The sequence below is a fragment of the Vulpes vulpes genome, chromosome 14 (assembly GCF_048418805.1).
Source record: "Vulpes vulpes isolate BD-2025 chromosome 14, VulVul3, whole genome shotgun sequence".
Classification (NCBI taxonomy): Eukaryota; Metazoa; Chordata; class Mammalia; order Carnivora; family Canidae; genus Vulpes; species Vulpes vulpes.
In genome coordinates this window covers 112497799-112565278 of record NC_132793.1, presented here as the reverse complement: position 1 = coordinate 112565278, position 67480 = coordinate 112497799, and the positions used below count along the sequence as shown (strand labels likewise).

The 67480-nt window shown below is 40.9% G+C and overlaps 1 protein-coding gene and 1 pseudogene across 1 annotated transcript; both read right to left on the bottom strand.

The window, feature by feature from the left end:
• Positions 1-10565: 10565 nt before the first annotated feature.
• Positions 10566-13599, bottom strand: FGFBP1 (fibroblast growth factor binding protein 1). Its single transcript, XM_026003054.2, has 2 exons — positions 13460-13599; positions 10566-11702 (listed from the first exon to the last, which is right to left on the bottom strand). The coding sequence occupies exon 2, from the start codon at positions 11680-11682 to the stop codon at positions 10915-10917; it is 768 nt and encodes a 255-aa protein (XP_025858839.1). The 5' UTR covers positions 11683-11702; positions 13460-13599; the 3' UTR covers positions 10566-10914.
• A 9392-nt stretch (positions 13600-22991) lies between these two features.
• LOC112922592 (non-POU domain-containing octamer-binding protein pseudogene) lies at positions 22992-33050 on the bottom strand (annotated as a pseudogene).
• Between the last annotated feature and the right edge of the window lie 34430 nt (positions 33051-67480).

The following is a 67480-nucleotide window of genomic DNA, read 5'->3' as shown; positions in this document are numbered from 1 at the left end:
CCAGGATCGAGTCCCATGTCAGGTTCCCTGCATGGAGCCTGCTTCTCCCTCTGCCTGTGTCTCTGCCTCTCTCTCTCTCTCTCTCTCTCTCTGTCTCTCATGAATAAATAAATAAAATCTTAAAAAAAAAATCAGTGCTACTGAAATGTTCAATTCATCTAAACGCAAAGATTATTGGTTTCCAGCCTCTCTGATTCTAATCCAACAACGCTCATCAGAGGTCTTCAACCAGATTGGTACGGTTGGGGGTTTTGTTTATAGATGTGTGTACACAAAGGAAATCTTGAAGATTTCCTCACTGTAGACTGTTATCTTGCTCAAGGTGTCTGGACTTCTGTTGGATGAGTTCATGTTTGAACCTTAGCCTTCTTATGTGAGTTGCAGAAAGAAGCATCTTTTCTTCTACTCTGATCTTATAGTGTGACTATCCATCCAGCCATCCACTCAGTCATTCATTCACTCAGTAAGCAGTGACTGAGTACAACCATGTGCTGGACAATGTGCCTGGCACAGCATAGCAGTGGGATTTGGGGGTCTGGGCAGATAATTTGGCAAAGCGTGTAGACCAACTTGGCCCTGGTCCCTCTATGTCTGGGCTCCATCAGTGATCAGTGATCTTCCCTCTTCTGAAGTATGATCAGTTTATCCCTCTGCTTCTCCTTCTCTACCAGCTCTTTTTCAAAGCTAACTTCATACCAGAAAATTCCACTGACCTGGAGTGGTCCACTTCTGAGTGGACTCAGAAGGAGTGGTCCTTCTAGGTAACTTTCCACTCTTCTCCCTCATCCAGATTTGTACGCAGAAGGATCCATTTCTTCATCTTCACTTCATTTCACAACCCATGGCAATCCATCTACCAACTTCAGTCATTACTGCTCTTTCTTAGAGACACCCATGACTCTCTTCCAATCTGCAGTCGCTCTTATCTTTCTCTTCCTAGTGTATTTAATAGTGTTGGTCCTCTAGCCTCTGCTCTCAGAAGCTTCATTCTCCTGATTCTCCTTGCCTTCTGTCTTTTCTTTTTAAAATCAAAGCTTAGTCTTCTTTCCTTTCTATCAATGCCTTTTTCCAGCCCCTTGTTATCTCTCACCTGGACATGGTCCATCTCATTCCATCTCTATCCATATTCTTCTGTCTCTATCCCTTATTCCTCAACATCTCTCACCTTGCCCTTTCTTTTCCCTGGACCAACAGGTCTCTTTACTCATGCCTAACTGCCTGCAGCTCTGTCCACTGAATTTACTGCCATAGAGGACTGAAAACCCTTATCTGACGAAGTCGCCTCCCTACCTAAAATCTTTCAATGGCACCCATCACTAATGGCATAAAATATGAACTCCTTAATCTGGAAGTGCTGGGTAGTCTCCATTTGTCCTTCCAGATCCACTTGCCACCTTTCTCTACCCTTCTCTGACTTAGGAGACTGATCTTTTTATTTTTATTTTTATTTTTTATTTATTCATTAGAGACACAAAAGGAGGAAGAGACACAGGCAGAGGAGAGCCCTATGTGGGACTCGATTCCGGGTCTCCAGGACCACACCCTGGGCTGAAGGCGGCACTAAACCACTGAGCCACCCGGGCTGCCCTAGGAGACTGATCTTATAGACTGGCTCAGCTGGATTCATTTGCCCTCTGGCCTCTGTTTGGGTTTGGCTGTTGGGAGGTGCCAGAAGGACATCAGGAGGCAGGAAAAGCAAGAAGCTGGGATGTTCTCCTGTTTCCCAGCCAGAGGTTCTCTTACCAAAGGCTCCACCTCCAGTGGTGAGGGAGTGGAGTCTCTAGGGTTAAAGCTAACACCACCATTTCTTCTTGGATTCTAGTAACAGCTTCTCCTTTAGCTCCTTCTGGCCAAGGGGAATTGGGGCTGCTTGGCTCAGAATTGCTAATCCAGGTATTCCACTACCCCTTAGGGGTTTCCCTCAACCCTGCCCATATTCTTGTACTAGTCCCTTCATCAAACTCTTGTCAATTGCCCTGCATCTTACACCTATTTCCTGCAGCACTCACTCACCTAGTGACAAATGAGGCTCTCTGCAACCCAGCCACCACTTCATCATCCCTGTTCCATCCTTGGGCATTGCACTCCAGCCTGGAGTTTTCTAGGGAGCCATCCTTTCCCTCACCACTACACCTTTGCCCATGTTAACCCTCTGTCTAAGTCTCTTCTCTCCGTCTCAAGCTGAGGTTAGGGGTCTGTGTGTTTTCACTGTATTACCTTCTTATAAAACTCCTCTTTTATCTTGACATTTAAGAGCATCAAATTAAATGATAGATAGCTTGGGTTCAAACCTTGATTCTGCCTCGATTTTCCCCCTCTGAAAAACAAAAGTCACTACCTCATAGAATTGCAGTGTTGCTTAAGTGAAGTAATGCATGCTGAATGAATAACACGGTGCTGGACACATAGAAATGTTCAGTAACTGTGAGCTTTTGGTCATCATCTGCCTCTTGCTCTTGACAATAAGCTCTAGGAAGAAAAGAATCTTTTCTTATTCAACTTTCATCTCCCAAATACAATTTAATAACTGGTATAGAGTGGCTGCTCAATGAAAAAGTGTTGAAAGAAAGAAGGGAAAAATTTTTAAAAATTTAAAAAAGGAAAGAAAGAAGGAATAAAAGATGGAAAGTAGGAAAGAAGAGAAGTAAGGAGAGAGAAAGGGAAGGATGCCAGACTTGAGGGAAGCATCAGGAGCCAAAGAAGACAAGAAAAGGAGTCTCTCCTTGGTTGGGGATGGGAATGGAGTGGAGGCCAGGAGGGAGCATTAGAAAAGGACTCTTACAGTTGGCCGCAGGTGCAGTGTGGGGGAAAGGCACTCCAAGCAGAAACAAGCATGCACAGTATGCAAAGGCAGTTGGCTTGCGAGGGCACAGGGCACCCTGGAAAGGGAAAGTACTTGGATTCTGTTGGGCATCTAGCAAGAGCTGAAGGTCATGGGGAGAGGGGAGACTGGCAAGGCAGATGGAGCCTAACACTCCTGCATGCTGTGCTAAATTTGGATTGTATTCTCAAGGCAATTGGGAACCATTGAGGAGTTTGAAGCAAGGGAATGACTTGACCAGATGTGCTGCCCACCACCTTTTCATCTCTGAACAGCCCATGCCCAGCAAACAATACCTGCCCAGCACTACCTCTTCCAGCTGGCACCATCATCACCAACTGACATCCCAACTCTTGTCATGTCCAGAGTGACAACTGGGAGAATGAGCTTTGAAATAAGACAGATCTAGGTTCCAGGTTATTGGACTTACTGAAGCCTCACTTTTCTCCGCTGTGAAATTGCCACAAGACATTGCACCTTCCTGAGGGAGATTTTAGATAATGTGTGTAAAGCTCTTCTTGCTGAACCAATGTCCCCTGTTTTTCCCAATGCTAATGTTACCGCCATGGAACTTGGCTGTTTGGGCTGCAACACTCTCCCCTGTGAAGTGCTCCTGGTGAATCAGGACAACTTCCGTCATCTGGGAGACTCTCCAAGTCCCTGTGAGGCTCTGGAATGTGAAGAGCTTCAGGCTGTTTTCATCAGAAGCCATCAAGATTGCCTAAGTTTCTTTTCATCTAACTGAGGAAAATTGTACTTAAGCTCTGGGAACAGAGAGCTACCAATATCCTCAAACAGTAGCAGAGGGGATGATTGACTTCCTAGTTGGATTTGTTTTGTGCCTTTGGCAGCATGTAGAGCTGACAGGAGAGCATGCACAGCTCCAGCTTGCCTCTCAACTGTCTATTAAAAAATGTTTAAAGAGAGAGCATGTGCACATGAGTGGCAGAGGTGGCAGAGGTGTGGGATGGGGAAGGTGGGTACAGAAGAAGAGAGAGAAGCAGACTCCCCACTGAGCAGGGAGCCTGAATGCGCAGTATTTCAGCCCAGGATCCTGGAACCTGAGCCAGAGGCACCCACTTAACCAACTGGCCCCCAGGGCAGTGGTCAACTGTCCTTCATTTTAAGCAGATTTAAAAGTCCATATAGTCTGGAGAATCAAGAAGCCATTCTTGTATACTCTTCTGAAAGAATCAAGCTCATGGGATGTCGCATGGCTTTTTAACTTAACTACTGAGGAAATAAGGAATCATCCTGACAGTGGATGGGGTAATATCTCACCTGTCACCTTCTTATCCTACTGAAAATGTCAACCAAATTCACGTTCCAATGTCACAGCTCTTCTTGATCTTTTAGAAGTTAATTACTTCTTTTATTGATAAAGAATAGTACTATAGACCATTTGAAATTGCTGTTTTGTGGGTCAAAAATGAGAATGTCAGCAATTTCTTATGATTTAGATTAATATAATGCATAGTGAAAACATTTTAAATGTACAAAAGGTAACTAGATCTCTCTCCTATTCTAATTGCCTGCTTCCTCTCCCCAAAGGCAACAGCTGCCACTAATGACTTGAGAAAAAATTGTAAATAATTTGAGAAATATTTTACACACATTTAATTTATAAACACACAGAAACATGATATGCAAGCTGGTTTTTTTTTTTAATCCTTATTTCTTTAGCTGCATCTCTTAGAAATCATTCCAACTAACTCATCAATATCTTTAACCAGTGCCTATGGATACGAAGATTGTTTCCAGTGTTTTGCTCTTATAAAACAATGCTGTAACAAATATCCTCACACACGTATCTTTGGTTTGTGCAAGTATATGCAGCATAAATCTCTGAAAGGGAAATCATTAGGCTAAAGAGCTTGTGATTTAAAATTCTGAGAAATATTGACAAATTCCCCTCAAAATGGGTTATACAATTTACATTCTCTCCAATAGCATGTCTTTCTTGCTCTATAGTTTACACTTTATACTTGTCAGTCTCATGCCTTCCCTCATAATTGCAGATATTTTTTGCCCATAAATAGCTTATTTTAATTAACAAAGCTAAACTAAAGTAGCAATGCTCAGAGTGCTGGTCATGGGTCTGTTGGCTCTCAGACCTATCACCATCCTCTCTCATGCTGCTTGGTATGGGGGGGTGAAGGGGTGAAGGGGGGGCGAAGCAAACTAATTTCCCAGACTCCCTTACCCACTGGCTTCTGTTGGATAGGGCAGTGCAGCCAGGACCCTGTTCCCTCACTCTGTGTCTGGTGGCACTCCCAGTAGCCACCGACTCTAGTTCCCCTCAGGGGTTCCTCCCTTCAGGGTCCCAGATCCCACTCTGCATCCTGGCTCCTGGGTTCACTGTGCCTTGTTTGCCCTTTTAGCTTTTCCAATATCTCTGTAACTGGTTCCCCATACTCAATCATCTCTCTTGAATTATCTGCTTTACTTTTGTGTGTTTGATTTCTACGCCCCACCCACCCTTAACCAGACACTGAACTGGTATACCCAGAATTGACAGAAATGAGGAAAAATGGCCATGCTTCAATACTATTGGTAGGAATGGAAATTGTTGCAAAATTCTTTTGGCAGGCAATTTGGCAATCTGTTCCAAGAGCTTTAAAAATGAGCGTACTCTTGCCCTATCTTTTTAGAGATATGTGTTGAAATACTTATGAGTGAAATGATGTATATCTGTGATTTACTTCTAAACAATCTGAGAGGAGGATAATTGGGAAACTGTATAGATCAAATGAGATTGGCCACAAGTTGATAGCTGTTTAATGTGGGTGAAGGATACTTAGACATTTGTTACAGTCATCTCTTTACTTACAAATATTTGAATTTTTCAGTAATAAAAAGTATCTTTCAAAAGCCAAATCTTGGACCTTTCAGTTTACTTTCTAGGAATTTATCCTAAAGAAAACAAATTCCTAAATGTTAAAAAAAAAAAAAGATTTATCTTTAAGGATAGTTCTCAACAGCATTGTTTATAATAAACAATTGGCAACAATCGAATTTTGCAACAGTGGGAAGGTCTTACCATAATTTCAATATATCATATACTGCAAGCTATTTAAACTTAAAAAGATGTTGCAGTCACAAGTGTATTGTCAAAGATATTCATGATTTTTTCTTTGTAATGATTTAAGTGAAAAAAAAAAGTTATAAAAGCAGGAGATATTATAATCCAATTAAGAATATTTTTAAATGTATCTAAGGGAGGATGTGAGAGATCCACACTCAAGTATAATTGGTGTTATCTCTTGATGGATGGGGCGGAGTTCTTTCTTTCTTACTTGTGTGCACTTTCTGGTTTGTTCATTGCTGTTCTTATGATGTACTACTTTTGAATTACCAAAAATGACTAGCATATTCTTTCTACCTCACCCCTTCTCTTCTTTCTTTTAACGGGTCCTTTTTGAATGAACGCTCTTCTCCATTGAAGGTGTGCATGCACTGGGCAGTCACACCTTAGCTTCTTTCTAGCAAATGCTAGTTATCTGTTAACCTTTGTGCAGAGGGCTTAGGAGAAAATGAGGAGTTTGGGGACCGAAGGATGAAAGAGCAAGGTGGGTGCTAAGGGAGATGGGGATGGCAACCTAGAGGCTCTGGGAACCCTCATGTGATAGAGCAGACCCTGGCTGGTCTCATTGGGTGCTATCACTGGACATTGGAAGCTAGTTCTGACATACAGTACAAAAATGCCATTGCCAAGTCACATGACACATGGTGGTCAGGTTCTAGTGTCAGTGCCTGCTTTGTTAAAATTGATTTTAGTCAAAATTGCCTTTATGGCCTTCCTTTGGCTGAGTGCCAGAACAAGTCCTTGGTTTGCATTTAAAACTAAAATAAAATGCATAATTCTAATTCACTGAGCAGCAGCAAACTTACATTTTTCATATTGTGTGTTCCTGTGGACCAGGGCAGACAGAATTGTCAGCTGCCTTCATATCTTTACATGTCTCTCTCCACCCCTGGCCTTCAGCAAAATACCTGCTTCTGAATGAACGAGCAAGCTGAGAATGTGGTACAACTTTCCCATTGTCTAGTGGGGGTAATTTTGTCCTCAGAGCATCTAGGAAACCCACACCTAAAGGTGTGCTGCCTCCTTGTGCAGACTAGCTTGTAGGAGAGAGGGGATAGAGTCAGAGGACCCCAGAGTGGCCAGGACTGCCAATCAATGTTTTGGTCCTTTTGTTTTGACAATTGAGAGAGTGCCCTCCAAGCTCTACCTGGGCCACTCTCTGTGCTCATTTGGTTTGTGTTATTTCTCACATACCCAATTACCTGATAAAAACTCCCCTTGGATAACCCACTTTGAACTCACCAGCCCTTTTCTGAAATCTTCCCATCTTCATCCTGATGCTTCATTTATCAGGGCTCATCTTGCATTGTTTGTGAACTGTTTCTGAGTGAAACATCTGAAGGTCAATGTTGTATGTGTGGTGCTATGGGAACCAACACCACAGATGATGGCTGCCCTTGCGTTTGTCAGTTCCAAACACTTTTGCCTCCCTTCTTTGTTCTGCCAAAAACAATTCAGGAGAGAGGTGGGGGAAGTAGTGGGTGGGTAGGAGGCCAGATGACGTAGGCTGGACTCCAGAGATTCAAGTTGGCACTGGTGTGGTTGTGAGTTACTACATAAAGCCAGTGCCGCAGGCAGAGCAGAGGCCCTCTTTATGCTGAGAGGTAGTTTTATGATGAACGTAAGACAATCCCATTACTGAGCTGCTTTAGGGGGTGCAGACATGCCATCCTGAAGCACCTCTTACCTACCTGAAATCTTCCTGTCTCTTGCTATCAAGAAGAACCATATCTTAAACATGTGTACACACACAAGGGCACACATGCAAGCTGGCCCCTCCACTTCATATTCAGAAAGTCTCCAGAGAGAAAATATGGAGTGCCAAGTTGGATGGAAGCTAATGTAAAGTCTATGTTGTCTTTAAAAAAAATTTTTTTTTTACTGTGTTTTTAAAAACATTACACTGGGATATAAATCTGTAGGAAGGCTAAGCATGAACAGAAGCTTAACTTCTGGAGCTTTCTTTTTGTAGGGCATGAAAGGGGATGTACACATGGAAAGGATGGAGGCATTTATGGCCTGGTCCATGTCTAAAACCACAAATTTCATTCTTCTCCCATCAGGTAAAGAAAATCATGAGCTTCAAACATGGAAAGGGTTGGGGAAACTCCAGACCTGGGTTTCTCACTTACAGATCTGCTTGGTGACCTTGGCAAGTTGCCCAGCTTTTCTCGGCCTCAGTTTCCTCATCTAGAACACAAAGATGATAACACCTATCAGACAGGGTTGTTGATTTATATAAACCAAGGGCCAAAGCCACTGACACCTGCTAGATTATCAATAATCACTGTTCTTCTTTGCTTATTGCATTAGGGAAAAAACCCTTCACACTTTTAAAAAGTTTCTATAAGGAAATTTTGAACTCCCTTGGTCCTGTGCTGTGGACTTTAGGCAGTCAGTTGTGTTGAACACCTTCTGTGCAAGCAGTGGGGCACTAGGTGCTTCAGATTTATTGACCAATGTAAGACTTACAGCAGCCCTTCCAGGTGGTTTTCACTGTCCCCATTGTTGAGATGAGCTCATTGGAGTTCAGAAGAGTTAAACCATTGGCACAGAGATGTTGTATGGGAAGCAGCAGAAGCAAACCTCTAACCCAAGTCTAGGAAACTCTGCCATGTGGAAACAAACCTCCTCCCAGTTCTGCAGTTGTCAAAGGCCATGAATGAACTAGAAAAACCACCCTCTCATGGGCTGGAAATGGCCTTAAAAAGTCTTTGCATCTAATCTGGTCAGTGCTTCAATGTTCATGTCACTCTGGCTAGAACAGGGTTAATGTTTAATGAGACCTAGAAGTGCTCAAGTGTTTTCTTGTCTCAGGACTACATGAAACTGAGATGTAGGAGTAGAGGAGATCCAGAGGGCTTACAATCTGTGTAGACTTTAAGGGGAAATGTCCCTTACATGGGGTGGCTAGGAGAAGCTTGGGATGGACTGGAATGTTGGTTCAGTTCTTTTGCAAATGTGGGTAAGTTTCATTAATCAGATCCTGGGCCCTATCCTACAAATGATTCTGCAACCTTTGGTGTTCCTGAACATGCCAAACATGAGTCAGTCTTTGGAATATAAGCACCATGAAGAGAAGGATTTTTTTTCTTTTTGTTTGCTGCCATTTTCTACCCCTGGCATATAGTAGGAGCTCACAATAGGCCATTAATTAATTTCAGGGCACTTGCACTGACTGTTCCCTTTGCTTGGAGCATCCTTACTCCAGAATTCCTCACTTCTTACATATCTAGACTCAAAAGTCACCTCCACAGAGAAGCCTCTTCTGACCATCTAATCTAAGACTGATTACCTATCATCACTGTTACCTCCATCTCCTCGTTTACTTTCCCTCTCTATCTCTTGTACGTTTGTGATTTTATCATCACTTTCCCCACTGGTAGTTCCATAGGGGCAGAACATCCATATGCTCATCTGCTGTGGACTGCTGTATCTCTCTCTAGCACCTAGAACAGAGCCTGGCAGTCTGTGCTTAATAAATTACATATTGAATGAATGAGTGAGTGGATGAATGCATGCAGACTCCATGGAAAGAGCTTAGCACAGTGCCTCGCACATGGCAAGTGAGAGATAAATGTTAGTGCTGACATTGTGAATAACAACACACTCTAGATTGGCTATTGACAATTCTCAGTGTAGGTCCTGGTAATTTGGTGAGTGTAAATGGCCACTCTTACACCCCACTTGCCATTCGTTCTTGCAACTAACAGAAACTCTACAGTACAGTGGGGTGTTTTGTTTTGTTTTGGTGTTGTTGTTTTTTCTTTCTTTTTTCTTTCTTTCTTTCTTTTTTTTTTTTTTACCATTTTTTGCTCTTCACTTTCTGCTTTTAGTGAAATTGTGACAAGGCATTGGGGGCACAACCTCCTCTCTCCCCAACTGCCGAATAAAAACACTTTCAGATCCTTCTTAATAACATGTAAATGACTAACAATCGCATCACCCCTACATCCCACCATATTCCAGCCACCTGGCCTCTCCCAGTTTCTAGGATTTTTATATCTCTTCACTTTAACACATGTTGTCATTTGCCCAAAGTGTCTCCATTCTGCCCCATTGCTACCTATGGATACTCTTTCCAAAATCCAGCTCCAATAATACCTCTTCCATGAAGTTTATCCAGAATTCTTCCAGCAGCTTCCACCTCCTCTCTCCACACTGCTTTTTCCTGTTTCCATTGAGGTTTTCATCATAAGATGCTGTACTTAACCAAGCCTCTCTCCTTCAGGCCAGAAATGAGCCCCTGAAAATCAGGGGTTTCACATATAGCAAGAAGTAATGCCCAGCTCTGACCTGAGTCAGTGGAGGACATTTCTCCAGCTTGTGGACTTGGCTCTATGGATCTCCTGGGTTCAAATCCTTCCTCCCTTCTTACCATCTGTGAGATCCTGATTTGTGTTTTTAATCACACCATGCCTTATTTATCCTGCTTGAAATCAGGGATCCTAGTTATTACAGCGCAGTAAGCAACAAGCACCACAGACCAATGGATGAAAGGATAAAGGTAAAGATTCTGGAATGGGTCACATTTGGAAATGACGTAGGATGGGTAGGGAACAAAAAATCATTACTTACATATTTTTCCCACTGATATATGGGGACTGTTTATGAGTTCATTGAAAGTATACATAAAGAAACAAAAAATGGTTGAACATATTTCTGAAAAACACCCAGAGCTTTATTAACTTTGTTAGTTTAGCAGAAAGTGCAATGCGCTGGAATCATCATTCTGGCTCATTTAGATCAAACAATGTATACTGCTTATATACACATAGCTTTGTGAGCCGTAGAAACATACACTGAGGTAAACAACCTCTGAAAATAAAATTTAAGGATATGAATATAAAGTAAATTCCAAAACACAAAAACAAAAGTTATAAAACCCGTTTAAATATTCCACTGCACTCTCATAGCACAAATGTTCATCTTATTCAGAGCGCTGTACCACATACTGAAGGGCTTTGACATAAAACCTCCTAAAGAACTTTGTTCTCTTTTGATCTCATTAGCATGTATTCCCCTGGACCATGGCGATGAAGAATTTGCAGAGAGACCCCCAGGATTCCCCACAGTAGTCCAGGGCTATCTTTGACTGATTTATTAAGTCTGGATCTTCCTCACACTTGGGGTCTTTGGTGGCTATGGTCTGGGTCTCCACTGAGCCAGAAGGGATGTTCTCTTTGACCTTTATCTGCTCCTTAGGGGATAACTCTTTGACCTTGTTAGGTTCCACCAGGGAGGCCTTACTGACTTTGCTCTGCTCCCTGGGAGAGGGCTCTGTTAATTCCTGGCTGGGTTTCTTGGTCCAAATCAGAGTGGAGTTCACCAGCTTGAGATTAGACTCTGGAAACTTCTTTCTGCACACCTTGGTTTTCAGGATGGTTTTGGCATCCCCACAGATGACCTTTTGAGAGCGCAGGTTCCGGCCAATTTGTTTCCAATAGACATTCTTTTTGTTTGACTCTAGGCAGAAAGTTGGATTGCCAGTAAAGACACAGGAAAACTTGTTATCCTGTCGGGTACACTCAACCTTCAGGGCGATACCCTCTTCTTGCTCAGTTACCACCCATCTGCAGTTGGCATGGTCTCGAGTGACAAACTTGCCTTTGGTCAGGTGCTTGGGTGGCTCAGTATGGGTCTCTCCCAGAGCACGCAATTTATCTCTGGTGCCTTTGCTGACATGTCTATTTTTTACTTCCTTTTTGCCCTTTACCAATGATACCTGAGCAGCCAGAAGAAGGAAGGAGAGCAGGGTGAGGCTATGGATCCTCATGGCTTCAGCTTGGTGGGAACCTGTTTGACAAGAGCAGGTGAGTCAGTGCTGGGCAATAGTTCAGCAGTACAGTGCTACAGGATGACCCTTCCTATACCCTGACACATGCCTCCTTGCTTAAAAGTGAGATCAAGAATTCTTCTGGTTCCTGGAATTACTAGACTAGCAGCCTGCCTATCTAGTCACATTTCTGCTTGACTTGAGTCCTGAATGTAAAAAACCTCCTCCATTCCTTCACCACTCTCTGAGCCAAATAAAGTCTCATCCCTCATTCACTACTCCTTTACACCTGCATTCACTCACTCACTCCTTCATTTACTCATTAAACAAGCATTTATGGAACATCTGCTATATACCATGCCTCAGACTAGATGTTGGCTTTATTAATGTGAATGAGTAGGTCACATCTTAAAGAGATTAGAAGCAAATTTTTGGACAATACAAATAGCATTGACAAGGAGTCTGTCCCAATCCTGTCCCCAACTTGATCTTGGCCAAGTCACTTTCCCCTCTGGTCTCAGTTCCTCTGGATACTGAGGTTTTAGGTGTGATCATTCCCAAAGTCTCCTCTGGCTCCATGTGATAGATTTCTAACCTAGTTCTACATGGACTCAGGTGAGCACACAACAAGAATGGACATGGCAAATGACATGAAGGGTGACGTTTGATCCGACATTCAACATGTTTGGGTTTGGACACTCTGACATAGATGGGTTTGTGAGGGGGGCATTTAGGGTGCAATAAGAGCATAAGGAAAGGCATGAAGGAGGGGGAGGTCATACTATTTGATTATGCAAAGTGAACTAGCCTGGATGGGGTGAATTTTTACCACAACATTTAGATTAGGAAGTTGAAGGGAAGGATGATACCTAAATGATTTCTGGAGCCCTGGGTGGCACATGCTGGGCATATAGAAAGCCCTCAACCAATGCTTTTAAAAACAAATCACTGCATGGGTGCCTGGGTGGCTCAGTCCATTAAGTATCTGCCTTTGGCTCAGGTCATGGTCTTGGGATCCTGGATCCAGCCCCCATCAGGCTCTCTGCTCAGTGGAGAGTCTGCTTCTCCTTCTGGCTCTGCTCCTCCCCCCCAACTTGTGCTCTCTCTCTCTCTCTCTCATACATGCTCTCTCTCTCTCAAATAAACAAATAAAATCTTAAAAAGAAAAAAAAAAAAAGAGCTGTGCTTGGTAAGTAAAAATAAATCACCCCAGGTAACAGATGTGAAAGTTCAGGCTCATACTGTAAATAAATTGCTCAATATCCCTTATTGGGCAAGTGACAAACCTGGGAAAGGAGCCAGAACTTATCTCTTTGATCTTTTATACCACCAACCACCAAGTTTGCTCACTTCTTGCGTTTCAGCTTTACTCTGTCTTTTGGAAAACACTGACAACAAATAAAGTTACAAACTACTCAGGGCTTCATTTGGTATAATTCATGATAAGATGATTCATACTGTCAGTGCCCCATTTAAAAAGAAAATATAGATTTTGCTTGTATATGGGGCAGACCCAGAAAATGGTCCAGGTCTTATTTCCACCCTGGGCTTGTGGCCTCTGCTCAGAACTGAGAAAGAGACAGTCACAGGTGTGTGGGCTCCTGAATGAAGCGTGGACAGGGGCCTAGGCATGCCATGTGAAGACCCACTTTTTCATCAGGGCATTGAGAATCAGCCCCCATGTGTCCCTGATAAGATCCATAACCCAGGATCCTGAGGTCCTCAGGGAAGTGAAAAGAAAGGTGGGGACTGAAACTCTTAAGAGCCAGACTCTTACCTTGTTCTGAGTATGCAGATCCAGCGTAATCCCAGATGTGAGAGTGAGCTTGCAGGCTTACAGCTGTCTCATCTGCCGTGCCAGGCAGGGAAGGCTCTTTTTATTGAAGACTGACAGGATTTTACAACACACACACACACCTGTCTATCTTTATCACACTCCTCCCAGCCACGCCCCTTGGGAGGGAGCCAGTTCCTGCAGGGAAAGTGGTTGGTGTAATGGTGTAATCCTGTGGGAGGGAGGTACTGCAGGACATTAGACCTGCTTCCTCCAAGCCCTTCCCTTTCCCCCACGAGCCGAGCAGGATAGGCGAGCAGTTCATTCAGCCTTGCAAAGTCCCTCCTAATGGGATGAGGACCGTGGCAGCAAAATCCGTGGAGAATTATAAACAATAACAAAACTATCATAGCTGCCAAGCCCTAGTGTTGCCCATTTTACCTAACGTGGTCCTTGAATTCCCATCATATCCACTCCATGATATGGTAATGAGGATTCCTATTATTTTACAGATGGAAAATTGGAGCTTATTGATATTCAGGGCTTGTCCAAGGTCACAGAGATGGTAGGATGAGAAGCCCAGAATTGAGCACTGGGACTCCCCACATGCACTGTCTGATCTTTCCCACTGTCTCAAGAAAATGTTTGTGAATGATTGACTGAAACTGGAAAAGCCATCCCAGTTTCTAAGTCCGTTTTCACAGAAGCACCTGAATTTACGATAGGGGCAAAGGAATCTATGGTTCTGAAAGGCTGGTAAAAAGTGGTCTGGGGATTTCTGCTGTAAATATTCACTTTCAGGTCACACAGACAGACTTCCCTCTGGTCAGTGTTCTATAGGGAGAGTCTTATACTAGAATGATCTATGTGGAATCCTGGAGATAGTATTCTTTTGGCTGTGTGACCTTCTCCAACCAGTTAACCTCTCTGAACCTCCATTTGTTCATCTACAGATTGCTGACAATAGCAGTACTTTATTTTGGGCTCACATTAAATATTTTATGGGGCTAAGCTATTCACATAAAATGAAGCAGAACAGATTTGGCTCATACTGGGGTTTCAAGGTATATTTGTTAAAAACAGACATACTTACTTTTCACAAGCATATTGAAGGAGACTCATTTCACAAAGATGTGGATCTCACTACATTTTGTCACCTCACCTTTCATGATTTTTGGACTCAAGAAATCATTCATTTTCTATTTAACTCAGGTTTGAAGAAACAATAACACCAGAGTGATAGTAAATGCCAACTGACCCTTGTCTTTGGGGGTCAGGGACAAAAGGAATGATAGGGATTGTGGCAAACCGGGTAGTCCTGATATCTAAGTGTCAACATCCAGCATTGATTGACTGAGAGAATGTTGGCATAGGGGTCAGTATTTTCAGAACTCATGAACTCTTTTCACATATACATTAGTAAAAATAAATGTGGAGACTTCATGTACTTTTAAAAAAATAGATTAACATCCAGATGTGTGGATATGAAATTGGGTTGGTATCTAACAGAGATTTTCTAAAAACACTGTCCTGGCTCACAATAAAGATAGTAAAAGTCCTAACTATGGTTGGCTTCCATCCAAGACCTACCTATTTGGGAATTCCAAGGTCACAGAGGTATGGATATTGACCAATTCACTCAGTGGTTTAAAGAGTTTCTTCATGAATTGTATTGGAGGTGGCTATTTCCCCCTCGTCCCCATTGTCCTGAACACCTTATTGAACCATGACCTGATGTTTCAGTGGATGATTATCTGGACATAGGCAAAATAAAACTGCTTTGTTTCCCAGAAAGCAATAGACCATAGTGTTCTTCTGCAAAATGAGAAATTCATCTTGACCATCAAGAGGCAGTCGGGTTCTTTCTGGAAGAATACTGCAGGTTAGAACATAAGGCATATTTATAAAGAAAACATGGACCCCAGGATCTTTTCTGAGAATTATCTCTAAATTTTGCCAGGGAACATGGAACTTCCTCTTCTAGCTCTGCATGGACATTTAGTCTTCCTGTGATCTCATCCCAACTTCTGCCTTGCTTGTTCTATTCCAAGCAAGGGGTAAAATATTAGACCAAGCTGTATAGTTCTTTTCCTGTTGGCTCAGCTTGTCATTCTGAACTCATTCTGAACGTGCGCACATATGCGCACACACACACACCCTCCAATCAGGCCACACTAAACCACTGGCCCAACATTTCCTGAATACCTGGTGCACTTGCTTGTTCCCCTTCTGTCTTTGATTCTGCTGTTCCCTTACTTGGTGTGTCCTTCCAGTACTACTTTGCCAGGCATACACCTGTTCATCCTTCAAGATTCAGCTCAAATGTCATCTCTTCCCTATCATTGGTCCCTTCATCCTTGTCCATGCCCCTGCACCCTTTTATGGGTGTTCATGGAGAGAAACAGACTGTCACTCCCTGTTAGTTACACAATGTACTAGCATTGTGCTGAAACTGTGTTATTATTTCATGTCTCCATATACTAAGAAAATGATGCACTTGTGCTATAGTGCCCTGGGGAAACTGGAGAGGTTTGGAGCCCCACCAAGGCTGTTCACAGCAGGTTCCCACTGCCTCCGCATGCTCCCAGAATGAAGCAGATTACTGCATATTGGAGAAGTATGTAAAGAAAGGCTCACTGACTTTTTCCCACACAAACCCCAAGAGGAAACTGCACCCTGGGTCTTCATGATATAGACATGGAGCTGAGGCTCATGTGGGCTATGCACATGCCTGACATACTCCTAGAGAAGAATTTAGTGGAAGCCAATTCCAATATTCTTATTAAAAAGAAATTAATGTGCCCAAACTAATAAATTGTAAATTCTTTCTTTCCTCATTCTAAATTTATATAGTTTCAAACATAAGAATATTATTACCCTTACAAAACAATTGTAAAGTTGGTACCTTACCCTGCATCCCACCCAGGTCTCTGTATCACCCATTCTTTTCCATTATAGTGCCATAGTTATAAAACTATTGAACCAACATGAGTATATTATTACTAGTTAAATCCCATACTTTGTTCAGTCCTCATACTTTTTACCTAGTATTCTTTTTATAATCATTAATAGAATTTGTTTTAAAGAGTAGTTTTTGGTTCCCAGCAAAATTCCCAGAGCATATCTATCTATCATCTATCTATCTATCTATCTATCTATCCCCTGTTGCTCTCTGACACAGCTACTCACACTGTCAATATCCTCCATTGGAATGGTACAACCTTTATAGTTGATGAACCTTTCGTGACACATTGTAATTACCCAAAGTCCAGTTTCTTTCATATATATATATATATATATATATATATATATATATACACACATATATATATATAGTTGAAGATCAATTTGCCAACACATAGTATAACACCCAGTGCTCATCCTGTCAAGTGCCCCCCTCAGTGCCCATCACTCAGTCACCCCATCCCCCTGCCCACCTCCCCTTCCACTACCCCTTGTTTGTTTCCCAGAGTTAGGAGTCTCTCATGTTTTGCCACCCTCTCTAATTTTTCCCACTCATTTTCCCTCCTTTAATGCCTTTCACTATTTTTTATATTCCCTGTATGAGTGAAACCACATAATGATTGTCCATCTCCAATTGACTTACTTCATTCAGCATAATACCCTTTACTTCCATCCACATTGAAGCAAATAGTGGGTATTTGTCATTTCCAATGGCTGAGTAATATTCCATTGTATATATAGACCACACCTTCTTTATCCATTCATCTTTCGAAGGATACCAAGGCTCCTTCCACAGTTTGGCTGTTGTGGACATTGCTGCTATGAACATCGGGGTGCAGTTGTCCTGGTTTTTCGCTGCATCTGTATCTTTGGGGTAAATCCCCAGTAGTGAAATTGCTGGGTCATAGGGTAGCTCTATTTTTAATTCTTTGAGGACCCTCCACACAGTTTTCTAGAGTGGCTGCACCAGTTCACATTTCCACCAACAGTGCAAGAAGGTTCCCCTTTCTCCACATCCTCTCCAACATTTGTTATTTTCTGTCTTGTTAAATGGTGCTGGGAAAATTGCACAGCCACAAGTAGAAGAATGAAACTAGACCATTCTCTTACACCATAAACAAAGATAAACTCAAAATGGATGAAAGATCTAAATGTGAGACCAGATTCCATCAAAATCCTAGAGGAGAACACAGGCAACACCCTTTTTGAACTTGGCCACAGCAACTTCTTGCAAGATACATCTATGATGGCAAGGGAAACAAAAGCAAAAATGAACTATTGGACTTAATCAAGATAAAAGGCTTCTGCACAGCAAAAGAAACAGTCAACAAAACTAAAAGACAACCTACACAATAGGAGAAGATATTTGCAAATGACATATCAGATAAAGGGCTAGTATCCAAGATCTATAAAGAGCTTATGAAACTCAACAGCAAAGAAACAAACAATCCAAAAGACATGAACAGAAATTCCACCAAAGAAGACATACACAGGACCAACAAGCACATGAGAAAATGCTCCACATCACTTGCCATCAGGGAAATACAAATCAAAGTCCACAGTTTCCATAATAGTTTACTCTTGTAAAATCTATGTATTTTGACGAATGTATAATGACATAATTCACAATTATATCATCATAAAGAATAGTTTCACTGCCCTAAAAATCCTCTGTATCCCACCTATTTAATACTCAGTAATATCCAGTCTTTATTATCTTACAGTTTTGTCTCTCATGAATGTCATATAGTTAGAATTCTACAGAATTTATTCTTTTCAGATTGTCTTCTTTCACTCAGTAATAAGATTTTAAGTTTCCACCATGTCTTTTCATGGTTTGGTAGCTCATTTGTTTTTAGCACAGAATAACATTTCATTGTCTGGATGCACCACAGTTTATCTACTTACTTACTAAGGGGATCTATTGGTTTCTTGTGACATGTTTGGCAATTATGAATAAAGCTGTTATAAACATTCATGTGGAAATTTGGATGTGAATATAAGTTTTCATCTCCTAATGGAGGATCCCAGCCAAGATTCCATGTGACATTAAGTGTTCATGACCTTTTAGGCTCTTCTTGCCTATGATGTTTTCTGGCTGTTCCTTGTTTTTAATGACCTTGGGAATTTTCAGGAGGACTGGGCAGGAGTTTTGAGACTATGTCCCTTTTGGAGTTTGCCTAGTGTTTTTCTCATAATCAGCTTGAGGTTATGTCATTCTTCTCTTCATCGAAGATTTAAATGATGGATGTCAGGTTTCTATTGGGGGTTCCACAGAGTCTGGACACAATTGATGACCACATGTAGGTTAAGATTGGTGGTTGGATACATGTCTCAAGCAATCTGGTCTCTGGCAGGTGGTATCAAGTTGAAAAGCTGATTTTACAGGAACCTGGGTGGCTCAGTCAGTTGAGCGTCTGTCTGCCTTCAACTCAGGTCATGATCCCAGGATCCTAGGCTAGAGCCCCTAACTAGGCCCCGTGTTCAGTGGGGAGCATACTTCCCCCCACCACCTGCTGCTCTCCCTACTTGTGTGTGGTCTCTCTCTATCAAATAAATAAATAAAGTCTTAAAAAAAAAAAAAGAAAAACTGATTTTACATTTTATTCTCATGTGTTTGTTACTGCAATATCATTCCAGGACCCGTGGGTACAGTCACCCTTTTATCACTGGGTGAGATTTTGTTCTGAGCTGAGCCTTAACCATGCAACAATACCAAGCCAAACTTGGTAGAAAAATCACTCCTTTCTTCAAAAGTGACCTCATATTCAGACAAAATGCTGAGTTGCGGCATCAAAGCGATGTTAATTTGTTGGGTCAAATCATGTGCTTTGAAAACTTATTTGTTGTCAGCAAAGGAGGAAATTGGCTAAACAGCATTAGCTGAAATCTAATTAGGTGGCAAAAACCATTCATCTTAGACCCACTGAAGAGTATTGGCATTCCAAATTTAAAATGTTCATTAGTCGTGAGATTTCAGAATTCCCATTCAGCAAATCAGATGATGCATACTGCTAAAATTTTACTCTAGAAAAAGAAGAGACTGTAAAGAGTTGATGGGATAGGATCAGTATGAATGCAAATTAGAAATCTATTAAAATTTACTTATCTTAAAGGAATACCCTATGTCACACCCCATAATATTGCACCCATTATGTTTGAAGTCACGTGCAAAACTGGCTTCTTGTTCTGAATCCATCTAAAAAGTAATTCACAGTTTTGTATTAAATTAAACCAAAATTGCTGTTTGTGGTAGGTAAAAATGGCAAAGAATCGGTAATTTTTAATAGATCAACCTAATAATAATAGGGTTTTTTTTCCCTTAGATAATATAAGAGTTTCACTGTTTTATACATTCTTTAAATCTTTTTTTAGTGTTTTATAACAAATTTTCCATACAAGGTAACTTCACTGATCATCTTTGTGTTCTTCATACCTTTTTTTTAAAAAAAGAAAATCACTCTAACACATCTTAAACATCTTACAAAGAAGTCTAATCCTTTTGGATAAAATTCCCAAAGTACACAGATGGCTGTGCACCTATACACACATACACATACATACATCGCATATGATATGAACATGTATGCACACTTCCACGTCAGTATCTTCAGCAGAAGAAGGTCCAGAAATTCTCTTTTGAATTTTCAGTCCCTAACTTATGTTTGTTACAAAGAGTGCCAGTTGCCATCCTGGAAAGAAGACAAGCTGCCCTTTCTCTCTGTTACCACTGTGAGTCACCATGCACATAGGCAAATAAATTGCAGCTCTGTTATGTGAAAAGGTGAAGATATTTAGATGAAAGACATCAGAAAATGGCTCTGAAAAGGCCTGTGAGGCACCTGGGGCAAATGGCACACATCCTCAGGGAACAAAACACTCTACATACTGACACTATTTGGCTCTAGGAAGAACAGAGCTGACCTCTAACCAGACATCCTTCATTCTGCCAACCAATCATTCACTCATTCTGTCAATTACTCATTCTTCTATTCACCCAAAGAGCACTCATGTAGCTCTGAATGTCCCAGGGTTTCTCTGTCATTGACTCAAATGCACATAAGAATGGCACTCATGGTCCTTTTCATTGAAAAGATGTCAGACAATAGGGGGAAAGACAAGGATATCAGTTATGACAATATAGGAGTAATTGCTATATTGGAGGGAAAGCTGGGGTGATCTGGGTGGGGACATATAACATGACATCTGATGGTCAGTGGTATCTTGTGCATAGCCTATGAATATTCATTGCTGTTCACTCAGTTAATGTCAAGGGGCTTCTCGGGTAGCCAAGGAGTCTGTGGGAGGGGCCTCCTCCTCCATTACAAAGACATCTGGTGAAGGAGTGAGAAGAGAAGTCACCTCCTTCTTCATGTGAAATATACCAGAGAGCTCATGTTTAGCTCCATCCTTTCTTAAGGAGGATTTAGTAGCTGTGTATAGCCTGTGGGGTACTGTTTCCATGACCCAAACATAATGGGCAGTTGGATTTGGAAGCACATGGGCTGAGGGTCTGTGGGAGCCTCTATTTCTGGAAGACCTCAGGATGCAGCAAGTCATTTGTTGTTTTAATGATATATAACCCGAACCTGAAAGAGGCAATTTCTTGCATAATAGCCCTTGGCCAACTTATATCTTTCACAAGTGGTCCAGGAACTCCAAGAGGCATAAAAGGTAGCCTAAGCCTCAGCGGGGAGGAATCTCTGAGGGCACGAATGAGAGTACCTGTTGACTTTGATTTGGAAGTAAAATTTGTAAATGAAGGATATGTTGCCAACAGATTCCAAAAAGAACTAAAGGATGTTGGAGTTGTATGTCCATAATGAGTGTGTCAAATGACTCTCCTTAGAGGAGGATGTCACCAGTGTAATGTTGACCCTGTGTTCCCGGTGAAAGGTAGAGGCCATTAAGATCCTGTCTGCCATGGGGCACCTGGGTAGTTTAGTAGGTTGAGCATCTGACACTTGGTTTCTGAGTAAGGGACAGGCAGGACTACATAGGGAGAGGGAGAAATAGGTAGGGGGGCATGGAATCAGGCTCACAAAAGAAAGTCCCAAAAATGCTGAAATGCAAGGAAACTAGGGATAAAGAAACAAACCAGATATCCCTGCCCTAGATATGGGTGGAAAAGATATTTTTTTTTAGGACAGTCACCTATGACTAACAAAAAATAATCTGATCCAAAAGGAAGCCATTAAAGATGGTATCACCAGTCCTTATTCAAACCAAGACATCACAAGAATGGCAAGGCCACAAGCTCTGTGGTCAGCTCTAAATAAAAGATGGTCAGTGAAGACCCATGTTGGCAACCCTGAGAGCCTTTTCTGTATCCTGGCTTAATAAACTTCTATCACTTTGCTCACACTTTCCTGTGTCTGCAAGATTCATTCTTCGACTCTGTGAGACAAGAACCTAGCTCTTCTGCTTCATTTGGTGCCCAAATCCGGGATCACTCCCACCAAAAGGTGGGTAAAAGTGGACTCCTTTCCTTTCTTTCCTAGAAGACATTATTCCCTTGGATAACCTCTTCTTTTGATAAACAGCCAAATCAAGCACCTATTGGCCAGTTAAAGGTGAATAGCTTGGCCACAGATCTTAAGACTCAGGTGATAGGCTTCTGGAAAAAGGTTTTGTCAATCCCTCTTGCTCAAAAGAAGGGAAGGTTGGCCTAACCCTACCCAGTTCTGCTTTCTGTTCTTTGGCTTTTCTTAAATGGCTTTCTCCTGCCTCAGGGACTTTGCTTTATAGTAGAGCTCTTCCAATCTCTGCTGATCAGTATGCCCTTTTAATCAGGGATTCATTTCAGGAAGTGTGTTGTCTATGTAAGTACAAGGCTTTTTCCACTAAAGACGTCTTTTGTGAGAACTTAGGCCAGAAGGGGAATCCTGTCCTCATTTTTGTCACCTGGTAAGACATATATTTTTCTGTAAGTTATAATTTAGGTTTAATCACAGCCAGGAATTAAAATCAAAATTATTGGCAAGCAGGATTAGAGCAATCTCTTTATATGACAAGTTGGAGGCAGCCTGATGTTTCCTGGGTATTTACATCCTTGGAATACTTTGGGCATTAAGGAGGGAATTACAAATTCCCAGCCAGTTCTTCAACTGGTTGCATTAGTGGCTGGGACTTAAGGGGTCATATAGTCGAGGCTTCCTTACTCCAACAACAAAAAGATGGAATTATAATGATGTTAAATCTTAGGGTCTGCACCTCTCAGTAGGGCCATGCTTGCAGATGGGACCTCAGGTTATATGAACAGAAAAAGTGTCAAGAGTAAGGTAAGGAAACATAATTGAAATTGGTTTATAATTGGCCTGGTAAGGCACAATGGAGCTAGGAACACAAGAGAATTTACCTCATCAAGCAATGAGAGCTCAAGCAAGAGAGTTCCGAAGAATGAGTTCATTTAAAGGATTCCCTGCTTTGTATAAGGTTTACCCGGAGAGTGCACAGAGGACTGGCAATCCAGCACTCTGAACCAGCCCTTTGGTTACCATTGGTGACCTTGGGGTCTCTGAGACTGTAAAAGGATGGAGATCGGCCCTGGGGGTCACACCCCAGGGAAGCCTCATCCATAAACAGCACATGCCTCCCGCTTAGAGACTATAGGTGTTTCACTCTCATTCTTAGCCTTCTAAAAAGAATATCACAGTTTAAACTGTTAACCTCGCTAAGCCCTTTGATTAGGCCAGAGATGAGTTGTCTTTGCCAATGATTTAACTCAAGATTCCCATCATCTAGGAATCCCATAAGCCAATAAGCATAAAGGATAATGTTTTTTAATAAGCCAGTAAAGAAATCTCATACTCCAAGTCAATGAAAGATAATCACATTGCCGTGTCAGGCAAGGGAGATGAAAGGGATAAAGTCCAAATTTAGCTGAAGAGTACCTTTATATGAGTTGGTATTAGGGAGAGAAGTCCAACTGCCAGTGCAAAGTAAAAAGTCTCCAGTTGCTAGAGCACGTTGCTGGGGAACAATGGTGCTGGGTGTGGACAGGCAAGAGGGTCTTCTTGGAGCCAGGTGACTGCAAGGCTTTTGCTACTTCAGGTAAAGTGGCCTTTACTGTGGCAGGACCTAATGGCCCCAGGTCTTTGGAGAGCTCTTTCAGATCAGCAAAGTGTAGCCTTGCCAGATGGAAAACTGTCAGATTGTCCTTGCAAACTCTTGGTGTTCAGACAAAATGTCCTCTTGCCACAATTGCTTCATCATGTTTTTCTTGCTAAGTCCCCAGTGGAGCTCCTCACCAGCTGAGCTACTGAGTTCCTATCAAGGACAATGGATGAGATCATGACATGTCTTGCAAGAAGTTGCTTACACACAACTTACTTTACTCTTATACCAAAACAACTTTACTTCTGAAAACAACTTCATTTTTCTGTCTTTGTCATGAACAAGTGGGTTTGAAATCATATCGAGCCAGTACATAACTATATATATAATTTATTTAATGACCTTTTCCCCTCCTCTTCCTATATTTAGGGATTTTTTTTTTCTTCTGTTTAAACTTTTAGCTGCTTAAAGTCACAGTGTTCAGATTCTTTCTCTGACTGGTGGGAGGAAAAGAGGGGACGGAAAGGGGCTGGTGACTCTATTGGCAGAAGCTTCTCCCCGTGGAGCTATGTCTGCAGCTTAAACAGTCCCCTTCCTTCTACCTGCCCTTTTTTCCCTTCTTAATCAACATCTTTTAGAATGACATATCTCCAGATGGCTAAAATTGTCTTCATTTTTTTTCCTCCTGTCTGTGGGACCATTTTTTCCCCCTTTGAGTATTTATCTGATAAGCTCTTGGTGTTCTCCAATGGCCTCGGTTGGGGGTGGCAGCCTCCCTTTCTGGGGGTCCCAGTCAACCTCAGAGGGGCTAGGACCTGTGGTGGCAGCATCCTGAGTTTCAGCAATTTAAGTTAGTTTAGTTTTGTTTTTTATTTATATTTTTAAAACTTATTTATTTATTCATGAGAGACACAGAGGGGCAGAGACATAGGCAGAGAGAGAAGCAGGCTCCCTGTGGGGAGCCCAATGCAGGACTCGATCCCAGGACCCCAGGATCATGACCAGAGCCAAAGTCAGACACTCAACCACTGAGCCACCCAGGCATCCCTTGCTTTTTGGTTTTAAACATTTTATTTAATTATTCATGAGAGACAGTGAGAGAGAGAGAGAGAGAGAGAGGCAGAGACATAGGTAGATGGAGGAGAAGCAGGCTCCATGTGGAGAGCCCGATTTGGGACTCAGCCCGGGGAGTCTGGGATCACGCCTTGAGCTAAAGGCAGACATTCAACAACTGAACCACCCAGGCATCCCTCAACAATTTAGTTTTAAGGAGATGCTCTTAGCATGTTGGTAAGCAGGAATATTCAAGGGTACCCAAACACATTGGCCAGGAGGTTCACAAATGCTTATAAAGTGATAAACCCCTTCCAAGGTGTTTTAGGAAGAGCAGAACCAAATGCTCTTTCTCTTCTCCTTTTTCATTAAGTACCGAGCCATCAGTCTGCAAGGATGTGATCCCTTTTATCACACCAAGTCAAGAGGTGAATCATAGGATCAGCCAAACAAGCAACAGCGAAGAGATTTGCCTTTAAGCAACAAAGTTTTGGCAACCATGATTTTCCATGGAGAAGGAACCCTACACCTAGCTACTGACCAGGAGAAATGAGCTTGTTCAGATTTGGAAACAAAGGGGTATCTTCAGAAAGCGACAATACCCAGGGGACCAATCATCAATGTCAGTCTCTGATGGGCTATTGGAGGGGACTTGTTTGTCCACAAGATTAAGACATTTGTTACATGTTGGGAGTACCCCTGGGCTCAGCTTTTATGCCTTCTGTGGTGGCCTCTGTTGGTGGTGGTCTAATGGTGCTACCAGGTGAGATGGTCAGTCTCAGCACCGTCAGAACACTCTGTGAGAAACCACACCCTGCTTCTTACTCTCTTCAGGAAGCCTTTGCTGTGCCAATTAGCTCTGGAAGCCTCTTTGACCTCTCCTTGGAGATCTCTCATACCCCTTTGCCATGTTAAGCAAGAATCTGGGAGGATCTCTTGCCACAATTTAGGTTAGAAAAATATAGAAGGCCAAAGTCCAAGGCAGTGGCAATTAAGCATAACTCCCAGAGCCAGTAGTGCCACTTAGGCAGAGCCAGTTATGTAGTAGAGTCAACCAGTGAGCCAAAAACCTCTAACGGCTTGGTCTTCAGCCAAAAACTGAGCCATCCATTCGCTGTACTACTTGTCTCAAAACGTACCCCTGGTACTTAAATGTATGGAGGTGATTGGGTGACAACATGGAGAGGATAATGCCATTAAAAGAAGAATGTATTACTAATATTTCCCAAAAGAAGGGGACACAGTATGGCACAGAGGCCATAGGGGAAGCACCTGGCTTTGGTCAGGAGGCAGGAGCAGGAGGGAAGAGAAAGCCAACCCCTAGCCCTTGTTGCAGGTATTTGAGAGGAAGATACTTTCCTTTGGAAATTTCAACATAACACGAAGGCAAGGCAGATTAAATAGCTTAGGATAGGTCAGAGTGAGCAATTCTGTAAGGCTTGGAACAGAACGGCTAGCTGTCTGGTATACAGCTATGGGTTGACTTAATATTGACTTGGTGTGTTACAGTTAACAAAGGAGACGGTTGGCTTGCATACAAGAGGTGTGTCCCTAGTGATAATCACTAGGAATCAGCTAGCCCTGGGTGGGACATTTTCTTCCTTAGCCTGTAGGTCCTTCAAGATGTTAAAATATCATACAATACAAAACATAAAACGTGTAATTAATACAATTGCCTAGACACACAGAATTGGGACCTGAAGCTTTGTTCTCACATTGCATCTCAGTTTTCTCTGCATGTGTGCTTTGTTTTCTCTCTCTGCTTTTCTCCACGTGGTTGGAAACATGGGTGTCAGCAGAGCTGCAGTGTGGAAATCTCAGGTGGAGACTTTGATAAGTTGAGCTTGAGTCATGTTCCTGCCATTGGACTCTTCCGCCCTGGCAGAGATCCAGATTCTGGGCTGAACAGCTCAGCACCTAAAACATGTGGTTGGATTTACAAAAGGAACAAGTGTCCTCACAGAATGGAGAGCTCTTCCCAGCACAGAGGGACTCTGTAGGTTTCAAGTCTGCACTGGAAGGAAGTTATGGATAAGGTAGATGAAGAAGTAGGCAGGAGGGCATTCTAGATTCAGCCTGAGCAGATGTCCCCACCACAGCACTCACACATTGCCTAAAAGTGCTTGAGCAACACTGTGATGAGGGTGACAGAAACTATAACATGAGCTATTGCTGCACACAGCTTGTGTGATGAGCTCACTCAGTCCCTGCTTAGCAGTTAGATACTAGTCCTATCCACATGAGAAGAAGAAGAAATGAAAAAGCATAGACAGCTAATTACTGGTGAAGCCAGGGCCCTGAAACAGGTCATGGAAACTCTAAAAAAAAAAATCTGTGCACTTACCTTAGGCTGCTGTCAAAAGGTGCCACACAGGCAATGGAAATGTGGTGATCTATTTGCATTTGATTAACCACAATGCTCTCTGCCGTCATTTGAGCATGAGTTGTGCATCTATTGACAACACTATCAGTAAGTCTCCTGTACCCTTGCCACACCTGCCTCAAACCCCACACCATCTCCACTCCTCCCATCCAACAGCCTCTGCTCTGGAGCATTGGGACCAGTGATTTGAAAACTCTGAGATCACACAGGCTGCCACCTCACATAGAAAGGCTTGGAAACTCCACTCTGGGGTGGGGAGGAGGTGAAGGTACCAGTAGTTCATCACAAGCCCATCCAAGTTTACCCTTAGACCTTATACAGTTTCAAATAGGAGATTCAAGCTCTGAGAGTGACAGTGTCACCTCAGTGTGACATCGGGGAGGGAAAGACAATAGGGCTTCAGTCTCTGGGGGGTGGGGTGTGTGTGTGTGTGTGTGACAGGATGAGTTTAATAGCATGATGCCCTTTTCTGTCAACCTCAGATTAAGAGCAGAAAAGAGTCATTAAACCTTCCTAGTTTCTCTTCAAAGCAACCATCTGAAAGAATTCAATGATTTATCTTGTCTTAGATTTAAACCTGTTTTAACCAACTTCTATAACAGATTATCATGGTTAAGGGTTCTGGCAGGCTGATATGGGCTGATGCTTCCTTGGTGTGATTGGAGGATTCATGTTGCCAGTCTTCAGGAGCATTGGTGACTCCATATCACAGCCATGTGGTGACCATGTCCTAGGAAGGGAGATTGGGATATCAATAACTTTTTCTTCCCCTTGAATATTTCAACCTCTTTTTTCTTGATTGATGGTCATACTGCACTTCCACACAGCTCCATATCATTGTTAAAGCCTTCACTGTACCTTATTATATTAGACCTTTATCACAACACTATCAGGAGTGGCTATTATTTTAAACTGAATTAATGATGAAGCAACTGACCTAAGTGACTTCCCTAAAGTCCCAGAACTCATTTCTCTCAGATGCACTAGATTTTATGTTCCAGGTATAGCCTTCTTTCTGCTTTGATACAAAAAGATGAAAAATGACATCATAACTCCAAACCAAGTTTGACACCACCTGAGTACAAGATTCTGGAAAAATCCATGAGGAGAAATCCTGGTAAGACTTGAGCTTGCAGCCTGGCCTGGTGTTGCTCCAGGCACAGAGAGGGCCTTGAGAGGAAGGAGAGGTAGAAAGGGAACAAGGTTTCCTGGGAGGTTTAGGGTGGAGGCTGAGTAATTAAAAAGGTGGAGATGGGTGGTGATATGCCTTCACATAAACCTGGTCACTATTTGCTACAGCTGGGCTTCTTCCTCAGCTGTGTCTAGAGCTATCCCACCCACTAGCATGCCTTCAGTAGCTACAGTCAGCCTCATCCAACTGTGCCAGGGGTTAGCCCTCCCACCAGTGCACTCAGGGTAGTCATGGCTGGTCATTGCTGACAGCCAGACTGAGGAGAGCCTTGCACATCAGCACATCTCTGGTAGTTGTGGTCCAGCCACAACAGGTGGGTATGTGGCTGGTTCTGGTGATCAGGGTGAGATTGTGCTACTTGGTACCACAGAACACTTTTGACACAAAACCACAACTTTTAAGACCAGGAGATGTAGCTTATCTATCTAATAAATAGCAAAAACACAGAGAGCCAGACAAAATGCAGAGACAGAGAATTATCATCCAAATGAAAGAACAAGATAAAACCCTAGAAAAAGAGCTCAATGAAATGAATGTAAATAGTCTCCCCAATAAAAAGTTCAAAGTATTAGTACTAAAGATACTTACTGGATTTGAGAAAAGAATGGATACACTCAGTGAGCACTTTAGCAAAGAGATAGAAAATATGAAAAAGAACCAGTCAAATCTGAAGAATATAATAACTGAAATGAAAGATAAGCTAGGGGGAATCAATAACAGAAAAGAGGATACAGAAGAATGGTTCAGTGATCTGGAAGACAGGGTAGTGGAAAGCAACACAGCTGAACAGGAAAAAAAAAGAAGAAAAGAAAAGAAAAAAGAAAAAGAAAAGAGAAATGACGAATGAAGATAGATTAAGGGACCTCTGATACAACATCAAGAGTAATAACATTAACAATATAGAGATTGTAGAAGAGAGAAAAAGAGAAGAGAGGGCTGAAAAGTTATTCAAAGAAATAGGTGAAAACTTCCCTCCCCTAGGGAAGGAAATAAACATTTAAGTCTAGGATACACAGAGACCCCCAAACAAGAAAACCCAAGGAGTCCACACCAAATTACATAAAAATTAAAATGGCAAAATTTAATACAAAGAGAGAATCTTAAAAGCAGCAAGAAATAGCAAACAGTTATGTACAAAGGCAACCCCTTAAGGCCATCAGCTGGTCTTTCAGCAGAAACTTTGCAGGCCAAAAGCCACTGGCATGATATATTCAAAGCACTGAAAGGAAAAAACCTACAACTAAAAATACTCTACCTGACAAGTTTATCATTCAGAATTGAAGGAGTGATAGGGTTTCCCAAACAAAAGTTAAAGGATCTCATCACTACTAAATTGTCTCTACAAGGAATATTTAAAGGACTTCTTTAGGTGGAAAAAGAAAAGATCATAACTTGAAGTGAGAAAATTATGAAAGAAAAAACTCACAGGTAAAATCAAAACAGAATATATGTAGTAAATCAATCATTCTGAAAGCTAGTTTAAAAGTTAAAAGACAAAGGTAGTAAAGTTAATTATATCTACAAAAACTAGTCAAGGGATACAGAAAATAAAAAGATATAAATATGACAGCATACACATAAAACATGGAGCATAAACATATACACATAAAAATGTAGTGTTTTTAGAATGGTATCAAACTTAATCAACTATCAGTTTAATATGGACTGCTGTATAATTGGATGTTATGTATGGACTTCATGGTAGTCACAAACCAAAAACCTATAACAGATACATGAAAAAGTAAAGAGAAAGGAATCCAAGCACAACACTAAAAGGAGACATTAAATTATTAGAGAGGAGAGTGAGGGAAGAAGAAAGGAACAAAGAAAAACTATAAAAACAATGAGAACACAGTTAACAGCAACAAGTGCCCACCCCTCAATAATTATTTTATTGTTTTTTTTAAAGATTTTATTCATTTATTCATGAGAGACACACACACACAGAAAGAGAGAGAGAGAGAGAGAGAGAGGCAGAGACACAGGCAGAGGGAGAAGCAGGCTCCATGCAGGGAGCCTGACGTGGGACTCGATCCCAGGACTCCAGGATCATGCCCTGGGCCGAAGGCAGGCGCCAAACTGCTGAGCCACCCAGGGATCCCCAATAATTACTTTAAATGTAAATGGACTAAGTGCTCCAAAAAAAGACATAGGGTGACTAAATGGATTTAAAAAAAACATATTTATGTTACCTATAAGAGACTCAATTCAGATCTAAAGACTCATAGACTGAAGACAAAGGGATGGAAAAAAGACATTCCATACAATGAATAAAAGGCTGAGGTAGCAGTACCTATATCAGACAAAATAGACTTTAAGACAAAAACTATAATAAGAGACAAAGCAGAGCATTATGTAATGTTAAAAAGATCAGTTCAACAAGAGAATAAAACAATTGTAAATATGTGCTCAACATAAGAGAACCAAAATATACAAAGCAAATATTAACAAACATAAACAAAGAAATTGGCAGTCATAATAGAAGCAGATTTTAACATCCCCCTTAAATTAATGGATAAATCATTCAGACAGGAAATCAATAGGGAAAAAAATCAATAGGGAAATAGCAACTTTGAATGACACACTAGACCATATGGATTTACCAGATATATACAAAATATTCCCTTTATAAACAGCAGAATTCTTTTCAAGTGCCCGTGGAAGATCCTTCAGGATAGATCATGTATTAGCAACAAAATTATCTCAATAAATTTATGAAGATTGATACAATATCAAGCATCTTCTCCGACCACAACAGTATGAAATTTGAAATCAATTACAATTAAAAGTCTCAAAACCCACAAGGACGTGGAAGCTAAATAACATGCTAACTAAACAACCAATGGATCAATGGAGAAGTCAAAGAAGAAATAAGAAAATATTTTGAGAAAGCTGAAAATGGAAATATGATGATTCAAAGTCTTCAGGATATACCAAAAATAGTTCTAAGAGGGAAGTTTATAGCACACAGGCCTACCTCAAGAAACAAATAAAAAAATCTCAAATAAACAATCTAATCTTACATCTAAAGGAACTAGAAAAGGAACAAAGCCTAAAGTTAGTAGAAGAAAGAAAATAATAAAAAAATCAGAGTGGAAATAAAACTAGAGACAAAAAAAAAAAATAGAAAAGATCAATGAAACTAAGAGCTGGTTTTTTGCAAAGACAAACACATTAATAAACCTTTAGCCAGACTCATCAGGAAAAATAGAGAAGACTCAAACAAATAAAATCACAAATGAAGAGAAGTTACAATCATCACCACAGAAATACAAATGATTATGAGACTACTATGAAAAATTATACGTCAACAAATTAGAAAATCTGGAAGAAATGGATAAATTCCTAGAAATATACAGTATTCCAAAGTTGAAACAGGAAAAAAAAGAGAAAGCGAATAAATTGACTACTAGTAATGAAAGTGAATCAGTAATCAAAAAACACCCAATAAACAAAAGTCAAGGACCAGATGGCTTTGCAGGTGAATTTTACCAAACATTTAATTTTTAAAAAAGATTTTATTTATTTATTCATGGGAGACACAGAGAGAGAGAGGCAGACATAGACAGAGGGAGAAGCAGGCTCCAGGCTCCTTGCAAGGAGCCCAATGTGGGACTTGATCCCTGGACCCGCGATCACTCTCTGAGCAAAAGGCAGATGCTCAACTGCTGAGTCATCCAGGCATCCCACCAAACATTTAAAAAAGAGGTAATACCTATCCCACTCATATTATTCCAAAAATTAGGAGAAATGTTTCCAAATTCATTCTAGAAGGCAAGCATTACCCCGATACCAAAATAAGGCAAAAATATGACAAAAAAAGAAAATTACAGATTAATATCCCTGATAAGTATAGATGCAAAAATCATCAATAAATTATTAACTGAAAAAATTCAAAAATAGCAGCCTGGGGATCCCTGGGTGGCTCAGCAGTTTGGCGCCTGCCTTCAGCCCAGGGCATGATCCTGGAGTCCTGGGATCGAGCCCCACTCGGGCTCTCTGCACGGGGCCTGCTTCTCCCTCTGCCTCTCTCTCTCTCTCTCTCTCTCTCTGTGTCTCTCATGAATAAATACATAAAATCTTAAAAAAAAAAAAAATAGCAGCCTGACCAAAGCGTTCAGTTGTTGGTGGGGTCAATCCCAAGGTTCCATCTGGCATCATAGTGGCAGGTTCTGGAGGAGCTGGGGTACCAGCTGGCACTGGAGCAGGGGACATGACACCTCTATTGTTTATGCCCATAGCACCTCCCATAGCCATCTGGCCCATCCGTATCTCCTGTTCTCTCGCATCAGGGAATGTTCCCTTGAATCCTTCCTGCTGTTGCCGCATCATTTCTTCCTGTTGCCACCGTATCTCTTCCTCTCAGCCCTTGCACTTCTCCTCCTGCCTGAGCTCCAGTTGCTTTCGTTTTTGCACTTCTTGGTTGTGCAGCTCTTCTATCTTCCTAAGTTCTTCTTGATCAAATCCTGTCTCATTAGCATGACCTGGTGCATGGTGAGCAGCCTCCATCTCCATCTCCTGCTTCTCAAGAGCTTCCTTGATGTTGCGGTCCACTTGGTCCTGCTGCTGCTTCTCCATCTCAATCAGTGCCTTCCAGCGCATGGCATACTCATACTCAAAGGAGCCAGGCTGTGCAAATCTGGGTGGTTGCTCTCGCTCCTTGTGAAATTGCTGATTCTTTATAACCAGTTTCTCTGGAAGTCCCTCTTCATCATCCAACTGGTCCATGGGCTCCACAGTCACAGGCCGAGGAAATGTGGGTACAGGAACGAGCCTTCACTGCACCTGTCCAGAGCTTTCTGAGTAGCTGGCTTCCTTGAGAATTCAACAATGCCTTTTCCTGAGGGCCTTCCTCAATCATCCACGATGACTACAGCCCTCTCCACCTGGCTAAACACAGAAAAGGCTTCCTCCAGCAGTTCATTGGAAACATACTGAGGAAGGTTTCAGACCATGAGGCAACATCAACTTATTAAAATATGTTTTAAGCCTTTTAAACAAAAACAAAACAAAATTCAAAAATATAGTAAAAGAATCATTCACCATGATCAAGTGGGGCTTATTGCAGGGATGCAAAGAGGGTTCATTATCCACAGTGCAATCATATGATACAACACATTAGCAAAATGAAGGATAAAAATTACATAACCACCTCAAAATGTGCAGAAAAAGTATTTGACAAAATTCAACATCCATTCATGAAAAAAATTCTCAACAAATGGCTATAAAGGGAACATACTTAGCATAATAAAGGCCATATATTACAAACTCATAGCTAACGTCATACTCAATGGTGGAAAACTGAAATCTTTTCCTCTAAGATTGAGAACAAGATGAGACTGTCCCCTTTCACTACTTTTATTCAACACAGAAGACAAAAAATAACAAGCATTGGCAAGTATGTGGAGAAAGGGGAACCTCTGAACACTGTTGGTGGGAATGTAAATTGGTGTAGCCACTATGGAGATTCCTCAAAAAATTAAAATTAGAAATTCCATGTGACCCAATAATTCCACTATCAGGTATTTACACAAAGAAAACAAAAACACTAATTTGAAAAGATATATACACCCTTATGTTTATTGCAGTATTATCTACATAACCAAGATATGGAAGCAATCAAAGTTTTCATTGATAGATGAATGGGTAAAGAAAGTATGGTATATAGATACACAATAGAATAATACTTGGCAATAAAGAAGAAATAAATTGTTCCATTTGCAGTACCATGGATGGATCTAGAGGATATAATGATAAATTAAATAAGTCAGAGAAAAACAAATGCCTTATAATTTCAGTTATACGTAGAACCTAAAGAACAAAACAAATGAGCAAATAAACAAACAAAACAGACTCATAAATACAGAGAGCGAACTTGTATGGTTCCCAAAGGGAAGGGAGGGGGAGATAAGCAAAACAAGTGTAGGAGATTAAGAGGTATAGACATCAGTTATAAAATAAATAGATCACAGGAATGAACATGACAGCATAGGAAATATAGACAATAAGATTGTAATGACTATGTTTGCAGATGGTAACTACACTTAGTGTGTTGAGCATTTTGTACATGATTATGAAATCTTTATGTTGTACACCTAAAACTAATATTGTGTATCAATAATATTTCAATAAAAAAATAAATAAAACCTATTAGCAAAACAGAAGTAGAAAGGAAAAAAAAACCCTGGTCAGTATCTGTAATAAGTATGAAGTCTTTTCCAACTCTATTTTCTAAGTATTGATAGATATATGACTTCAAGGGGAAATAAAAAATATATACTACTAAAGCACTAGTCACAAGACCTACCAGCTGCAACCAGGATCAGACTTGAGTTCTACAGTCAAGAAAAAGTCCTTCATATATAGTATTATATCATCTGCAAATAATGAAAGCTTCATTTCTTCCTTATCAATTTGGATGCCCTTTATTCTCTTTTCTTGTCTGACTGCTGTGGCTAGAACTTCCAGTACTATATTGAATAAAACTGGTGAGAATGGACATCCTTGTATTGTTCCTGACCTTCGGGGAAAATATTCCAGTTGTCACCATTGAGTATGATGTTAGCTGTGGGATTTTCATTTATGTTCATTATTATATTGAGGTATGTTCCCTCTAAACCTACCTTGTTGAGGGTTTTTATCATGAATTGGTGTTGTACTCTGTCAAATGCTTTTTCTGCATCTATTAGAATGATCATATGGCTTCTATTCTTTCTCTTGATGTGATGTATCATGCTGATTGATTTGCAAATATTGAACCACCTTTGCATCCTGGGAATAAATCCCACTTGATTATGGTAAAAGAAATTGAAGACAACACAAAACAAATGGAAAGGTTATCTATGCTCATGTATTGGAAGAACAGATATCGTTAGAATATTTAACTACCCAAAGCATCTACAGATTTAATTCAATCCCTATCAAAATACCAATAGCATTTTTCACAGAACTAGAAAAATCAATTCTAAAATGTATGTGGAACCACAAAAGACCTCAAATGGCCAAAGCAACCTTGAAAAAGAAAAACAAATCTGGAGATATCACAATTCCAGATTTCAAATTATACTACAAACTGTAGAAATCAAAGCTCTGTGGTACTAGCACAAAAATAAACACATGGATCAGTGGAGCGGAATAAATAGTCCAGAAATAAACCCATGATTATATGGTCAATTAATCTTCAACAAAGGAGGCAACAATATGCAGTGGCAAAGAGTCTTTTCAACAGATGGTGATGGAAAAACTGGACAGCCATACGCAAAAGAATGAAGATAGATCACTTTCTTACACCACACACAAAAATTAAATAGATTAATCCTCAAAATGGATTAGGCACCTAGATGTGAGACCTGAAACCATAAAAATCCTAGAAGACAGGACAGGTAGTAATTTCTCTGATGTCAGTGGTAACTATTTTTTTTACATAGATCTCTTGAAGCAAGGGAAACAAAAGCAAAAATACACTATTAGGACTGCCTCAAAATAAAAAGCTTCTGCACAGCAAAGAAACAATCAACAAAGCTAAAAAGGCAACCTAAAGAATGGGAGAAGAGATTTGGAAATGACATGTCCAATAAAGGTTAGTATCCAAAATAGATAAAGAACTTATACAAATCAACATATGACAAAACCAGATAATCCAATTTAAAAATGGACAGAAGACATGAACAGTCATTCCCCCCAAAGAACACATACAGATGACCAACAGACATATGAAAAGATGCACATTGCTCATCATTAGGGAAATACAAATCAAAACCACAGTGAGAAACCTGTCAGAATGGCTATAATTAAAAACACAAGAAATAACAACTGTTGGTGAAGATGTGGAGAAAGAGAAACCCATGTGCACTATTGGTGGGAATGCAAATTAGTGGAGCCACTGTGGAAAACAGTATGAGGTTTCCTCAGAAAGTTAAAAATACTCTCAACTATGGCCAACTAGTCTTCTACAAAGCAAGAAAGAATATCCAATGGAAAAAAAGAATTTCTTCAATGAATGATGCTGGGAAAATTGGACATTCACATGCAGAAGAATGAAACTAGACTATTCTCTTACACCATACACAAAGATAAACTCAAAATGGATGAAAGACCTAAATGTGATACAGGAATCCATCAGAATCCTGGAGGAAAACACAGGCAACAACCTTTTTGAACTTGGCCACAGCAACTTCTTGCAAGACATGTCGTCTCTAAAGGCAAAGGAAACAAAAGCAAAAATGAACTATTGGGACTTCATTGAGAGAAAAAGCTTCTGCACAGCTAAGGGAACAGTCAACAAAACTAAAAGGCAACCTATGGAAGGGGAGAAAATATTTGCAAATGACATATCAGATAAAGGGCTAGTACCCAAGATCTATAAAGAACTTATCAAACTCTACACCCAAAAAACAAATAATCCAGTCAAGAAATTAGCAGAAGACATAAACAGACATTTCTTCAGAGAAGATAAATGGCCAACAGACACATGAGAAAATGCTCCATATCACTTATCATCAGGGAAATACAAATCAAAACCATAATGAGATACTACTTTACACCAGTTAGAATGTCTAAAATTAACAAGACAGGAAACAACAAATGTTGGAGAGGATGCGGAGAAAGGGGAACCCTCTTATACTATTGGTGGGAATGCAAGCAGGTGCAGTTACTCTGAAAAACAGTATGGAGATTCCTCAAGAAGTCAAAAGGGGGGAAAAAAAAGTTAAAAATAGAGGGGCACTTGGGTGGCTCAGTCATTAAGCAGCCAAGTCTTGATTCCTCAGGATGAGGTCAAGCCTTGTGTTGGGCTCTGCACTGAGCATGGAGCCTGCTTAAGATTCTCTCTCTCTCTTCCCCTCTGCCCCTCTTCTCCTGCTCACATGCTATCTCTCTCTCTTTAAAAAAAAAAGTTAAAAATAGAGCCACCATATGATTCAGTAATTACACTACTGGGTGTTTACCCAAAGAATACAAAAAATATTAATTTGAAAGGATATATGCATACCTGTGTTTAGCACAGCATTATTTACAATAGCCAAATTATAGAAGCAGCCTGAGTGTCCATTGATAGATGAATGGATAAAGAAGTGGTATTTATATATGATGGAATAGTATTCAGCCATGAATAAGTATGAAAAGTGTGAAATTTTGCCATTTACAACAACATGGGTGGAGCTAGTGAAGATAATGTTAAGTGAAATAAGTCAGAGATAAATACCATAGAATTTCACTCATATATGGAATATAAGAAACAAAGGAACAAAGGAAATAAAAGAGACAAACAAAAAAACCCCCAGATTCTTGACTATAGAGAACTGATGGTTACCAGAGGGGAGGGGGATAGGGGATGGGTGATGGGTAAAACAGGTGATGGGGATTAAGAGTTCCCTTATCATGATGAGCACTGAGTAATGTATAGAATTGTTGAATCACTATATTGTATATCTGAAACTAATTTAACACTTTGTGTTAACTATATGGAATTAATATTTTACACCTTTGTCTTTTTCTTAGAGAGAGAGCATACATGAGCTGGGGATAGATGGGTAGAGAGAGGGAGAGAATCCCAAGCAGGTTCTTTGTGCAGTGAGGAGCCTGATGTGGGGCTCAATCGCACAACCCCGAAATCATGACCTGATCCATAATCAAGACTCAGATGCTTAACTAATTAAGCCACCCAAACACCCCTGGAATTAAAATTTTTAGAGAAGTCCTTCAAAGGGTTTCTTTAGCTGATTATACACTGCAATCATTCTAAAACTCAGAGACCTGAGTATATTTGCAACTAGACACACAGCAAGCGATTTCTCATGCTTACATTTTTCTTAGCCATTTTATACAAAGCAATTACACCCTATCCATAATATATGCATCTCTCAGGTATTTCTTAAATTCTCCCCACACAGTGGGATGGCTGTTAAAAAGGTCAATAATAGTCCCAGGGCTTAAATTGGCCCAATGTTCAAATACTCTTTGGATCATGAATGTGAGAGGAGTAACATATACCTTGATAATGTAGTTAAATTTCATCAGTTTAAATTTATCAATTCAGTTAACTTAACAAATATTTACTGATATTCCTATATAAAGCTCAGACAGATTACGTGCCACTCATAAGGTCCTAGAGCCTGTGAAGCAACAGACTGTATTAGCCAGGTAATGCCAGTTGCTAAAACAATAGAACTCCAACCATGGGCACTCCAAAGACTGGAAACTCATTTTTTGCTTAAATCCAAAATGGGTGTTTCCACAGTGGATTATCATGAACAAAATTCAGTTGTCACCTCTAGAACCCCAGCCTTGTCAGACTTCCAACTGCAACTTTATTGATTATGTATTTTGGCAGGATTCGGTCTTGGATGTGGCTAATGCCTTTAGTTTAATCTCTTTGGCACAAAATGTCAAAGATCATTTGTCTGCAAGCTCACCTGGACCTGCAAGCAGATTTACTGTCCTGCCATAGGGGCACCTGGATGCTTACATTCTGTACCACCAGGGAAGGGCCAATAATGGGGCAGGTCTTTCTCCATCAGGGGGTAACTGCACTGATGACATCAAGCTGATGAGCTCCCATGAAGAGCAGGTGGCAGCAGCTTAGGGATAGGGTTCTGAGGGATCAGCCTCCAGTCAGTTCTCAGGAGGACTGTGTACTGAGGCTCAGAGGTTGATTCCTGAGACAGTAAAAGAAAAGTTCCACGCTCTAGAGCCCTCACAAGACAAGAGGGAAGCCCAGACTTAGTTGGGTTGCTTGGGGATAGGAGACAGTATGTGCCTCATCCAGGTAATTTGTTGAGCCCTGTGTACAACTTGACCAGAAGATCTGCCGAATGTGCCTGGGGACCTGGATAGCAGGTATGCTAGAGGCAGCCCCATAGGCCACCTAGCTAAGGCCTGTAGACCCCAAGGACATTGGTGGAATCCAGTGATCTGACACAGGGACATGTGCTGAGTGGCACCTCTGGTAGCTGGAAGCACCTCTGCCCAGGGTCAACCCTTGGGGGTCCTACTTCTTGCCCACATGTCTCCCTGGTGTACTGCACTTGACACACTGCTGCTGACCTACTACTGGGCACTTGTGGAGAGTGAGTGGCTTAGGGGCAGATGACTACCAGACATCACTGTGTCCAGGTGTCCCCATCCCCTCAGATCCTGGGAAAGCAAACAGATTTCTTCAAAAAAAAAAAAAAAAAAAAAAAAAAAGGAATGGAATATCCCAGAACAGCAAGTCAGCTCCCAGAGACAGGGAAGTGTCATATCTTTAGGGACTCATTATATTTCTCTTGATTACTCACATGGGAGCCTTTGGCTACCTGGAGATGGCTCCCAGGAAGGTCTAAGGATGCCTGGGCCTGGTTTCCTGAAGGCTCACCCTATATACTATATCACTGATAGGTGATGGAATCCACTGGGTGGCGGCAGCCTTCTAGTGCCAATGAGAACTCTGGAGGACTTACTATGGTAGAAGCATATCAACCATAGGCTAAATTCAAAGCAACTGCCCTTCTCTTACACAATACTCAACTATCAGGAAAGGCTTTTTAGCCCCTGTTCTTAGGTTCTGACTAGCAATCTTGTTAGTATTTGACAATGATAGATATATTAGACACTCTCTGTGGAACTAAGTGTTCTAGAAAGCTGCTCCTGCAAGCTAGTATAACATCGTCTGTACCCTATGTGGATGCCCATGGGAAAGTAAAAGCTAGGATGAGATGGACTACAGCAATACAGCTGATCAGCCTTCATTGCCCAGGTGGCAGCATCATTACCTGCACCCATTATTGGACTGGGGATGTTAATCCTGCTAGTAACTCAATGGGCTCCATCTGTATGCCAAGGAGACTGGAGTGGCTTATCACGACTGTGGGTGCTGTCAGCAATTGTTCTGTTGAAGGTGAACAAGGATCTCTAGGTCTCTGGTTGGCCATGTTCAGGTCTCCAACTTGAACACACTTGTCTTCTACTGCCATCATGTGGCTTCTTCTGGGATCTCTTGGTTTTTAACAACCCTGTAAGGAGATTCATTCCTGTGGATGTGGCCCATTGTGGCCACACCAGAGTAGCACTTGAGATTAAACTGTGTCATATATTTTAGATATGCAGATCACTTCTGGTCACATGACATCATGTCATTCATAGCAAAGAGGCTCTGACAATTAGCTTAAGAATATGACATTCAATGGACATTTCATGTTCTTTCTCATTCAGAGGCTGGTGGCATCATCAAGGGATGAAATAAATTTTAAAAGAACTAATGGAGGGACGCCTGGGTGGCTCAGCAGTTGAGTGTTTGGGCCCAGGGCATGATCCTGGAGTCCCAGGTTTGAGTCCCACATCAGGCTTCCTGCATGGAGCCTGCTTTCCCCTCTGCCTGTGTCTCTGCCCCTCTCTCTCTGGTCTCTCATGAATAAATAAATAAAATCTAAAAAAAAAATAATAAAAGAACTGATGGAAAAAGATTGCTGAGAGTTTGAGAATTAATGCAGGTGATGCTCAGAAGGAACATTCCCTTTGAAGCTATTGATTGGGGGAGAAGAGATAGGGGAATGGGAAGACTGGCTCTTCATGTTCATGATTCCACCATAATAACTAACCCCTGCTCTTTTTTTTTTCTTTTTTCCCACTAATCCTAAGGTGTGGGAAACATGACTCTTCATTATCAAAAGGCAACTTTGGTGACAGCATGGAAAAGGTGTCGCTTCTTTATTATCTGGATTTGATAACTGGATATAAAACATCACACAGCATGAGAGTTATGATCAGTAGATAGAATTTGTAAAGCTTAGAGTACTCGTACATTGGTTCATTTGGGAAGCAATAGGTGATAGCATTGAACATTGCAACTTCTACTATGGTGCCCTAGCCATCTGGATGAAAAGTCTGGATGTGAGTAAATAATTGGTTGGCAAAGGGAAATGTAGTAGTTGCTAGATTAGGATAGATTACATAATTATGAAGGAAGGCACATACCTAATACCTGGGGAGGGAACACCTTTTACACTTGGGTATATAATTCATTTTCATTTAATGTTTATGTATAGAGTGAGGTAATTTTTATTTTTTCCTCATATATATTTAGTTGTTCCAGTGTAATTTCTTTTCTTTTCCATTTGTAAAAAAATTATTTAAAAAAAAAACTGTGGTAAAATACACATGACATAAAACTTACCATCTTAACCATTTTCAAGTGACAGTTCAGTAGTATTAAGTACATTCACATTGTTATACAACATCACCACTTCCATCTCCTCTTTTCATCTTGCAAAACTGAAACTCTATGCCCATTAAACAGTAACTTCCACCTCTTTCTATCCCCTGGAAACCACCATTCACTTTCTGTCTCTAGGATTTTGACTGCTCTAGGTACTTTATATGAGTAGAAACATACAGTATTTGCCTTTTTTTCACTGGCTTATTTTTTTTAGTACAATGTCCTCATGTTTTATTTATGTTGTAGCATAAGTCAGAATTCCCTTCCTATCTAAGGCTGGATAATATTCCACTGCATGTATATACCACGTTTTCTATCCATTTATCTGTCAAAGAACATTTAAGTTGCTTCCTCATTTTAGCTATTATAAATAATGCTGCTGTGAACATGAGTGTACAAATAACTTAGAAATCCTATTTTCTTTTTTTTTTTAATTTTTATTTATGATAGTCACACACACACACACACACAGAGGCAGAGACATAGGCAGAGGGAGAAGCAGGCTCCATGCACCGGGAGCCCGACGTGGGATTCGATCCCTGGTCTCCAGGATCCTGCCCTGGGCCAAAGGCAGGCGCCAAACTGCTGCGCCACCCAGGGATCCCTAGAAATCCTATTTTCAATTATTTTAAGTACATACCTAGAAGAGGAATTGTTGGATCATACGGTAATTCTATTTTTTTTTTTTTGAGGAAATGCTTCATATTGTTTTCCACAAGTCTGTACCATTTTAAAATTCCTACCACAAGAGCACAGTGTTCCAATTTTTCCACATCCTCACCAACACTTGTCATTTTGTTTGTTAATTTTTTAAATTGTAACCATCCTAATGATTGTGAGGTTATAAATCATTGTGGTTTTGATTAGTGATATTGATAGTGGACATTTTTCTTGTGGTTATTGGCCATTTGTATATCTTCTTTGGAGAATTGTCTATTCAAGATTTTTGCACATTTTTGTATTGTATTGTTTTTTTTGTCGTTGTGAGTTTTAGGAGTTCTCTATAAATTCTGGATATTATTTCTTTATCAGATATACAATTTGCAAATGTTCACCTAGGATATAGGTGAATACTTGCTTTTGTTTAAATTTAGTTTTTTAAATCATGTAGAAAACTGAGAATGAACTTACAATTTTGTTATAATCATACTAGTTCTTGTAATTGCTAAAGTATTTGCCTTAACCTAGATCTTTATTTCTTCATATAGCTTGAAGTTACTGTCTAGCGTCCTTCATTTCTACTTGCAGGGCTAATTTAGTAGTAATGGACTCCTTCAGCTTTTGTTTATCTGGATAAGTCTTAATTTCTCTTTCATTTTTGAAGGACAGTTTTGCTGAATAAAGGATTTTTGCTTGACAGGGTTTTTGTTTTCTTCTTTTAGAACTTTGAAGATGTCAGCCTTCTGCCTTTTGGCTTCCAAAGTTTCTGATAAGAAATGTATCAATAATCTTTTTGAGGATCCCTTGTATGTGAACATTCAAAAGTGAAGATTCAGATGTGAAAAACTACTTTCAAGATTTGTCTTTGTCTTTTGACAATTTGATTATAATGTGTCCAAGTGTAGGTCTCTGAATTCATCCTACTTAGAGTTTGTTGAACTTATTGGATGTTTGTATGCATGTCGTTCACCAAATTTAGGAAGATCTCAGTCATTTCTTCAAATAATCCCTCTGTCCCTTTCTCTTTTCTTCCTTTTCTTCTAGAACTTCCACAATGCATGTTTGTCCATTTTTTGGTCACACAGGCCCCTTAGTCTCTGTTCACTTTTCTTAAATGGTTTTTCTTTCTGTTTCTTAGACTCAAAAATTTCAGTTGTCCTATTTTGAAGTTTGTTGACTCTGTCTTCTACATACTCAAATCCATAACTTCAGTTTTTTGGGCATATTTAAGATAGCTGTTTTAAGACTTTGTTTAGCATGTCTGTCGTCTCCTCTTTCTCAGGCACAGTTTCTGTTGCTTAACCTTTCCCCCTTTGAATGGGACACAATTTCTGTTTCTTTATATATCTTTTTGTTGTTGTTGTTTTGAAAATTGGACATTTTAATCTAGTAATGAGGTAACGCTGGAATTTAGATTTTCCTCATTTCTCAGGGCTGGCTCTTTTTATTGTTATTGTTCTTTCTGAGTGTTGTAGACTGTCTTCATGCCATGGATCAGTCTGAGGTATAAATCTAAGATCTCCATTATTTTCCAAATCTGCCTCTTTACCTGGGTATGCCAATGATTTTGTAATTTCCTCTTATATGTGGGGTTGCTTTTGAATGTTCTACTTTTTAATGTCTGGCTCTGGAAAGGAGAAAAAGAAAAAAAATTAAAAGAGAATAAAGGCACTGGATTTCTAAACACCCTGGAAATTTCTTAAGCCAGAGAGTCAGGGACTTGCAATCACGGGGAAGAAGTGAAATCACCTCTCTGTTTGCACTTCTATGATTAGGTGCAGCAATTTTTGATCAAAACATAAATCCATATATTTCGAAGACAGATGCCTTATTTTCCAACTGACAACCATAAGCTGCATGAAGACTGAGTCATGAACATGTGCAGAGCTGCCTACCATGGGGTTGGGGTAGATAATGGGTAGCCCCTGCCCTGCTAAGAGAGGAAATTGACTTCAGTTGGTCACAACTTACTGTCCAAGCCACTCCCTAGAATTTGAAAGTTCTCAATAGCCTCCAGAGTGCCAAAAATACTTACATGGGACAGATTCTGCTGGTGCAATTGTTGATTAAGTGGAGAGGCAGATGCTTGGTGCTACCTACTCTGTGATTTTTCCTTTCCTTTGCTTTTTGAACTAAATGAAGACACTTCTTCATGATATCTCATGTATGGGTCAGCCAACCTATGGATCCTCCAGTAGTAAAGGGTTTACTGTGTCACAGAGAACCTTGATCTGTTATTTATGGAAAGCCTACTATAGACAAGTGATACTGGCTCCTATTTGTTAAGCCTTACCCTGTGCTCAGCATTATGTCAATCATCACATTTACCCAAAGAGGTGGGTGCAATCCCCTCTCCATTTTTCAGAGAAGGAAACAAGACTCAGGACCTTATGTTAGTTTCTTATGGGAGACTCATATTTAAAACAAGGTTCTGAATTGATCATCAATACATACTGCCCCTAATGGTGGAGGAATCAAAGAAATTTAAGATATGAGTCTTGTGTACAAGTGTGTGAGATCTTGCTGGGGGATAGAGTTATGAAATAAATGCTTGTTTAGGGAGGACAGAGAAGTGATAGAACAACTGCTCTCACCTGGGGGAACATAGCAGTGGTTCAGGAAAGACATGGTGTGGTGCAGGAGCACCTACACAGAAAGATGGGAATGGAGACAGACATTTCAAATGGAGAGTGGACTTTGACCTTGGCGCTTAGCTCTGTAAAATTCTTCATGAAAACACTGTCCAGATTGTCTCCACCTTCTCCCTTATCGTGTATAATAGTTATACATGCACAGATTGCTCTCTGCCAACAACCTGCAGTTTTTGATCAGGCTAAGCCACGGCTCTTAGAAAAGTATTATTTTTTAAATACATCAAGACCTTTCCCTTTAGGGTGATTTGAAATATCACTTGGCCAACTTCACTGTACTTCAGACTCCTCTGGAAAGCTGTTAAAATATACATTTGTGTGTCTCATCTTCAGAGACTCTGATGATGTCTGGGATGGGACCTGATAATTAGCATTTCTAAAGCTGTCCAAGTTATGCAGATGCTTCCACTCCTCAGGCCACATTTTGAGTAGCACTGATTTAAATTTCATTTCATCATTAAAAAAAAAAAAATACCAGATAGCTATATAGTGGTTTTTCTCTGTACTTTTTCTTGTGAGTTGCTCTAATAAGTTTGAAGTTGGGTTTAAAGCAGTCTGTGCCCAAACTCATCCTAGACCGTGGTATTTATGTATTATTAAAAGCTATAAGATACAGAATTGAGCAGATCCAATTCCTCTTCTATGTAAAACCTTACAATCTGTTGGATGTTGGACAACTCATACCCCTCTTAGTTATGGGGGTGTAGTTTATAATTAGGAATAAACCTGCTGGCCTCATATGATGAGGACTATTTTAGGGGACAAGTGAAAGGTAGAGAGCCTTTTAAAGAAATAAAATTGTCAAATGTGTCATAGTAGACATTTAGTGTGTATTTTTGTTAGAAATTCAGTGGCAGTAAATCTCTCCCGTCCCTCACCATCCCCCCAGACTTCTATGTTTCTAAGTACTCATAAAATATGCCATCTTCATTCCACCACTGATACTGAGTTCCTAGGAGGTTAGACTTAGTCTGATACATCATAGTGGGTCATAGGTAAATATACATAAAGAGGATAAAATACATATACAGACCATATTAGTATTTCTCAACAGATTTCATATGAAAATTACCTAGAAATTAAATCCAAATACCACTGCCTGGGCTACACTCCAGAGATTTTGATTTGATTAATCTAGAGCAGTGTTTCTCAAACTTGGGTGTACATTAGAATCACCTGGAGAAATTTAAAAATGCACATCTCTACCAATTCCTTCAGAATATCTGGGGAAGGGACCCAAGCATCAAGTAGTTCTAAAAAGTTCTCATAGGTAAGTTCATTGCATAATATGGGCATCATTTGGCTAAATGGAGGGCAATTTAAGTACACAAGCAGTGGACTCCTAATGTGTTCATAAATACAAAATTGAGAGGGATGAGTCACTATTTTGCACATGCCTGATAAAATTTTATTTTCTGTCCTTTGCAACTTTGCTAATTCAATGTATATTCTGAGTCTTTAGGGGTGCTCTCTTTCAAGTTCACGTCTTTCTTTTGGTTATTTGCTATTGCTATTGGGTACTGTAGTAGGTTGAACAATGTCCCCCAAAACTTCATATATATCTGGGTGTTATGAATGTAACCTTATCTGGAGATAGGAACTTTGCAGATGTAATCAAGTTAAGATGAGGTTATACTAGATGAGGATAGACTCCAGTGCATGATTGGTGTCCCCTAAGAAGAGGGAAGTTTGGACACAAGCGCATAGGGGATAACTCCATGTGATGATGGAGGCCAGGATTAGAGAGATACTCTATAAACCAAGGTATGCCAAGGCTAACTGCAGCCACCAACAGCTAGATGACAGGTTTCCATCATTTGTTTGGCCAAAACCAATTTAACAAGGAGGCTGGGGAAGAAGGTGGATAGATGGATGGCCAGTGAGATGTGTTGGCACTGCTGTAGCTGTGGGCTGTGGGCTTGTAGCAGAACAAGTGCTGAAATGTGGTTTTCTAAGGGAAGGGAGAGATTTTCAAACCTAAGCAGTTTTAGGAGATACAGACATGCCATCCTTCAGCACCTCTTACCTACCTGAAAGCCTTCCATCTTTTTTTTATCAAGGGGAATCATTCCTTAAGGGACACACACACACACACACACACACACACACAGGCTCTTCCACTTCGTATTTAGAAAGTTCTCAAAGAAAAAATATGGAGTGCCAAGTAGGATACAAGCTAATGCAAAGTTTGTGGTGGTCTCTTTTTAACTGTTTTTTGTACTATGTTTTTAAAACAACCTTTCAGGACATGACTATGACAGAAAGTAGAGCATGAAGGGAAGCTTTAGCTTATGGAACTTTCTCTTCATAGGGAAGGGAAAGGGGATGTACGTATGAAAGGGACTGAGGCATCCTGTTCACTTTATGGCTTGGTCTGCATCTAAAACCACAAATTTCAGGCAGCCTGGGTGGCTCAGCGGTTTAGCCCTGCCTTCAGCCCAGGGTGTGATCCTGGAGACCCGGGATCGAGTGCCATGTTGGGCTCCCTGCATGGAGCCTGCTTCTCCCTCTGCCTGTGTCTCTGCCTCTCTCTCTCTGTGTCTCTCATGAATAAATAAAATCTTTAAAAAATAATAAAAAAAATAAAACCACAAATTTCATTCTTCTCCCATCAAGTGAAGAAAATCATGAGCTTCAGACACAGAAAGGGCTGGGGAAACTCCAGACCTGGAGTTACAGCTCTGCCACTTCATGCTTGGTGACCTTGGCAAGCTGCCCAGCTTTTCTGGGCCTCAGTTTCCTCATCTAGAAGACAAGGATGATAACACCTACCAGACAGGGTTGTTGAGGGGGATTATATAAGCCAAGGGGCAAAGCCACTGACACCTGCTAGATTATCAATAATTATTTTTCTTCTTTGCTTATTGTGTTAGGGGGAAAAACCCTCACACTTTTAAAGAGTTTACATAAAACAATTCTGAACTCCTTCCACAGCTGGTCCTGTGCTATGGACTTTAGGCAGTCAGTTGTGTTGAACACCTTCTGTGTTATCAGTGCTTCAGATTTATTGACCAATGTGAGTCTTACAGCAGCCCTTCCAGATGGATTTCACTGTCTCCATTGTTGAGATGAGCTCATTGGAGTTCAGAAGAGTTAACTCATTGGCACAGAGATGTTGTGTGGGAAGCAGCAGAAGCAAACCTCTAACCCAAGTCTAGGAAACTCTGCCATGTTGGAAACAAACCTCCTCCCAGTTCTGATAGTGGTCAAACATCATGACTGAATTAGAAGAGTCATCATCTTCATGAGCTGGAGGGGATCTTAAGAAATTCTCAGGTCTTATCTGGTTGGTTATTCAATGTTTCCATCACCCAGAACAGACCAGAGTTATTATTTAATGAGCCCTAGGAGTGTTTAACAGTCTTTTTCTGTCTCAGGGCTGCATGAAACTGAGATGTTTGAGTTCAAAAGGAGGGTCACAGGGATGACAATCTGTGTAGACTTTAAGGAATATGTCCTTTCAGTGGTGTGGCTAGGAGAAGCTGGGGAGAGGGAATGGAATATTGGTTCAGTTCTGTGGTGTGGAGGTAAAGTTCAAAGGTCAGGTCCTGGGCCCTATCCTACAATGGTTCTGCAAGTTTTGATGTTTCTGAACATACCAAGCATGAGCCAGTCATTAGAATACAGGCGCCATGAGAAGAGGGATTTTTTTTCAGCTATTTCCTATCCATAGAACAGTGTCTGGTGCATAATAGGAGGTTAGACTACCCTCCTTCATTTTTACCCTTTTATCCTTTACTTTCTCTATCACTTGTATACTTGGGAGTTTATCATCACTTTCTCCACTGGTAGTTCCATGCGGGCAGAGCACCCTATGTTTGTCAGCTGTGGACTACTGTATCTCCAGAGTATATAACAGAACAGAGTATATAACAGAACAGAGTCTGGCAGAGTCAGTGCTCAATAAATTACATGTTGAATGAATGAGTGAATGAATGAGTGCATGCAGACTCCATGGAAAAAAGCTTAGCATAGTGCCTGACACATGGCAAGTGAGAGATAAATGAAAGTATTGAAGATGTTGATGAGGACATCATCATTTTGATGAATTATTCTTTGTAAGTATACTTGAATTATCCTCACAATTGAATTTAGTGGCGATAACCTCTATGTGGTGATCTCTCTGATTATGGTCTACTGTGTAGTGATGTTCTCTTCCACAACCAACTACTCTATGGGGGTGGTTTCTTCAGTTACAATGGATGCTGTGGGAGTGGTCTCTAGGACTTGAGTCATCCTTTTAGGGAAGGATGGAATAGTCTACATCCACTGCTTGGGAAAGTAATGCTTCACATTTTTAGAACTTGTTGGGGGTGCCTGTTTGACTATGATAGGCCACCACGGGTTGAATTCCACATTATCATAGCAATTACTGATCAGAGTGAATTACAGCAACTTGAGACTGGACTCTGGAAATCTACCACAGTACAGGGTAGACCTCAGGACAGGATTGGAGTCCTCATAGATGTTTTTCTGGTGATTCAAAGAATGAGCAATTTGTCTCCAGTACATCATCTCAGATTTAAAACACTCCATGCTGAAAGCTAGATTACCAGCAGGGACACAGGAAAACTTCTGGCCCAGTTGAGGGCACACAGTCTTCATGGCAATGTTCTTTTCATGCTATAACACAGTCAAATGATATGTGGCCTGGGCTGAGGTGACAATCATGAGAAGGGCCATGTACTTTTGTTGCTAGCTTGCCTGCACATATTGGAGCTTGCCCAGAGGGACCCACAGATCTTTGGTTGCTATGCTGCTTTGCCCTTTTCAAAATTCCTGTTGACCCACCACCAAGAATACCTGAGCAGCCAAAAGAAGGAAGGAGAGCAACGTGAGGCTATGGATCCCCATGGCTTCATCTTGATGGGAACCTGTTTGAGGAGAGCAGAGGAGTCAGTGCTCAGCAGGAGTTCAACAATGCAGGGTTGTAGGATGCCCCCTCCCCACCGCCCCGTCTACCCTGACATATGTCTGCCTAGTTAGGAGTGAGGTCAAGAATCCTTTTGGCTCCTGGAATTACTAGACCAGCAGCCCATCTATTCACATTTCTCCTTGACTTAAGTCTTGTATGTCAAAGCCTGTTTCACCTTTCTCTGAGCTAAACTAATTCTCATTTCTCTCTCATTCAATCCTTCAGTCCTTCACTCATTCGTTAAATAAGTATTATCTGCTGTATGCTATGCACTAGACTAGATGTTGAATTAACTGAGGTGAATAAGAAATTCTCACATATTAAAAACTTAGAAGCAACACTTTGGGGGAATTTAAATTGCACTGACCATAAGTTTGCCCCAGTTCTGTCACCAACTTGATTTTGGCAAAGTCACTCTCCCCTCTGGTCTCAGTTCCTCTGAATATCGAGGTGTTAGATATGATAATTGCCAAAATCTCCTCTGGCGCCATGTGCTGGATTTCTAACCCAGTTCTACATGGATTCAGGTGACTAAACAAGAGAAAGGACATGGCAAAAGACATGAAAGGTGATATTTGACCTAAGGTTCAACATGTGTAGAGTTTGGACACTCTGATATAGATGGGTTTATGAGAGGGGACATTTGGGGTGCAGTAAGAGCTTAAGGAAAGGCATGAAGGAGGGAAGGCCATCCAACTTGACTGGGCAGAGTGAACCAGAATGGGTGGGATGAATCCCTACCATAGCATTTAGACTGGGAAGTAGAAGGGAAGCATAATGCCTAATTGATTTCTGGAGCCTGTTGTGGCATGGTGCTGGGCATGTAGAAAGCCTTCAACCAATGCTTTTAAATATAAATCATTGTATAAATAGGACTACCTTAAATGGTACACTAAACTTTATGGATTTTGTCAGGTGGATGATAAAAAAAAGCTTGAAAGGAGAAGAGATAGTACTTCTAATTAACACCTACTATGTGCTTTGCTCTCAGCCACTGTTTGATTGTCTCCTTATTTAATCCATTCAAGAAATTGTTGATGTTTGTTTTAACTTAGCTACAAGGAATATGATAGCACAAGTGTGACAATAAATGATAGGTTACATTTGGTGCTAGGACAGGACAGTTGGAAGTGGCAGAGGTTGGAGAAAGTAGAGGATTACTGCCTCTTTGAAGATTGACAGCAGCTCCAGTGGAGAACAAGTGGGTGTGATTCTCAGTATTGTCAGATTTCCTGAACACTGGAATGCCCCAAATTCAAGGTGTGTGTATATGAAATTGGGTTGGCATCTAATTCAAATTTTTCAGAAACAGTGTCTTTGCCAAATATATAAAGACCAAAAGTTGTGATTGTGATTGGATTCCATTCAAGGTTCACCTGTTTGAGAATTCCAAGGTCACAGAGCTATGGATGTTGACTGGTTCATCCACTGTTTCAAAGGGTCCTTGCATGAATTCTCTAGAAGGTAGCTATTTCCCCAAACTCCAGACCTCTTGTAAAATTGTTCACTTAGGTGACATCTCTATTGTTCTGACCACCATCTCACTGAAGCCCTTCACCTCCATAAATAGGCACTCACAACGTGGTATTTTAAAGATTATTTGGATGTAGGCAAAATAAAGCTGTCTTGTTCCATAGGGAGATAATAAATAAAAGTGATGTCCTAAAAAATAAAGAGAGAAATTCATCTTGATTCCAGGAGGCAGCCAGATTAACTCTGAAGGAATACTGTAGGTCAAAACACAAAGTAAATTTAGAAGGAAACGCATGGACTCCAAGATCTTTTCTGAGAAGTGTCTCTAAGCTTTGGCAGAGATCACAGAACGTCCCATGGACTTTCAGCCTTCTTGTGATTCCATCTCAAGTTCTATCTTAGTCTTTTTGTTCCAAATATATGGCACAAGGTTAGACTACACTGTATAGATCTTTCCCTATTGGCTCGGTCTGCACCCAATACTCATTTGCAGACACACACACAAACACACACACATGCACTCACGCACGCACGCACGCACGCACACATGCACACACACCAATCTAGACACACTAAACCACTACCCCAACATTTTTTGAATGTTTAGCGCACCTGCTTGCTCCCTTCCTGCCTTTGATCTTGCTGTCGCCCTTACTTGGAATGTCCTTCCAGTCCTATTTTGCAAGGCATACAGCTGCTTGTCCTTCAAAATCTAGCTCGTGTCATCTCCTCTCTGCTAGTGTCATTGGCCCCTTCATCCTTGTCTATGCCGCTCACCCCTTCATGGATGTTCTTGTAGAGAAATAGGCCATTGCTCCTACTTAGTGCATATATATGTTAGCATTGTGTTGAGTCTGTGTTAATATTTTACATCTTCATATACTGAAAAAATTATGCACTTGTATTTCAGTGCTCTGGGGAAACAGGAAAGGTTTGGAGCCACAGCAAGGCTGTCCACAGCAGACTCCCACTGCCTCCCTATGTTCCCAGGATGCATCACTGCCTCCTGGAGAAGTATGTAAAGGCTCATTGACTTTTTCCCACACAAACTTCAAGAGGAAGGTGAATGCTAGATCCTCACAGTATAGACATGGAGCCTTTGAGGCTCAGGTGGGCCAAGTCCCTTGGCAAACACTCTGAGCTCTGAATGGCAGAGCCTGCATTAATAGTGGGCCTGTTGCTGATTAACCTTCCAGCAGAGTATTCTGGATGTTGCCTTATTGATCTGAGACCTGAATCTGCCTCAATTCTACATTGTGAGAAGACTCAGCCCTGCTGTCTTATGCACCTCAATGTCTCCATTATCCACAGCAGTTCTTGGCATATAGTAGGTGTTTTTATCAGAATTATTGAAGTAATGTGTTGAACAATTCAACTTCAACTAGTTTAAAAAACAACACTTATTGGCTTATTAGACGGGGTAGGAAAGGGAAGAAAGCTGGTTCATATATGCATAGATTCAAAGGTTTAAAAGTCTCTTTTCTCTGTCTCTATTTCTCTCTGGATCTCTGTCTCTATCATTCTCTTTCTCTCTCTGTCTTCTGCACTCTCTGCTGTCTAGTTTCATTCTCAGGCAGGGTCCTTCCATTTGTCATAGAAGAGAACATGACCTTTCATCCCTAGCATCATATGAGTGCCCAGGAAAACTCGGATAACCCCTCCCTGGTACATTCACTGAGTCTGTTGCAGGGAGCAGAGACAGAGGTGGACAGCCCACCAGAAGCAAGAGGAGTGGAGGATGGGCAGTTCTCAACAAGAAAGGGGACTCCTGTTATCCACAGAAGCAGGAAAAGTGGACAAAAACAACCAATCTACATCTCAACAGGTTCTCACTTAATGGGAACAAATGCAGATAATAAGTTATATTGGAATTTCACAGCTGTTGGCTAACCTATTGAGAAAGACTTCCTTCTGGCGAGGTAGGACTTAGTTAATTAGGGAAGCCATATCAGATTCATGGGACAGAACTGTTTCTAATCTGGTTGAGGATCAGTAAGTAAACAGTTCCCTAAGAAGAAGGTTTGTGACAGGAGAAGGTGGAAGATAAGATCTCAAAGTCAAAGAGAGGTCTTGAATGCAAAGCTGAGGGTTTTATTTCACAGGCAGAGGATGACTGATATGCAATCCAGGAGCCATCACCTTCCCTTCCAGTGTCCTTGGCTGACTTTCCAGGAGGCTGTGTAGAGTATTCCTGCTAAGCCTGGACATAGCCTCAGAAGTCATTTCAACCCAGTCCTCCAGGAAGCCACTAGTCATCTACCAGTGTTGGCATGAAGGACAAAGCCTACTTGCCATCCCTGCCATTGATGGGGCTTTTGAATATTTCCAGTATTTTTGCGCAGAAGAGTGAGCAAATTCACACCTTAGAGAATCCACAACCTTGCACAAGTGAGCCTGTATCAGAAGTGGGACTTACATTGAAGATTTACCTTTCTTCACATTTTGATTCAGGTTAAATAACCCTTGACAAAAAGAAAAGCAAGTAGCGTGTATAGCCCAGGATCATGTGTCTTTCACTGATCTGAGAAAGAATTTGTCTTTGGCCAACCAACTCCCTAGTGGAGATGGGAAACAGAAACTATGGTATAGAGAGGAAGCCAGGAACAAGAGTTCAGGAGGGGTGCCTGACTGGCTCAGTCAGTAGAGCATGTGACTCTTGATCTTGGGGTAATGTGTTTGAGCCCCATGATGGGGGTAGAGATTTCTTAAAAATGAAATCTTATAAAAAACAAAAAAGAGTTCAAGATATCAGACATTTGAACACTGCCTCAATGTCATCAAGACTATCTCTGCTGGGGATTTAAAGTTTAGAAATATTCACATAACTAAAATCATTTTATCCTTTCATCAAACTAGGGAGACATTATTCCCATTTTATAATTGAGATAAGTGTTTTAAAGATAATAACATCCCTCAAGATACCTAACTGATAAAGATGATACTGATAACATCATTACATAATACTTCTGCATTCCAACCATCAGTGCAAAGTGGCCTCACTTCAAATCATGACAACTCTATTATGATTCTGTTTCTACAAATAGAGAAACAAAAGCACAAGCAAGATAAGAAAGTTTCTAGACAAGTTACTTAAACCTGGAATGTCAGATTATTTCATCTGCAAATGAGGGAGAGTTGTACCTACCTTATAGGGTTGTGTCATTCTTAAATCAGATATGACAAAAGTGCTTAGCACAGTACCTTACACAACTAAAGAAGAATTACATTAGAGCTGCTTTTGTCATTTTTATTAAAAATGAAGTAATGTGGGATCCCTGGGTGGCGCAGCGGTTTGGCGCCTGCCTTTGGCCCAGGGCGCGATCCTGGAGATCCGGGATCGAATCCCACGTCAGGCTCCCGGTGCATGGAGCCTGCTTCTCCCTCTGCCTGTGTCTCTGCCTCTCTCTCTCACTGTGTTCCTATCATAAATAAATAAAAATTAAAAAAAAAAAAAGAAATGAAGTAATGTACCCACACCAAAATTCTCCTGTCCTTTCTCTATTTCATTTTTTATTACTCTTATTCTAATAAAATGTTTTTTCAACCTTAGAATAGTTTCAGATTTACAGAAAAATTGCAGAGACTTCCATTGCCCCACATATCACCTGGGCTGCACTATCATTAACCACCTACATAACTATACTACATTTATAAAAACTATTAAACCAGTATTTATATATTATTATTAAAGTCCAAACTTTATTCTGACATCCTTAAATTTCACCTAATGTTCTTTTTTAAAGTTATTAATATATTTTTACTTTTGGGGGCAATTTTAGGCTAACATCAAAACTGATCAGCAAGTACAGTTTCCATATACCGTTTCACCACACAGGCACATCACCCTACCAAACATCCCTACCAAAGTTGTGCATTTGGCACAGTTGCCTTATCTACACTGATGCCTCATTATCGTCCTAAATCAGCAGTTTCCATTATAGTTTACTCTTGGTGTTGTGCAATCATGGGTTTTGACAAATATATAATGACATGAATCCATTACTAAAGCATCATATGGGAATAGTTTCATTGTCCTAAAATTCCTCTGGGCTCCACTTATTCCTCGTTCTTCTCCCCAATCTATGGATATTCCTGATCTTTACTATCTCTTTTGTTTTGCCTTCCTAAAGGTCATATAGTTGGAATCATGCAGAATTTAGCTTTTCAGATCAGCTTCTTTCACTCAGCTTTATAATTTTAAGGTCCCTCCAAGTTTCTTTTTCTAATGGCCTGATAGCTCATTTCTTTGTACAATCGAACAGTTTAACATTGTTTGGATGTGTCCCAGTTCACTTATCCATTCACCTCTAGAAAGACATCTCAGTTGCTCCCATATTTTGGCAAAGTAACCATAAATATCAGCGTGCAGGTTTTGGTGTGGACGTAAACATTTTCAACTCCTAATGGTCATTTCTCTCCAGAATCTAATTGAAGATTAATTGTGATGGTTTCTTAGCTGTTGCTCATTTTTCACGACCTTAAGAGTTTTTAGGAGGACTGGGCAGGTGTTCTAAGAAGGTGGCTTTTTGGGGTTTGCCTGGTGTTTTTCTTATGATTAGATTGGTGTTAGTCATTCTTCTCTTCATCCATCAGATTTAAATGATGGATGTCTGTTTCACTGCGGGTTCCATAGGGGGCCTGAAGATAAATTGGTGACCACCTAGAGATTAAGGCTGGTGGTTGAATGCAAGTCTCATGCAGTCTGGTCACTGGCAGGTGACTTTAAATTCAAAAAGCTGATTTAATTTTCATGTGTTTGTTACTGCAGTATGGTTGCTTGACCTAGGGGGCTGGCACCTGTGGGTGAATCATCAGAGATCCTGCAGTGAGTGCGATTTTATTCTGAGGAAAGCCTTCAATATGCAATAATACCCAGCCAAATTTGGCCAAAACCAGTTTCTCCTTCAAAAGGGACTTCATGAACAGGCATAAAAAATGCTTGGTTGCTACATCAAAGTGATACTAATTTTTTAGGTCAAACCATGTACATTCATTGTCAGGAAATGAAGAAATTGGCTAAATAAACTTCAGTGAAAATCTTATTAGTCTGGCAAAAAGCATTTATATTAGACCTACTGAACAGTATTGGCATCCCAAATTTAAAGTTCTCATTAGTCATGAGATTTCAGGATTCTTGTGCAGCAAATCAGATGATGCATACTGCTAAACTGCTTTACAAAAATGAAAAATGGTGAAGAGTAGATGGTACAGCATTCACTGTGAATGCAAATTGAAAGCTATGAAGTTTATTAATCTTAATAAGATTGCTCTGTTTCATGCCCATATATTGAACCCATTTTGTTAGAAACAATGTGCAATGCTTGGTTCTTATTCTGAATCCACCTAAAAAGTAACTCATAGTTTGTGTATTAAGTTAAACTATGTGAAATTGCTGTTTTTAGTAGGTCCAAAAAGTAGAATAGCAACATTTAAAAATGAATCAAACTAATGACCGGGTGGGGTTTTTTTCTCAATAGGATTGTTTCAAACCTTATATGTATTAAAAATGATGATTTTTAGCTCTTTGTAGCAAATTCTCCCTCTAAAGCAAGTTCATGGATTATCTCTGGTTTTTCATATTCTTGTTCTTAGGGATATCAATCTTAGAACATCCTTTTAAAGAAATTTGCTCCTTTTAGATAAGATTTTCCAAGACACACCAAAGCCTGTGTTTCTTTACACACACACACACACGCACACACACACACACACACACACACCACCTTAGTATTTTGGGATAGAAGAAGGTCCTAGAAATTCTTCCTTTCAAATTTTCAGACTCTAATCTATTTTTGTTACAAAGAGAGCCAGTTGCCACAAGGAAAGTGGCAAAGGGAGAAGAGAAGATGTTCTTTCTCTGTGTTACCCCTGTGAGCCACCATGCACTTGGGCACATGCATGGCAGCTTCTGTCACAAGGAGAAGTGAAGATGTTAAGAGGAAAGGCACACCTAGGACAAGTGGATGGCACTCACACCCAGAGGACAAAGCACTCTCGGGTGCTGTGGGCTGTTTAGGGCAAGTCAGGGATGGGCAAGGGAATAAGACACTGGTTGGCTCTAGGAAGAATGGGGTTGTCCTCTAACCAGATATCATTCATTCTGCCACCAATCATTCATTCACCCTGTCATTCACTCATTCTAGCATTTATCCAGAGAGCACTCATGAAACATGTAAGGTCCCAGGCTCTCCGTGTCATTGCCCAGAATGTAATCAAGGTGACATGGTCCTTGTCGTCAAGGAGATGCATACAGTAAGGGAAAGACAAGGATCTCAACCTTGACAATAGAGGGGTAATTGCTGTGGAGGCGGGAACCTGGAGTGATCTGGATGGGGACATCTAACCTAGCCAGAGGCAGAGAGAATTTCTTAAGAGCCTGTAACTGGCTAAGGGATGCTCAACAGCTGGTGGAAAAGGAATGTCGTTTTTTCAATCCTGACTCAGTAACTGCTCCATAGCAGTTGCTCATATCAGTTTAGGGAATCAAAGTGAATAGGGTTTGGCTTTTGCCCTCAAGGTGGGCTGGTTTAGTCTGTGGCTCACTATCTGATGATGGCTGTAGTGGTGACACCAGTCACTTCCAAACATCAAGCACCAGTTGGCTTTCATTTTTCCACAGTATAAAGTCCTAATTTCTGAGGGCAACAAAGAGAAACTTACTCCTTTAATCCCAGCCAGATATGGTCCAGTATCCATCACCCTCTATAGATGTGTCCTTGGGCTGCAGTTATATCTGAGTGTTTATTTTTCTGCCCAGATTTCAAGCTATTTCATAAGACTTTACCTCTGCCAAATTTTGTCCAAAATTTCCAGCCCACCATAATCTACCTGGAAAATAGTTATTCTTGTTCTCACGACAGAATCCATGTTTATGTGGGATCACCTAATTTTTTAGACTTCATAGTTATTACAGTTCATTTGTCATCTAACTGTAGTTCATTTATATTCTTGCCACTGTCTTCATTCTGGGAAGTGCATGTCTAATCTAGATCTCAAGCATGAAGCCAGAAAGTACTTAGCAAATATCTTTTGGATTGAGTTGGATTTTGTATTAAATAAGACTCTTCTACTTGCAACAATAAAATAATTGAATTTCACATAGTAAAACAAGAAAACTGAGAATTTATTAAAAGTTATTTATGAATCATGGAGGCAAGTGTGGGGCAGGGCCTCGTAGACTCAGAGTTTGAGTTTGAAAATCATGAACTCCATCTGTCTCACATCATATCTCAGTTTTCTCTGCATGTGTGCTTTGCCTCTCTCTCTGCTTTTCTCCACGTGGTTGGAAATATGGGCATCAACAGCTCTGAGCTGTGCTGCAGTGTGGAAATCTCAGGTGGAGACTTTGATAAATTGGACTTGCGTCACATTCCTGGCATTGGATCTCTCCATCCTGGCAAAGAGCAGGCTTCTGGGGTGAACAGCCCAGCACCTAAAACATGTGGCTGGATTTACAAAAGGAACAACTTTTCTCAAAGAGCATCTGTTCCCAGCACAGAGGGACTCTGCAGTTTCAAGGCTGCACTGGAAGGAAGTTATGGATAAGGTAGATGAAGAAGTGGGCAGGAGGGCATTCTAGATTCACCTGAGGCTGTATCCAGACCAATGACTCCCCATCTTCCCAGGTATGAGGACTGCTTATGACACTCACAGCCTGGGCAGACCTCCCCACCACAGCACTCACACATTTCTAAAAGTGCTTTAGCAACACTGTGGCGAGGGTGACAGCAGCTATGACATGGGCTATTACTGCACAGAGCTTGTGTGATGAGCTCACTGAGTCTCTGCTTAGCAGATAAATGCTACCCTCAATCTGCCTGTGGAGAGGAGTAAATGAAAGAGCACAGACAGCTAGTGACTGGTAAAGCCAGGACTCCAAAACAGGTCATGGAGACTCTGGAAAAACAAAAAACAAACAAACAAACAAACAAAAACTGTGCATTCACCCTTAGGCTGCTGTCAAAAGGTGCCATAAAGGCCATGGAAATTTGGTAATTTATTTGCATTTGATTAACCAAATTACTATCCACTCTCATTTGAGCATGAGTTTGCATCTATTTACAAGATTATCAGTCAGAGTCTTCTGTACTTCTGCCACATTTGCCTCACACCCCACACTCTCTCCACCCCTCACACTTGACAGCCTTTGCTCTAGGGCCTTGGCACCAGTGGTTCAAAAACTCTGAGATCACACAGGCTGCCACCTCCCATGGGAAAGCATTGGAAACTCCACTCTGGGATGGGGAGGGTTGAAGGTACCAGTGGTTTGTCACTAGCCCATCCAGGTTTGCCTTCAGAACTCAACACAGTATAAGAGAGTCAGGGGCAGCCCTGGTGGCTCAGCGGTTTAGCGCTGCCTTCAGCCAGGGCCCTGATCCTGGAGACCCAGGATCAAGTCCCACATCAGGCTCCCTGCATGGAGCCTGCTTCTCCCTCTGCCTGTGTCTCTGCCTCTCTCTCTTTCTCTCTCTCTGTGTGTGTGTGTGTCTCATTAATAAATAAAGAAAATCTTTAAAAAAAAAATAGGAGAGTCAAGCTGAGAGTGACAGTGTCACCTGCAGGGGACAGTGGGGAGGGAAAGACAATAAGGCTTCAGCCATACGGGTTCAGGTTGTTTTGGTAACTCTTGAAACTGTCTGGTTTCTTTTGCTCAGTGAAGATGTCCATTGTGGCCCAAACTGGTCAATGAAAGTGATGTTTATTAAAAAGAAGTTAAGGTGAAGCAGTTAGACTCCAATCATAATATATGCACTCCTCAGGCATGTCTTAAGTCCTGCTGGCAGATGGTGGGATGGTTTTTAAAAAGATCAGTAACTGGCCTGTTGCCCAAATTGTCCCATCTTCATACAAACTTTGAACACCGATGTAAGAAGAAGAGTATGTATTAGAGATGAGGAGGTCAATACCGTCAGTTTAAATTCATTAATTCAAGGTGGCTGGGTGGTTCAATGGTTGAGCATCTGCCTTTGGCTCAGGTCATGATCCCGGGGTTCTGGGATTGAGTCCCACATCGGGCTTCCTGTTGGGGAGCCTGCTTCTCCCTCTGCCTATGTCTCTACCTTTCATTTATTCATGTCTCTCATGAATAAATAAAATATTTTTTAAAATTAAATCCATTAATTCAATTAACAACTACTTACTGATGTTCCCAAATGGAGCCCAGATTATGTGTCTCTGACAAGGATTTAAGAGCCTATAAATAACAGGATGTGCAAATCAGGGGAATCAGTAGGTATTACCAATAAAGCTCTACATCTTGGAGGCCTCACACACTGAAAACTCATTTCTTCCTCACATGAATCTAAAATGGGTGTTTCCATAGTGGATTATCATGAACAAAATTCAGTTGTCACCTCTAGAACACCAGCCTTGTCAGACTTCCAACTGCAACTTTATTGATTATGTATTTTGGCAGGATTCGGTCTTGGATGTGGCTAATGCCTTTAGTTTAATCTCTTTGGCACAAAGTGTCAAAGATCACTTGTCTGCAAGCTCACCTGGACCTGCAAACAGATTTACTGCCCTGCCATAGGGGCACCTGGATGCTTACATTCTGTGCCACCAGAGCAGGGCCAATAATGGGACAGGCCTTTCTCCACCAGGGGGTAACTGCACAGATGACATCAAGCTGATGAGCTCCCATGAAGAGCAGGTGGCAGCAGCTTAGGGATAGGGTTCTGAGGGATCAGCCTCCAGTCAGTTCATCGTCCTCCTAAGAACTGTAGACTAAGGCTCAGAGATTGATTCCAGAGACAGTAAAGGAAAAGTTACATGCCCTAGAGACCTCACACGCCAAAAGGGGAGTCCAGACACAGTTGGGCTGTTTAGGGATAGGAGACAATAGTGTGCCTTGTTCAGGTAATTTGCTGAGCCTTGTGTACAACTTGACCAGAAAATCTGCCAAATGTGCCTGGGAACCTGGATAGCAGGTATGCTAGAGGCAGCCCCATAGGTGACCTAGCTAAGGCCTGTAGACCCCAAGGACGTTGGTGGAATCCAGCGATCTGACACAGGGACATGTGCTGAGTGGCACCTCTGACAGCTGGAGGCACCTCTGCCCAGGGTCACCCCTTGGGAGTCCTACTTCTTGCCCACATGTCTCCCTGCTGCGCAGCGCTTGACACACTGCTGCTGGCCTACTACTGGGCACTGGTGGAGAGTGAGTGGCTTAGGGACAGATGACTACCAGACATCACTGTGTCCAGGTGTCCCCATCCCCTCAGATCCTGGGAAAGCAAACAGATTTCTCCTTAAAAAAAAAAAAAGGAAATGGAACATCCCAGAACAGCAAGTCAGCTCCCAGAGACAGGGAAGTGTCACATCTTTAGGGATTCATTATATTTCTCTTGATTACTCACATGGGAGCCTTTGGCTACCTGGAGATGGCTCCCAGGAATGTCTGAGGATGCCTGGGCCTGGTTTCCTGATGCTCACTCTATGTACTATATCACTAAAAGGTGATGGAGTCTACTGGATGGTGGCAGCCTTCTAGTGCCAATGACAACTCTGGAGGACTTAATATGGTAGAAACTCATCAGCCAATTAGTAAAATTCAAAGCCAACCCTGCCTTTAGGCAATATTTTTAAATACCAGGAAAGGCTCTTATTCCTTGTTCTTGGGCTCTGGCTAGCAACCCTGCTAGAGAGTGACAACTTAATGGTGTATCTTTTTGAACCGATGTGGGTGTCCATGGGAAGGTACAAGCCTAGGTGAGCCTGACTTCAGTGATGTGGTTGATTGGGTCTTCTTAGCCCAGGTGGCGGCATCAATACTTCTGCCTATTACTGGACTGGGTATATTAATCCTGCCCCCATAAAATGAGCCCTACAATAGGCCTCTACTATATGCCAAGAAGACTGAAATGGTCTATCAGGGCTGTGGTACCTATAATTGATCTATCTACCTAGAAGTATACAAGGACTCTTTAAGTCTCAAGAGGGTCCTGTCCATGTCTGGCAAATAGAACACAATGGTTTTCTGCTGCCATCATATGGCTGCTCTGGCATCTAGTGGCCTTTGACACATAACCCCACGATTGGAGTTGTCATTCCTGTATATGGTGGATTCTGGCCATACCACAGTTGCATTTGAAACCCAGTTCTGTCATATTTTGGATATCTGGGACACTTATAATTATATGCTGCCACATTATTCCCAGCAAAGGGGACCTGATGGTGGGCTAATGAACATAGATTTAGTGGATGTTTTGTGTCCTTTCTCACTTTAAGGTGGGTGGAATCATAAAAGGTGTAATGAATTTTAAAAGACTTGACTAGAAAGGATTGCTGGATAGATCATGTTGTCAGTGTTGGAGACTACCCAGATAGCCAGACAGTGTGAGTATAATGCAGGTGATGCTCAGAGGGAGCATTTGGACAAAGTGTTTGGAGAAGTGTAAGACAGAGGCAGTGAGAGGTAGGGAGACGGCTCTCCATATCCATGATTCTACCCTCACAACCCTAACAATTACTCTGTATATTTTCAAATGACAATACTACTTTGGAAGCCTGATTCATTTCATCAGAGAGAGCATCATAGATGACAACATAGAGACTGACTTCAGTCTGTTGCTTCTACCACCACCTAGTTTTGGTTATTAGATATGGAATATCACAGGCCGGTAGAATTATGATGATCTGGTTAAGTCGGTAACCCTAGGTACTCTTACACTGGCTCACTGGGAAGCAATAGGGGCCATCACTGAACATTGAAAGTTCTTTTATTTTGCCTCTGCCCCCATGACCTCAGTCTATCTGGATGGAAGATCTAGTTTTGGATGGGTAAATGGTTTACAAGGGAGTAGTGTGGCTACTGGATTAGGACAAACCAGTTGTGGTCACAGTAGGAAAGCAACACACCCAGTGGTTGGTTAGGGAATGTCTTTTACGATTTGGTCTAGAATCCATTTTCAGTAGATTTTTTATGCGTGTATCCTGTGAGGTAATGGTCAGTTTTCATTTTTTTTTTCTTATGGATATCTAATTGTTTCAGGACCACTTGGAGAGAAGAATTTCCTTCCCTTTCTGAAATGAATGGAGACATTTCTTCATGATATCTCATTGCAAGGAGACAGTTCCTCAGCCTTTGCTTGAAGTGCCAGTGAGGAGTTTGCTGCCTCAGAAAGAAGCCTGATCTGCTTTTATTGGAAGCCTGCTATGAGCAGGTGGCACTGGCTCCCCTTTACTGAGCCCTACTCAGAGTAAAGTAGGTAAATCTCTTCCCCACTTTATAGAGAAGTAATGAGGCTAAAGGAGCTTCTCAAGGGAGAGCCGCATGTGAACTCAGGCTTCTGAGTCCAATATGAGCCCATACTGTCCCTAAAGGACCATGGGGAATCAAAAGAATTTAAGACATAGATAGGCTTTGTGCACAAGTATTTGAGATCTTGTTGGAGGAGAGAGCAAAGAAGTAGTTGCTCATTGAGAAGAGGATGGAAGAGCAGTGGAGTGTCTGGTCTGACTAGGGAGTGGTAGCAGCAGCTCAGGAAAGGCACATGGGGCACAGGAGCCTCTGCAGGGGGAGGACAGGAATGGAGATGGGCATTTCAGACTGGTGGTGGGCTTCGGTGTGATTAGCCCTGTAACATTCCCTGTTCTGCTGTGAGCACACGCTTCAGACTGCCTCCACCTCTCCCATTTCCCCAGCAGTTATGTAGCTACCAATACTCTGCCAACAATCATAGCTTGCAGTGGGGCTTGGCTGCATATCTTAGGCAACAGCTATTTTCTAAATGGATGAAGACCTTTTCCTTGAGGGTTATTTGAAATATTGCTTGGCCAACATTACTTTGCCTCAGACTCATCTGGAAGGCTTGTTAGAATACATATTCCTGAGTGACATCAGCAGATTGGCAAACTAGGAAGCTCTATGCTCTCCTTTTCCAACAGAGTTAATAACAATGTACGACCAGAATGGTTTCATGAGAACTCAAGAGACCAGCTGAAAAGCTACAGTTTCTGGCTCCAAATAAAACTAAGAATGGGTTCTTGTGAAAGCAGTAGACAATTGCATGGCACTTTGCACTCCCATCCATAGTGTGGTACGACTAAAGGAAACATTTCATGCTGGGGCTTTTCTCTAGGGATTGGAACAAAGTGCTGGGCCCTTGTCCAATGTGCTGGTATATCTGGGGGCTGCCAGTGGAACATGTCCCTGTCCTGTCTGACTCAAAGCCCTGATGGGACTAGGCTTAATTTGGAAGTCAGTGAAAACAGGAGCACGTCAGCAAGTTAGTTAGAGATGCAGTTCCACAGGAAACCACCAGAGAGAGGACGAGATCATGGGCTTCTGAGAAGGGGGGTGGGAGACAAGCTCCTCAGGGAATTTGAGACAGTTTAAAGCACAAGCAGTGGGAAAAATTAGAGAGGGAGAAAAACCATGAGAGACTCATAACTCTGGGAAACAAACAAAGGTTTGCAGAAGGAGAGGTGGGTCGGGGGATGGGATAACGGGGGATGGGGGATTTGCCTCCACTGAGGAAGGCACTTGATGGGATGAGCACTGGGTGTTATACTATACTTTGGCAAATTGAATTTTTTTTTCAAATTGAATTTAAATTAAAAAATTTTTTAAAGACATAAATAAAATAGACCAAATAAATAAATAAAATCTTTTTTTAATAAAGAAAAAATAAAGCACAGGCAGGATCAAAAAAGAAGACTCATTCACATATGTGTTGTCTACAAGAAACCCACCTTATATAAAAAGACATTTACAAATAATAAAATTAGGTTGATGGAGAACAATATACCATGCTAACAATAATAATAAAAAAATTTAGGATAGTTACATTAATTTCAGAGAGAAGAGATTTTACACAAGGAAACATAAGGAATTTTTAAAAAAGGGCATTTCATAATGTAGAGGGGTCAATGTTCTAAGAAAGCATAACTATCTTTAATGTTCATATGTCTAACAACAGAGCAGCAAACTATGTGAGGCCAAAAGTAATAGATTTACAGAGGAAGGAGTCCACCATCATGGTTGGAGACTTCAACATCCCTCTCTCAGAAAGGGACAGATTGAGTAGGGACACAGTTGAACTCCATATCACCAGAGTTGAACAGAATCTAATTGACAGTTAAAGACTACTTTACCAAGCAGCTCATTACATATTCTTCTCAAGCTCACCTGGAACATTCACCAAGATAGAATATATTCTGGGCTATGAAACAACCCTTAATAAATTAAAAAATGAGTGATCAGTTCTCCTAACACCATCTGTTGAAAAGACTTTTTCCCATTGCATATTCTTGCCTTCTTTGTCATAGATTAATTGATCATGTGATTGTGGGTTTATTCCTGGGCTGCCTTTCCTCCTGTTCCATTGATCTATGAATCCATTTTTGTGCCAGTAACATACTGTTTTGATTACTTCAGCTTTGTAGTACATCTTCAAATCTGAGGTTGTGATACCTCCAATTTTGTTCCTCATTTTCAAGATTGCTTTGTCTATTCGGGGTCTCTGGTTGTTCTATACAAATTTTAGGATTATTTGTTTTAGTTTTATGAAAGATGGTATTGGTATTTAACAAGGATTGCGTTAAATCTATATATTGCTTTGGGTGGTTTGAACATTTTAACAATATTGTTCTCCCAATCCATGAGCATGGAACATCTGTCCATTTGTGTTGTCTTCAATTTTTCACCAATATTTTCAGACTATAGGTCTTTCACCTTCTTCATTAAGTTTACTCCTGGGTATTTCATTATTTTTGGTGCAATTGTAAATGGGATTGTTTTCTTAATTTCTGTTTCTGCTATTTCATTATTAGCATATAGAAATGCAACATATTTCTGTATATTGATTTTGTATCCAATGACCTTACTGAATTCATTTATCGGTTGTAGTAGTTTTTTGGTGGGGTCCTTAGGGTTTTCTATATATGGTATCACGTCATCTGCAAATACTGAAAGTTTTATTTCTTTGTTACCAGTTTGGGTGCCTTTTATTTCTTTTTCTTGTCTGTTTGCTGTGGCTAAGATTTCCAATCCTATGTTGAATAAAAGTGATAAGAGTGGTCATCCTTGTTTTGTTCCTAACCTTAGGGGAAAAGCTCTCAGTTTTTCCTCACTGAAGATGATGTTAGCTGTGGGTTTTTAATATACGGCCTTTATAATTTTGAGGTATGTTCCCTCTAAACCTACCTTGTTGAGGGTTTTTATTATAAATGGTTGTTGTACTTTGTCGAATCCTTTTTTGCATCTATTGAAATGATCATATGGTTTTTATCCTTTCTCTTGTTGATGTGATGTATCACACTGATGGATTTGCCAGTATTGATCCATACTTGCATCCCATGAGTAATTTCTACTTGATCATAGTGAGTGATTTTTTTAATGTATTGTTCAATATGGTTTGCTACTATTTTGTTGAGGATTTTTGCCTCTATATTCAGCTACATTAAAAAGAATAAAACTGGACTGCTTTCTTATTCCATACACAAAAATAAAGTAAAAATGGATCAAAGACCTAAATGTGAGACCTGAAACCATAAAAATCCTAGAGAGAATATAGGCAAGTTCTCTGACATTAACTACAGCAATGTTTTTCTAGATATTTCTCCTGAAGCAAGGGAAACAAAAACAAAAATAAACTATTGGGACTATGTCAAAATAAAAAGCTTCTGCACAGCAAAGTAAACAGTTAAAATAACAAAAAGACAATGTATTGAAAGTGAGAAGATGTTTGTAAATGATATATACAATAAAAAGTTAGTATCCAAAATATACAAAAAACTTACACAGCTCAACACCAAAAAACCTCAAATAATCCAATTTAAAAATGAGTAGAAGGCATGAAAATATATTTATTCAAAGAAGACATACGAATAGCCAACAGACACCTGAAAATAATGTTCAACACCACTAATCATCAGAGAAATGCAAATCAAAACCACAATGAGGTATGACCTTCCATCCATCAGAATGGCTAATACTGATAAGACAAGAAATAACAAATGTTGGGAAGATGGGGAGAAAATGGAGCCCTCATGCACTGTTGGTAGGAGTGCAAATTGGTGCAACCACTGTAGAAAACAGTTTGGAAGTTCCTCAAAAAAGTAAAAGTGGAATTATCCTATGATCCTGTAATCACACTACTGGATATTTACTCAAAGTACATAAAAACGTTAATTTGAAAAGATATATGTACCCCTATGTTTACTGAAGCATTATTTACAATAACCAAATTATGGAAGCAGCCCAGGTATCCATCAATAGATGAATGGATGAAGAGGGAATGGTTTATACATACAATGGAATATTACATAGGCACAAAAAAAAGAATGAAATCTTGCCACTTGCAACAACCTGGATGGGTTTGGAAGGTATAATGCTAGGTGAAACAAGTCAGTCAGAGAAAGACAAACGCCATATGATTTCACTCATATGTGGAATTTAAGAAACAGAACAGGGCAGCCCGGGTGGCTCAGCAGTTTAGGGCTGCCTTCAGCCCAAGGTGTGATCCTGGAGTCCCGGGATCG

Excerpts from the sequence above, each read along its gene's own strand:
- FGFBP1 (XM_026003054.2), bottom strand. The coding sequence starts at position 11,682 with ATGAGGATCCATAGCCTCACCCTGCTCTCCTTCCTTCTTCTGGCTGCT.